The sequence below is a fragment of the Ailuropoda melanoleuca genome, chromosome 8 (genome assembly GCF_002007445.2).
Source record: "Ailuropoda melanoleuca isolate Jingjing chromosome 8, ASM200744v2, whole genome shotgun sequence".
NCBI lineage: Eukaryota > Metazoa > Chordata > Mammalia > Carnivora > Ursidae > Ailuropoda > Ailuropoda melanoleuca.
The window spans coordinates 62,125,263-62,197,351 of record NC_048225.1 but is presented as its reverse complement, the minus strand read 5'-3'; the positions used below and the strand labels follow the sequence as shown (position 1 = coordinate 62,197,351).

Here is a 72,089-nt window from a genome sequence, read left to right as displayed (position 1 = left end):
CATACATTATTCTAAACCTTTTAAATTTATTTTGACTTGTTTTATGGCTTGACATATGATCCATTATAGAGAATGTTCCATGTGCACTTGAGAAGAATGTATATTCTGATGTTGTTTAGTGGATTTTTTTGCATTATATCAGGTTTAGTTTGTTTATATTGTTGTTTGAGTCTCTATATCCTTCTTTTTTTTAAGTAGTTTTATTTATTATTTGTTTATTTATTGATTAAGATCTTATTTATTTATTTGTCAGAGAGAAAGCGAACATGCACAAGCAGAGGGAGCAGCAGGCTCCCTGCTGAGCGAGGAGCAGATGTGGGACTCGATCCCAGGGCCCTGGGACCATGACCTGAGCCAAAGACAGACACTTAACTAACTGAGCCACTCACGTGTCCCTCTATATCCTTCTTGATCTTCTAAGTCACCCTAGATATTCTACCCATTATTGAAAGTGGGGTATTGAAGTCTTCAACTCTTATTGTACAATTATCTATTTCTCTCTTCGTTCTGTTAGTTTTTGCTTTGTGTATTTGGGGCTCTGTTGTTAGATGCACATGTGTTTATAATTTTTATATCTTCTTGATGGATTGATTCTTTTGCAATTAAAACAAAGACTAAGTCTATTCTTCTTTGTCTCTAGTAACAATTTTTGTCTTAAAGGGTTTTTTGGGGTTTTTTTTTTCTGATATTAGTGTAGCCATTCCAGTTTTCTTTTGGCTATTATTTGCATGGAATATATTTTTCTATCCTTTTACTTTCAACCTATTTCTGTCTTTGAATCTAATATGTGTTTCTTGTACGCAATATATAGTGGATCATGGGTGTTTGTTTGCTTGCTTGCTTTTTATCTATTCTGTCAATCTCTGGCCAATTTTATTCTGAGCTTGTATATTTTTCTTGTAATACTTTGTCAGGTGCAACCAATAATAGCCAAAATACACAACTAATGTTCTGTTTTTCCATTTCTTCTCCTAGAGATGTCATATAAGTAAACATCCATTCTGCCTCCCAAGTTAGATCAGTTGATAGTGTTTCAACACCACAGAGCATGCATTGAAAAATTTCCAGTCTCCAACATTAATTTTCCTCTCAGACCAATAAGCTGTTGTAACAGTGCCCTACTTCGAGATGCCAGTTTGTGTATTTGTACAGATCTTCCTCAACTTGCAATGGGGCTATGTCCCAATAAACCCATTGTCGGTTGAAATATCATCAGTCGAAATGCATGTCCTATATCTAACCTACCAAACATCACAGCTTAGCCTAGCCTACCTTAAATGTGCTCAGAACACTTACATGAGCCTACAATTGGGCAAAATCATCTAATGCAAAGCCTATTTTATAATAAAGTGTTGTGTATCTCATATAATTTATTGAATACTGTACTGAAAGTGAAAAACAAAATGGTTGTGTTATCAGTTGTTTACCCCTCTGATTGCATGGTTGACTGAGAGCTGCAGTTCATTGTCACTGCCTAGCATCACGAGAGAGTATTGTACTGCATATTGCTAGCCTGGGAAAAGGTCAAAATTCAAAGTATGATATCATTTTTACACCATCATAAAGTCAAAAAATTGCAAGTTGAACCATCATAAGACAGGAGCCCTCTGTACAATATTTATACTAGTCAGAGTATGATAATATACAGTATGATAATAAATAAACCCCAAAATCCACTTAAGTGGTCTAACTTAACAAAAATTTATTTCTCACTCATGTCACCATCCAATGCAGGCCAGGTAACTGGATGGTTTTCTCCAAGAAGCAACAAGCAACTTACATGTGGCAATTTTGCCATCTCTGAGTTCTTCACTTTCTGAACCATAGACAGGAGAGACAGGGAGTGGCTGATAGTGCAGGGGGGTCTTGCCAGGCTTGAAAATAACATATATCACTTCAGCTCACACCTAATGAGCCAGACATAGTCACATGGCCCCAACTCAACTGCAACGGAGATGGAAACTTTACAGAAATACATCGATATTTGATGATGACTAATAGTCTCCCCCATACCCCGTTCCCTAAACATATCAGAATTTCACGTTTGAGAGGGGAGAAGCATGGTCAGAACCCACTGTTTTATAAATAAGGCCATCCAAAACTGAAGAAGATATCATGGTTAAGTGGTGTGGGCTCTGGAGTCAAGCTATCTGGGTTCAAATCTTGAATCTACTACGTGATATTATGTCACGAAGACACCAAATTAGCCTCTATAAGCTTCGATGTGCTCATCTGTAAAGTGGAGATTAAGTAGTACCTACCTTTTAGATCTATTGTCAAGGTGAAATGAGACAATCTATGTAAAAACAGCACAGTACCTTGCACATGGTAAGTATATAACAGATGTTACCGATTATTAGTTAAAAAGCTGGAAAATAATGAGACAGGAAATAAAACCATACAGTTAATGTTATTGCTGTTAATATTTTCCTCCGCTTGCCTGATTGGAAATGTGTTTGTCTGTGGGCTCCAAGCAGCGGCAGGAAAGTACATGGCCAGACAGATGAGGCGCTAATGGGCTTATTTATATGAGATGAACAGGCGTCTGATAATGGTATTAGCTCTTACAAGTGCGTGGTCCAAGCCTGAGAATGCTCCCTGAGGGTTTAAAATGGAAAGGCTTAATTGGAATGCAATTTAAATCTCATCACAGACCTAGCGGAAGAACAGAGCTGCCAGCACAGTGACAAGAAGCTTGGACTCCACTTTGACTGCCTCTGCTATTCCAAACCACATGACTCTGCCAAGTTCGGGATGAGGGACCAGAGGGAGCCCAGTGAGTGTGAATCTATCAGATTCCCTCTAAGGGGGCTGGATTATGGGCTCTTGTTGCTACTGCAGCTAAGAGGTGAATGCACAAGGAGCCCAGAGAAATAAAGGACTCACCTGAGCTGAGTGTGGTCAATTCAGTATTTGAATTCAGGGTCTTCTGCTGAGAGGTGATAGAGCCCAGTGGTTAAAAGCACAGGTTCTGGAGTCAAACTGACCAATTTCAAACCCCAACTCTGACCCTGAATTAGCTGTGTGAACCTAAACTAGTCACTAACCCACACAAACCTACAAGTTTTTATCCATAAGCTGGGATTTATATTATTTTGCTGGTTGTCTTCTATTTGCCCCTCCATATCCACTCTCCCTCCTTCCCTGCACACCTTGACTTATGTCCTAGGAGGTTGGCCTAGAAGAACTGAATCAAGGGACTCCATTGCTCTCTGGCTTCTGGTTGTGTCCAAGAAATTGGCAGGTGGGAGGAGAATGAAATCTTGGTATTTATTTCCCTAGGTTGCACACTGCTGGGCTGCTGTGGGTTGGCTGTGACCCTCTTCCAAAGACCACAGCTACTTATCAGGAAACCTTTTCCTTATAGCTTTTTCCACAGGTTCCAGAAACTACCACCTCCTCTTTCCTCTTCAGGCCTGGCATGGCAACAGTTTCCCACTATCACTAGCCACAAGATACTCTAACATCCCTGTTGTTTTCCCTAAACTCTTCCTATATGATCACCTTATTTTTTTTTTAAGATTTTATTTATTTGACAGAGAGAGTCCTAGCGAGAGAGGGAACACAAGCAGGGGGAGTGGGAGAGGGAGAAGCAGGCTTCCTGCTGAGCAGGGAGCCTGATGCAGAGCTTGATCCCAGGACTCTGGAATCATGACCTGAGCCGAAGGCAGACGCTTAACAACTGAGCCACCCAGGCGCCCTATTTAATCCCCTTATTAAGTGTTCTTCAATTACCCACTTTTGAGTGCCAGGACTTTGACAACAACATGCTTACCGTAGATAAACCTTTGGGTGGCTAACTGGTTCACAGTGACTCCCTTTCTCTGAGAACAACTCTTACTCAAAGGTAGCCATCCTTGTACTGCATGTCCCCTTCAACCTGATTGGTTCAAGGCTAGAGACCTGAGTCAAAGGGGGCCAATTAGATTCTCCCACCAAGAAAAATGTGGGTTTTGAAACAGAGATAGCAGCGACTAGAAACCGGTAGGACTGTACCAGGTTTGTCCCCAAATCCACCTTCTAAAGAGCCTACAAAAGCAGGCAAGAGTGGAATCCTGTCCTTCCAAGTTTTGATTGTTCAGCTCTTCCTCCTATCCAATGAGATACCCCTTTATCCATCCTTTCAATCATTTCTTCTTCTTTAACTAGCCAGAGTTGGTTTCTGCTGCTTACGTTCCGAAGGACCTCAATAAATGCAGCACCTCATAGAATTTTTATGAGGTAATATATGTAAGGTGGTTAGCACAGTGCTTGGTGCATGGTAAGCTCCCAGTAATTTGTAGCATTTATTATCTATAAAAGTGGAACTAATAAGAGAATGGGAAGACAAGTCACACACTGGGAGAAAATATTTACAAAAGACGCATCTGATAAAGAACTGTTATCCAAACAACAATAAGAAATTGAACCCAATTTAAAAATGTGTGAAAGACATTAACAAATACCTCACCTAATACAGATGGCAAATAAGCTTATAAAAAGGTGTTCAATGTCACGTTTCACTAGGGAATTGCAAATTAAAACAAGAGGGGCGCCTCGGTGGCTCAGTTGGTTAAGTGTCTGACTCTTGATTCTGGTTCAGGTCATGATCTCAGGGCCCTGAGATCGAGTCCCATATCAGGCTCCCTGCTCAGCTAGGAGTCTGCTTCTCACTCTCCCACTGTGCTCTCCCCTCCGCCCACATCTCTCTCTCAAATAAATAAAATCTTTAAAAGACAGCAACAACAAAACTGAGATGCCACTACACATCTATCAGGATGGCCAAAATCCAAACACTGACGACACTAAACGCTGACAATGTCGTGGAGCAGCAGGAACTCTCATCCACTACCAGTGAGAATGCCAAATGGTACAGCTGCTTCGGAAGACAGTTTGCAGTTTTTTACAAAATTAGACATACTCGCATTATACAACCCAGTAGTTGTGGGTATTTTCCCACATGAGTTGAAAACTTATGTTTTCATAAGTTTTCAAAGTTTTCATAGTTTTCAAAAACCTGCACGCAAACATTTATAGCAGCCTTGTTCATAATTGCCAAAACTAGAAAGAAACCAAGGTGTCCTTCAGCAGGCGGACGTATAAGTAAACTGTGATAACTCCAAACAGTGCAGTATCATTCAGCTCTAAAAAGAAATGAGCTATTAAACCATAAAAAGACATGGAGGAAAATGCATATTTTTTTCAAATGTATATTAAACGAAGAAGCCAATCTGAAAAAGCTATATATATTATATGATTCTAACTACATGACATTCTGGAAAAGGCAAAACTATGGCGACAATAAAAAGATTAGTGATTGCCAGGGCTTGGGCAGAGGGACATACGAATAGTCAGAACATAGAGGAATTTTAGGGCAGTGAAATTACTCTGCATGATATTATAATGGTGGATACATGTCCTTATACATTTGCCAAAACCCATTGAATGAACAACACCAAGAGTGAACCCTAAACTATGGACTTCAGGTGATTATGATGGGTCAATGTAAGTTCATCAGTTGTAAAAAATGAACCACTCTGATGGGGGGGTGTTGATAGTGGGAGAGATGGGTGGGGTAGGGGGTAAATGGGAATTCTCTGTACTTTCCATTCATTTTGCTATGAACCTAAAACCTCTCTAAAAAATGAAAGTTACTAATTTTTTTAAAGTGGAAAAACAGTCAAAAGAATAATTGCCCCACAGATTTTGTGAAAATTAAATGAATCCATGTGGTCTCTATGAAACTCTGATGGGCTCCCATAGGACTCAGGTCTGGAAAGTTAATCTGGGCAAATCTCAACCGGTTCTACTGTCCTGCAAGAGAGATAATATTAACAATGCCACAGACTGGGGTGCCTGGGTGGCTCAGTTGGTTAATCGTCAACTCTTGATCTCAGTTTGGGTCTTGATCTTGGGGGCATGAGTTCAAACTCTGTGTTGGGCTCCATGCTGGGCATGGAGGCTACTTAAAAGTTAATTAATTAATTAAAAATTAAAAACAACAGTAACAACAATGACATAGACTAATAGAGTCCAGGAGTGGACATGATATTTTGTCTGTTTGAGCTTCCTGCTTGGGAAACTGCTCTCTCCCTCTCCCAAAGAAGTCTTGTGAGACTGTCAATCAAGTCACGGAGAGGCAACTGATTCAGTGGACCAAAGAGAGCACTCCATCCCCTAGTCACAGGGAAACTCGAGACAACCTAAGCAATGACCAATTTGAGTTTTTCTGCTGAATTAGTTGAGTTACTAGGAGTCATCTTTCCTCTTTTAAGGTCACAAACTTAAGGGTAATTAAAGCCTGAAGTCTCTGAGATTCTCTCAACATGTGGGGAAACTGTGCTAGAAAAGAAACCCCACACAGAAGAAAGCCAGCCCAAGAGATAGAGGAAAATAGAGAAATGGATTCCTGATGAATTTGAGGGTTTCTTGATCAGCTACGCCTGAAGCTGAAACCTGGAGTTTCCATTTATGAAAGCTAGTATGCTCTCTTCTTGCCTATGATGATTTGAATTGGATACCTATTATTTGCAGCTGAGATAGTCCTATCATTAATAAGCCTTTCTTCCAAAAATTTTAGATAATTTCAGAGTTATTTCCTTTGTCTTAATAAAAGCCCTAAGAAGTGATTAGCTACAGAAATTTTGTTTTTCATTTTTCTGTTAGAAAAAAGCAAATATGTTGGGTGGCTCAGCCGTTAAGCGCCTGCCTTCGGCTCAGGTCATGGTCCCAGGGTCCTGGGATCGAGCCCTGCATTGGGCTCCCTGCTCGGCAGAAAGCCTGCTTCTCCCTCTCCCGCTCCCCCTGCTTGTGTTCCTTCTCTCGCTATGTGTCTCTCTCTCTGTCAAATAAATAAATAAAATCTTTAAAAAGAAAGAAAGAAAAAGAAAAAAGCTAATATGTTAAGAAACTTTTTCAAATTTTCATTACAAGTCAATGTTGGTGCCAAGCATAGAGCACCAGTCCCATCAGGGCCACATTATGACTTTCATGAGTTCCAGACCCTTTTTCCTTCATGAGCAACTTCTTCCATAAGATGACATTTAAAATTGCATTTTATGAATGCACTGGTATAAAGATAAACATAATCCAGACTGCTTTCCTTGTTATATATTATTTTTATATTCTTTTTTTGTTCTGGTTTTTTTTAAGATTTTATTTTTAAGTAATCTCTATACCCAGTGTGGGGCTCAAACTTATAACCCCGAGATAGAGTGGCATGCTCCACTGACTGAGCCAGCCAGGCACCCCCTCTTTTTTTTTTTTCTGTTTTCAAAGAAACCAAAACAGGGCATCTGGGATTGAGTCCCACATCAGGCCCCCGGCTCAGTAAGGAGCCTGCTTCTCCCTCTCCCTCTGAGGCTCTTTCACTCTCTCTATCTCTCAAATAAATAAATAAAATCTTTCCAAAGAAAAGAAAAAAAGAAAGAAAGAAACCAAAACATTTGGCCCTACTAACAGACACATGAAAAAATGTTCAAAATCATTAGCCATCAGGGAAATTCAAATCAAAACCACACTGAGATACCACCTTACGCCAGTTAGAATGGCAAAGATAGACAAGGCAAGAAACAACAATTGTTGGAGAGGATGTGGAGAAAGGGGATCCCTCCTACATTGTTGGTGGGAATGCAAGTTGGTACAGCCACTCTGGAAAACAGTGTGGAGGTCCCTTAAAAAGTTAAAAATTGAACTACCCTATGACCCAGCCATTGCACTACTGGGTGTTTACCCCAAAGATACAGACGTAGTAAAGAGAAGGGCCATATGCACCCCAATGTTCATAGCTGCATTGTCCACAATAGCCAAATCATGGAAGGAGCCGAGATGCCCTTCAACAGATGACTGGATTAAGAAGCTGTGGTCCATATATACAATGGAATATTACTCAGCTATCAGAAAGAACGAATTCTCAACATTTGCTGCAACATGGACGGCACTGGAGGAGATAATGCTAAGTGAAATAAGTCAAGCAGAGAAAGACAATTATCATATGATTTCTCTCATCTATGGAACATAAGAACTAGGATGATCGGTAGGGGAAGAAAGGGATAAAGAAAAGGGGGGTAATCAGAAGGGGGAATGAAACATGAGAGACTATGGACTATGAGAAACAAACTGAAGACTTCAGAGGGGAGGGGGTGGGGGAATGGGATAGACTGGTGATGGGTAGTAAGGAGGGCACGTATTGCATGGTGCACTGGGTGTTATACGCAACTAATGAAGCATCAAACTTTACATCGGAATCCGGGGATGTACTGTATGGTGATTAACATAATATAATAAAAATAAAAAATAAAAAAAAACATTTGGCCCTAATGAGCCAAATGGGTAAGATGACCCAGAGTCATGTTTGCAAAAGAAGATAAGTATGGAAATGAGATAATATATGTGAATATACTAGATACTCTGTTGACCAAATTAAGGACTGTTAATTACAAAAGGGTGCTACATATGTGTGGCTCACACGTATGGTCATGAAATGGTTAAACAGCAAAACCCCAAGTGGCTACAAATAGGAGAAGCTTAATGGCAGAAGACCAGAGGATGGGGAATTGCTGACTTTTGACAGTAAGGAGCCTTTTGCAAGTCAGCATACACCCCTGTCCCTGGGCCCTGTGCTCATGGCATGGCCCAGCACGAGGAACTGCCAAGGAGAAGCAACCTTGGGCACGCAGATAGCTGACATACACTCTGATGTGTCTAGGTCCTGCTCTTCAACTGGACAAGCCCGGCAGAAGCCGCCAAGAGGGATGTGGGCCAGCGAGAAGCTTTGGGAGCAAGGCTGGAAAGAGAGTTTTTACCTAAGTGGCCATAGCCAGGGCGGAGCCAAAAGCATGGACCAAATGTCAGGTGCAAAAAGGTAAAATGAGGTCAAAAATGAAAAATGCCATGTGAGGAATGAGAGGGATCAGGAGCAAGTCAGAACAGTGCCTGGAGCTTTCAGAAGAGGGTCCTGTCCAAAGCCATGAACTAGAAGACATGTTTTAGGGGCCTGATGTAATGTGGTGCTGACTTCATGGCCCAAAGGCAGTCGCTAGTATCCTAAGGAGTTCATGCAGAGTCAGACATACTGGATGAAGCTAAGCCCTCTCGAAAATATACTCACTGCAGATTTACTCCTTTACTGTGAACTTTGAGCAACTGTTGTTGGAGAGACTGGGAACTCTGCACTCGTGATATTAGACCCCACTCTAGGGAAGTAAATGGTTTCAACGTGGGAATGTGCTATGCAGACAGCTTGAGCTGCAGAAGAGGACAGAGAAATAGAACCAGGCGAAGGTTAAGACAACAAATGAGGAGGAGGCCAGCAGAGTCAGGACACAGATGACGTCCTCTGCCACACCTGGCTGTAGTTGTCACCGTCCGCTAGCAAAGCGAGATTAGTGTCAAGAACCAAACACACTTCATCTCCTCTGGGGTCACATGTGAGTGTGCATTTGTTTCAGTCCGCTCATGTAGGTTTCCTCCCCTCATGTCAGCTCAACTAGCCCTGTGTTCTTCTTGCCCTTGGAGAGCTCTGAGGGCAGGCCCTTCCCTGGCGATGGTAATGAGAGACACTGGTTTTTACAGAAAGACACCTGGGACAGCTAGGTTCCAACAGGCAGTGGCTGCTTCGATCCTGGTGCCCAGATGGAGAAGGTAACCCCTCTCCCCTCACCTCCTTAGAAACTGTAGAACAAGACAGAGCATTCGAGAACAAGGCCTGAACAGGCCTCATTACTGTGTGGGTGTGCCACATATTACATAAGCACATGGATTAATTAAGAAGCAAGGTCAGGACTTAGAACTGGGTCAGACATGAAGGGGCCCAAGAAACAACAAGTACTCAGATAACTGGAACATGACATGAGAACCTGCCAGGCAGCTGCGCTGTTAAGTCAATAAGAATGCGTTGCTGGGAGATGCCCTGTCCCTGCAAGATGACTGAGCCTTTTTCTCGCGCTGCCTCTTCCTGTGCTGAAGAAGGGAGGACCCTCGTGGCCCCAGAACAGCAGGCACGGCGGGAGGGAGCAGGGTCCTCTGCGGAAGCCCACACAGGGTGGGGGCTGGAAGACTGTCCTGGGCTGGCTGTGCTCTCCAAGGCCCCTGTAGCTCCCTCAGTTCGCCTTTGGGGAGAGCCTACCCCAGGTTGAGAGCAGTGGGGGCGGACGCCAAGGCTTCAAAAGCTTGGCCCACCCCTTCTCTGCTTCCGTAAAAATCTGTAGGAGTGCTCTCACCCCTCTCGAGCCTCAATCCTCATAAAGGCAGCACACTTGGGTGGCTGGCTTCTCTCTTTGTCTTCTTCAAACAGTTAAAGTTTTATCTCTCCCTCTCTTTTTTTTTATAAATATGTTTGTTGCTATTTTTATTTTTGTTTTTCCTCAAACCAAAAACTTCAAGGACCACTAGAAACACAAAGGAAAGGAAATCGTGATGAATAGTCACTTCCCAGACTACAGCGCAAACTCCTGGGAAGAGTTTGTGTCTTAACATCTGGCCCTGAGCTGCAGACCACAGATCTCAGCTTTGGTTTATTTTTAAGATCTTATTTATTTATCAGAGAGAGAGAGCATAAGCAGGGGGAGCAGTAGAGGGAGAGGGAGAAGAAGTTTCCCTGCCAAGCAAGGAGCCCGATGTGGGGCTCGATCCCAGGACCCTGAGATCATGACCTGAGCCAAAGGCAGACGCTTAACCGACTGAGCCACCCAGGTACTCCCACAGATCTCAGTTTTGGTTTTTGTTTTTTGTTTTTTTTTTATTTGACAGAGAGAGACATCCAGCGAGAGAGGGAACACAAGCAGGGGGAGTGGGAGAGGAAGAAGCAGGCTCCCAGCGGAGGAGCCTGATGTGGGGCTTGATCCCAGAACGCCAGGATCACGCCCTGAGCCGAAGGCAGACGCTTAACCGCTGTGCCACCCAGGCGCCCCCACAGATCTCAGTTTTAAGTTGTAGGCAGAATGGGCTTCTTTTAACCATTCTGTTGAAAAAGAGCCACAAAGGGACATGCTGGGTGTCACCGTCCTGGACTCTTCTACACAGAGGTGAGTGGGAATGGGTACTAGGCACCAAGAACACAGGTGCCAACCACACTAGGCACTCTGACAGTCTCAGGGCCTCCCAGCCATTCTCAGTCCTCATCACTGTTGCCCTTGGTGGAGCTGAATGACCACGTGGAAAATTACCCAAAAAAATCTGTGCAAGAAAGTTGCACGGAAAGTTACAGAATGTCACAATGGAAAACTGCTCCTTAGCAGGGCAGAAGAACAGAGCACAATCTTTGCAGGGCCAAGCCACCGAGCTGGCCCCCTACTCCTCATCTTCACTTTACCCTTTCACCTCTGCTTACTGACCCTTTGTAATACCCGGGCCTAGGCTAGGGAAGGGAAGTACAAGTTCAAGAGACACACTTAGAGGTGCCCGCCTCTGGGAGCCCTCCCTGCTCCTAGTCCCTTCAGTTTAGCTGGTCATTCATTCATTCACTGTGCGGATATTTATTGAGAACTTACCATGTTCCAAGAGTGCAGTAAGTGGAGATACAAAAAAGGAACAAAACAGACAAGGGCCCTTCCTGAAAGAGTTAATTTTTTAGTGGAGAAAGTTAGATGATATGCAAGTGAAGAAAGAAAGAAAATAATTCTGGGTAACAATGCTTGCTATGAATTTTTTAAAATATAAACAAAACAAAGTGATGTCCTAGAGAGTGATTTGGGAGAAGGGCTGCCTACTCTAGATAAAATAGACTAGGAGAACCTCTCTGAGGAGTTAAATACGAGCTTACGTGTGAATAAGGAAGAGTTGTGGCCACAATGAACATTGTGGGCAGAAGGAAGAACAGGTGGATAGGTCCCAGGCTAGAAACAGGAGAGCAACAGAAAGGCCAGTGTGGCTGAAGCCTGCAGGACAAGGGAGGGTGGGAAAGGGAGTTTGCAGAAGAACAGAGGCCTTAGTAAGAAGCCGGAGTTTTATTTTAAAGGCAACAGGAAATCACTGGAGAATCTTAAACAAGGGAATGGCATACCCGGATAGGCATTTTTCTAATACAAGCTGTCATATTTTATTTGCTATTGTACACAATATTTCTAAGTTAAGATGCTCATAAGATGGGGCCCCTGGGTGGCTCATTCGGTTAAGCGTCCAACTCTTCATTTTGGCTCAGGTCATGATCTTGGGGTCCTGGGATAGGGCCCTGCATCAGGCTCCACACTTCGTGGGAAGCCTGCCTGAGGATTCTCTCCCTCTCCCTCTGCCCCCCCCATTCATGCGGTCTCTAAATAAATAAATAAATAAGTCTTAAAAAAAAAAAAGGTGCTCACAAGAAAGATTAGGGTTATTCACTCTAATCCATTCGTAAGACCGGGTTTGACTGAACTTTTCAGTTACCTTTGATAAGTAGTGCACGTTGGCTCTTAGATTTCAAATGAGATAAAAGAATCTGTTTTCTTTTTTAAATTTAGAATTGTGGTAGATTTAGCCCCAGTCTAGAGTTTCTCCCAATGAGACAAACACTTTGGAGAATTTCTTAATTCTCACAAGGAAAATACAGGCTGACCATATACTCCTGTCACCACACTTTAAATAATCTAAGTATAGAACAATATTTGTGAGTAGGTCAGGGGTCAATAAACTTTTTCTGTGAGGATCCAGGTAGTAAATAGTTTAGGTTTTGAGGCCATATGTTCTCTGTCACAACCTGTTAAACCTGCCGTTGCATGCAAAACAGCCGTAGGCAACACACAAACAGCGGCTTGTAGCGTGTTCCAATACCCCTTTATTTATAAACATGGACATTTGAATTTAATGATTTTCTCATGACAAGAAATAGTCTTCTCCTTTTGTTTTTTTCTCAAGATGTAAACACCATTCTTGGCTTACAGTTAATATAACAACAGGTAGCAGGCCAGATTTAGCCTGGAGGCTGCAGTTTCCTGACTCCTGTTTTAGATGCATTGGTAGATTGGTAAAATGCCCGATAGACATTTTTAATGGGATCATTTTGGCTACCATGTGGAAGGTGGGTCATGGGATGTGGGGAGCATTGGTGGAAGCAGGGAAATCAATCAGGAGGTAATTGGCCCAGTCTAAGCAAGACATGATGGTAGCCTTGACTGGGGTGGTCAACAGTGGAGTTGGAAGGAAGTGGACATGATAGTACACTGTGGAGACTCTGACAGGGCTTTGCTGATACAGTAAATGGGAGCAGAGAAGGAAAGAGCAGAGGGAAGCTTGACCTTGGGTGTGTCTTGAACAACTGGTTGTAACTGGTTATATGAGCATGTCATTTACTTTGATAAAGAGAACTAGGAAGGAAGAGGTTCCGGGGAAAATCAAGAGTTCTGGTTTACCAGTGTTAAGTTCGAGATGCCTGTTAGGTATCCAAGCGGAGATATCCAGTAAGTTGGAATAGCAGGGCTGGATATATGGGGGTCATAGGCATCTAGGAGGTAGTTAAAGCCCCAGGACGAGTTCAGATCAACTGGGATGTATAGAGAGAGAAAAGAAGAGGCCCAAGAAAGGAATCCACAGGGGCGCCTGGGTGGCACAGCGGTTGGGCGTCTGCCTTCGGCTCAGGGCGTGGTCCCGGCGTTATGGGATCGAGCCCCGCATCCGGGCTCCTCTGCTGTGAGCCTGCTTCTTCCTCTCCCACAACCCCCTGCTTGTGTTCCCTCTCTAGCCCGTCTCTGTCTCTGTCAAATAAATAAATAAAATCTTAAAAAAAAAAAAAAAAGAAAAAAAAGAAAGGAATCCACAGAAATTCCCAGAACTGGCAAAACAGAATGAAGATAGCTGACAGATGAAATGGACAAATCGGAAGAACAGGTTACCATAAAGGTGAAAGGAGCAAGTTATTGGCGAAGGCTGTGGCCAAGGATGAGGAATCCTGCTGAGAGAGAATATTGTGAGGACAGTGAAGTGATCACTAGATTTGGTGACATGAAAACAATGTGCCCTTGACAAGAAGAGTCTCAAAGAACTGATGGAGATGACAGGATGAGTTGAATGGTGACCAGGACTTCCGGTTAATCATGGAAGTTTAAACACAGGTGTATCTGGTGTGCCTGGCTGGCTCAGTCAACACAGCATGCAACTCTTGATCTTGGGTTTGTGAGTTCGAGCCCCACATTGGAGGTAGAGATTGCTTTTTAAGAAATAATAATAAAATTGTTTAAAAAATTAATTAATTAAAAATTGAAAAATAAACACAGGCGTATCTCCATCCCCACCCAACACTCACTAAAGTCAACATGATGAAATACAAAAGAATGAGCCCACAAGAATAATGCGAGTGACATGAAGGTGACAGAGGTCAAGAGAAGTTCATAAATCCCTGAAAGAGGTAAGAAACTGGATAATGGTAACTAACTTAGCAAGGCAGAGAAAACCAGAACCAAAGAGCCCGCAAAAGGAGAGGGGTGCCAACAAGAGGCAGGCTGGTTCCAATCACTGAAGCCCAGAAAGGCTCACGGCTTTGGGGGAAGGTGAGAAATGAGGCTGAAAACAGGAGTATAGGGAGAAATTCTTTATAAGGAAGCAGGGACTCCTCCAGAGCTCCTCCCTGATCCCTGCATTGCCAGGAAACTAACCTGGTGGGGACTAAATGGCTTAGTCTCTGCAGAAATTAATCCAGAGAGACTTAAAAATAAGAGATAGAGGAACACAGGGGAGATAAAGTTGGGCACTGTCCTGAAAGCAGGGGAGGTAAGTAAAATTTACGTACTAAGTGGTGAGACTCCTCTCACCCTCCGGGGCTCAGCAGCAGCCGAGCTCATAGCTCGCTCTCTCACGCTCTCTCGCTCTCTCTCTCTGTGGCCAACTGAGCAGCGGTGGACTTACACCCACGCCAGGCGGGCAGCCAGGTTGGCTGTGTGCAAGCAGAGGAGGCGGTTGAGAAGAGAGAGAGGAAAGCAGCAGTGATGAGAGATGCTGTGGCCCCCAGGAATGGGGACGGTTTGGGGTTTCAGCCTCAGGCCAGGAGCAGGCAGTTCTCCCCGTCCCGGGCTATGAGACTGCCCAGCATACCCTCCCCACAAACACCAGTACGGGAACAGCTGGAGCGGCTCTGACCTTCACCTCTAGCCAGATGCTCGTCAGACAAGTGGAGGGGCAACCTATAAAAGGCTGCTTTTCCAGACCCTGTCCAAGCCCCATTTGTCAGCTTCCTTGGTCATTGTCATACAGAGGTGGCCAGCTGAGCTCCCGCCCCTTCCTCAGGGACTCATGGCCAGGGACAGCCCAGGACAGCTCTAGAGGTTCTGGGAAGGCAAGAAAGTGACCCTGCTTCATAAAAGCCAACTTGTGGGGCGCCTGGGTGGCACAGCGGTTGAGCGTCTGCCTTCGGCTCAGGGCGTGATCCTGGCGTTACGGGATCGAGCCCCACATCAGGCTCCTCCGCTGTGAGCCTGCTTCTTCCTCTCCCACTCCCCCTGCTTGTGTTCCCTCTCTCGCTGGCTGTCTCTATCTCTGTCAAATAAATAAATAAAATCTTTAAAAAAATAAAATAAAATAAAAGCCAACTTGTTAGACAATATTTGTGTAACCACCACATTTATGGGCAGCGAAGGTAAAGCACAGGGGAGTTAAACAATTTGCCTTAAGTACCAGAGCTTAATTATTGAAGGAAATGCTTGGGGATAAAATCTAGTCTCCCGACTTTCGGTCCCTGACTCTTCCTTCTGCCCCACTTGCCCTCCCAGGGTGCTCAAAGACTACTTTGACAGTGGGATTTGGTTATTTCCCTGGCCCGACTGAAACCGAACCACTAAAACATGAAACTTCAGGTTCCCCATTGTGTAGAGGACAACACACGGCATGCAGAGTCCAGCGACGCGGGTTCTAGTCGCACCCCCTCCTCTTACTCTGTGGTATCACTTAGGCAGCTCACTGACCAGCTCTCTGGACCTATTTCTTCACGTGTAAAATGTAGAGAGAGTAGCAGTATGAGGGGCAGGGGAAAGAATGCAGATATAAAGGGTCTAGGAAGAAAGCCTGACTATGCCTCTGACACTCGAGATTTCTGTCAGGTCTCCCTATTCATTTAAACATTGACGTGAATTTGGGATTCTAGTCTTATATCTATCTATCTATCTATCTATCTATCTATCTATCTATCTATATCTATATCTATATATATACATATATGTTTAAACAGAAACATGGGTGGTGGTGGTATTCCCCATAAATAATTTACATCAAACTGATGCTTCAGGAAGATGGTCCATATTTATGCTAGCATTGCTTATCCTTGGCATAGCATTACATATCTCAATTTGAGAAGCACAGGACAAGAATGCTAGGAGAATTGTCAGCTCTTAAACTTCTTTAAAATGTTGCAAACTTCAACAAGTGCAATCTCCATTCTGCCAATATGGAAGCCAACACATCCAAACCACCCATTCCTAGAACAGAAGTCAAGTCTTGGTCTATTAAGCTCTTCCAACACCAGAGCTGTGGTCAGGATGCACAGGGGGGATCCCGGTGGATATGCTGCCATTTTAGACGCATTTTAGAAGACCTAGGAGTTAGGTGGCAGCCGACCCCACATTCCTTCAGACTGATCTGTACCCAAGAGACAGCCGCAGTCTAATACCGGTGACAGCCGTTAGCATGATGGCACATCTGAGAGACTTGTTTGGAGCTTCTCTCATACTCCAAGGCTTTCTCTAGGGTCTGCACTTGGGGTGCAGGAGTCATAGGAGAGGGGGAATGCAGAGTCCCCTAGACTGGAAGAGTGGAATGCACATCTAGGGCATGACAGCCAGCGGTCTCCTCTCCTGAAGGCTCTAGTGGAAAGCTGCAGTATGTAACACTTTCAGGCCCCCCAACAATGCTGACCATACCTCACTGGCGGGTGCCTTGGGAGTTCTTAAGCCGAAGGGTGTGTGTGTGTGTGTGTGTGTGTGTGTGTGTGTGTGTGTGTCTTGGGAGGGAGTTCAGGCTGGGTTACTCTCCCAAGCACTGGTGTCAAAGCTTCCTGCCCAAAGGGAAGGACCAGAGCTCTCTCTCACCTCCATACCTTTGTAAACGCTGTTTCCATTACTTGAAATTGCCATCTTCCTGCCTGTCCACTGTGGATTTACAAAAGCGCCATTTGCTCTAGGAAAGTGTCCTCAAGGGCCCCACCTCCAGGCAGAATTGGAAACACCCCCTCCCCCCGCTCCAGTTCCCCTATTGAAGGGCATGTCATCTGACAAGTCAGCTGCTTTCTCACTCACCCCCCTCCACTTTCTAGGCTTTGAGCTTTCTATCTGTGCCTGACACACATCTGATGCTAGAAGATCTCTTTTTCATTTCCCTTGGGAAGGAAGGAACAAACATCTTAAAGAGGAAAGCAGCAGCAACAACTCGGGCCAGTGGCACGGAGGGCCATGCCATGTGATTCCACCACAGATTTTCCCAGGCCTCACAGGTGCCTCAATTCAAAAAATACTGGGCCTTAGAGAAGTCCCCTTCCTGCCACCCCCAATTGCCCTTTCCCACCACAGTTATCCTCTGGAGCCCCCAGAAGAAGAAACCTGGGGTTTGAACTCTGTCTCTGCTCAGGCCCCAGAGGAGGTGAAAGCCTGGGTCTCTGGGCCTCCGTAACTAGGCCCCAGGGATGCTGAAGGAGCTCCCACACTCCCGCTGATAAGCATGTTCTCCCAGGAGAGGCAGCTAGCTTCTCTCCCCCGCAGGGCAGGTCCCCAGCAGGAAACCCAGGGCCCAGGCTGGGGCACAGATCACACTCCCCCTTCACTCTGCTTCCTGCTCTCTCTGTCCCTATCCCATGTCAGCGTTCCTGCCAAAGCCCCTTTCTGTAACTCTAAACTTGTTCCTGTTCCTGTCTCCATTCCTCTCCACCCTGTGCTGTTATGGGGCTCTCTCCTTGGTCCCCAAGCCTCCCCACCCCTGAATGTCCTGTTGGTAAACACCACAGAGTGTTCTGGAGTACAGTGACATGCGGGCATCCTCAGTGGCCAAGGGCCCTTGAGGACATGGCAGCGGGGGCTGGCTAGAGCTCCCAGTTTCCAGCCAGACAGCACGTCCCACTAGGGAGCGACTGCTTCGATTCCAGCCAACAGACATTATCAAGGCCCACTCTGGGCCCAGCCCTGTTCTAGGTCCTGGAGGGACACACACAGCCCAGCCCAGCCCCTGACAGGAGGCAGGCCTAAGGACCCACTGTTACAGTCTGTTGACTGCACGAAGAAAACACCTAAGAGTGGGAAAAGCAGAGGAAGTGAGGGAAGGGAGCAGACAAGAAATCAGGGTAGCCTCCCCACCCCAGGAGCAGGACGCCGAAGGCTGCCTTCCGACAGGGGAGCAAGTGAAGGGAACCAGGGAGACCATCCAGCTTCACTCTTCCCGGAGCTAAACTACCATTTTCCCCAATTCAATTCACAAACAGTGGGCCCAGGAGAGTCCTCCAAGTGTCCAAGATGGGAGGCCCGAAAGCTCTGCAATGACCACATCCTGGGTACCAATTCCTGATTTCAGCAAAAACCCCCAGGAATAAAACCAACAGGACTGCGCACTGTGACAAGGAGGAAGAAGAGGGAATCAAGAGAGGATCCAGGGGTGCAGAGGAGGGGGAGATGTGGGCGCAGAAGGGAGGAGACAGGAAGCAAAAGGCAGAGATGGCTGTGGATACCTGAGAACGCAGGGCGAGCGGCAGCTTTGTGGGGGCTGAGCATCACGTGTGCCCTGAAAGACGTTACCTCGGCCCGTCCCGTGGGGGATGCTGCTTACCCGGCCTGCCTACCCAGGTACCGTGGGAGTGGCTGCCATGGACTCTCCACCCAGGGTCAAGTGAGCAGCCCACAACGGGATCTGAAGGGGCTCCCACCCTGGACTTTATTCAGGTAGTCACTTAAAACACACCTTTTTATGGATCTCAAAACACAGAATTTGATTACTCATAACCTTTGGTTCTTACCACATTTTTATATCAATGCATGCCCTTCATTATTTTATCTGATGTCATGCTGAATGATTTCTGAAACCTTCTTTAAAAGTCAAATTCCAACGACTGAAAGTCAAATAATACATTTGTATATTACAGCTGGGGGTTGTACTGAGAAAGTTAAAATATACGAGCCCCTTTAGGGATTGGGAGAACTTCTGGGTTCCGTGCAAAAAACAAATAGAAACTACAAACATCTCAGTAAAGCTAAAGGGCACAGCTTTTTTAATTACGTTGAAACTCAGAAATCCAAGGGTCATCCCTTTCCAAAAGTCCTGCCCCCCAGGATCTCTAGAACCGCAGGCAAGCTATGCCCAGCCAGCCAGACCCAGCCCACCACCTGTTTTGTAAGGCCTGGGAGCTAAGAACGTTTTTTACATTTTTAAGTGGTAGGAAAAAAAGCCAAAAGAATAATTCTATTTTGTGACACGTGAAGATTACGTGAATTCAAATTCCGGCATCCGTAAATAAAGTTTTATTGGAATACAAGCAGCTTCATTCCCCTGTCTCGTCCACCGCTGCTTCCACACTATAGTGTAGAGTTAAGTAGCAGCAACAGAGAGGGACGACCCAAAAGCCTAAAACAGTTCCTCTCTGGCCTTTTACAGAAAGGTGTGCCAACACCTGCTATAGACCAAAGTCCAGAACAGAAATTTACAAGCCCTGGATCCGACTGCTCTCTCTTCTTTCCTCTTCCCCTTCCTCCCCACCTCATTTCCCCTCTTCCTCTCCTTATTCCTCCTCCAGTTGGCTGGGACCAAGGAGTGGGTGTTTATTCATTTCCCTTACGTAAGATCTTGCCCCTTTCTGACTCCAGCCTCATGAGTAAGCCAGAGGGACAGGCATAAGAATCCTCCCAAGGCCAGAACTTTCTCACGGGCGTGCCTCTGATGGGTCACGGGTTTGCAGCAAGGCAGCATGGTGATGCTCTCTGGTAAGTGAGCCACTGGAGCACGTGGGCTGGTGACTCCTGGGGGAGAACCTCACCTACAGCTCCTTGGAGGGTGGCCCCTGTGGCAGTAAGAGCAAGGACCTTCCCCCAAGTGGTGCGGGAGGCCTCCACCACCCGGACATGTCCTTCAGCAGCCGGCTGCAGAGTGTGCTCCCTCCCTCCCATTGTGGACAAGGAGGCGTGTGTGTGTGTGTGTGTGTGTGTGTGTGTGTGTGTGTGTGTGACTGTGTGTGTGCGTGCATGTGTCTTATGGGCCCAGGGAGTCCAGAGCATGGGCCAAGAGGGGGAAATCAGGGCAAGGAGAGGAGCTCCTGGGGGCGGGGAGGTCACAGCATCAGATGGCAGCCCTGAAGCTCTCTCTTCACACATATGTACAGAACTGTATCATTACTCGTCCAAATCGGTACAGTTTTTTCTCTTCCAATCAACTTGAATGAGGTATCAATGACATAGAGTAAAATGTACCCATTTTATAAGCTGTACTATGAGTGAGTTATCTACCAGTGTAACCACTGCTCCAACCAAGATGGAAAGCCTGCCATGACTCCCAAAATTTCCTATGCACCCCTCTGTAGTCATCTCCCAGGCCCCCACCACTGCCCCAGACAACTACTCATCTGCTTTCCATCACTACAAATTAGCTGTGTCTGTTCTAGAATTTCAAATAAATGAATCAATCATACAGCATGTACTTTCTGTGTCTGGCTTCTCTCACCCAGGACAGTGTTTTGGAGATTCATCCGTGCTATGTGTCAACACCAAACTGAGGCACTTTTTTTTTTTTTTTTTGAGTGGAAGGTGCTACGAATAGTCACGTCAGGTCATAAGGCCTCAGTGAGAACCTTCAGGACAAATCAGAACAATGGTCACTCTATGTATGTGGGCAGTTTCTATCTTTTGTAGCAACTGGGCTTTTTTAGCCAAAACTAAGCTGGCTGTGGGGCGCTTGGGTGGCTCAGTCAGTTAAGCATCCAACTCTTGATTTGGGCTCAGGTCTGATCTCAAGGTCATGAGATCGAGCCCCATGTCTGGTTCCGCACTGGGCGTGGAGCTTGCTTGGGATTCTCTCTCTCCCTCTCCCTCTGCCCCTTCCCTCTCACCCCCTTCTCTCTCTCTCTTAAAAAAAAAAATCTGGGGCGCCTGGGTGGCTCAGTCATTGAGCCTCTGCCTTGGGCTCAGGGCGTGATCCCAGCGTTCTGGGATCGAGCCCCACATCAGGCTCCTCTGCTGGGAGCCTGCTTCTTCCTCTCCCACTCCCCCTGCTGTGTTCCCTCTCTCACTGGCTGTCTCTCTCTGTGTGTCAAATAAATAAATAAAATCTTTTTAAAAAAAAATCTGAGCTGGCTGCAGGGTAACTGTTCTAAAAACACATGTGATGCTCCATCATTATTTCAGTATACTCAAATCAGAAAGGTCTGATGGAGGGGCGCCTGGGTGGCTCAGTCGGTTAAGCATCGGACTCTTGATTTTGGCTCAGGTCATGAACCCAGGGTCCTGGGATCGAGCCCCACATCAGGCTCTCTGCTCAACAGGGAGCCTGTTTCTCCCTCTGCCTGCTTGTGTTCACTCTCTCTCTCTCTCTCTGGCAAATAAATAAAATACTAAAAATATATATATAGCTATATTAATGCAAGGAAGTTCATGTTTAACAATAAAATATTTGAAATTATTTTATTTAGGATTTTATACAAATTCAATGTTCATATTTTCCTTTACTTTGTATCTTACTATAATCATATAACATGAAGAAAGGTTATGCATTCAGTGAGCCCCATATACGGGTTCCCGAGTCCCCTTCAGTTTACCCCAGGCTGCCGGACACATACTGTCATCTTCTGTTTGTGCTGTGACAGGGAAAGAAAGAGCAGGCAGCACAGCCTCAGACGAAGGCCTGGGTTGGAAGACCCGTTTTGCTGAAGAAGTCTCTCCTGCCCTCTAGTGATGATCTGTGTGGCTGGGTCTCCACAGAAAAACAGTAACATAAGGGTTTATTAAATATATGGTTTTATATTTGCAAAAATATCATCCCTATTATGTAGACATTTTGCCTGCTTTGGGTCCTGGCAGGTGAAAGCCTTCATGGCATTCCCCTGGTGCCCCATGGGGCCTGAAGACTGGTCTACTCTGTGATTCTGCCACTCCTCTCTGCCTGCCATAAGGAAAATCTCTACCATCCCTGGCCAGAAGACCTCTCTTAGCACGCCCTAGAACCACCAGCCTCGGAACCCCTTCCCCACCCCCCAGATGCAAAGACCACAGGAAGAGAGAGGGAAGATGAAAGCAGCCACTCTGTCCCACAGTCTGATCTCAACAAGCAAGCCCCAGGCCTCAGGTATCCAGAGGATTTGCCTGTCCCCCTGGCACGCTGAGGCTAACAGGGCCAGCTCCACCATGAACTCCTCCTGTACGTCCACCCCATCACCGAGGTGGGGACCTGGACTTTTATCCCCCAGCAGCAACAGCAGGTAGCAAGCGCACCAAGAGAAAGAACAGATCCTCAGCCATCAATTGATACATAAAGCACCAGTTTTAAGATATCGAGGTACAGTTACATCAAAGTTCTATGAAAACTGGAACATATAAAAGTTGGGGATAATTTATGCGAGCAGCAAAACCTTTGTTGAGGACAACAGAGTTCATCTGAAATGAGAACCACCGCTGACCCTGCGGTAATTGCAGTTATGCCGTGAGCACAAATCCAGCAAACTACAAATTCCGTGTAACACGTGCTGCTATTCAGTTCTAACCCATCTCCATCCTTGGAGCCATCTCTAGCCTGCCATCCATTTGGAGACCTCTGAAGGCCGGACAGCCTGGCTCCTTGTCTAGCCCCCACCTTTCCAGGAGGAGACCCAGAAGTCCATTTTGGGAAAGGTTGTCGAAAGAGGGAGTGTTAATTTCATGACTGTTGGGATGAAGGGCATCAGAAGGCCACAGGCTTTCTCTCCCAGGCTTTGCTTCTTAGTGAGACTTTCAGAAGAACACACCCCCTACCCAGGTATTCTTGCCAGGAGATTAAGTCCCAGTCTTGGTGTCTAATAATTCCCTTCGCCCTAGACTTTGTGAGCAGACTTGCCTTGGGCAGCAGAAGTAGACGGTAATCAGCCCCACCTCTTTCTGGTCGCAGATACATTTGCCACAACCAGGCAGGTGCAATGGTGTCCGGGTGGGCTGGCTCTGGCATGCCTCACTTGAAGCCCTAAAGGAGCTCCTGAGCCCCACCCCACCCCCCGCCACCGGCTGCCAGTCGCTGGATTAGTGGGGGTCCCACTAGACCCTGCACAAGACAGCAGTCCTCAGCAGATGGGTGCCACTGAGTCACCGTGGAATGGAGATCTCAAGATGTCTTGAGGAATCTTCCCTAATCACACTGTTCTTTCTGAAGACAAATTTTATCACAGGTTCTATATTGGATAACAAATTGGTTGCAAATAATTAAACACACACACAGACTTCCAACTGATTAGAGCATAAAAAGGGCCCATGAAACTGAAAAGTCCCAGAGGTGGCTAACTTTAGGCAAAACATCTTACAGGGCTCAAATGATGGCATTATCCAGTCTCCTCTGCCTCTGCTCTGCTCTCCTCCTTGCTGACTTCAATCTCAGATCTCACAGCTAAGGCAGGATGACTACTAGCAACTTCAGGCCCTCATCTTCCCAGATCACAGGCCAGTGGGAAAAGAACAAGTCTCTTCGCAAAGCTCCTGCTGCAGTCCTGGAATCTCGAGCTGCTAGACAGCTGTTGAGCCGCGCTGAACCGCAGGCTGCCGTCAAGTGATAAAACCGAACACATGCTCAGCAGGCCCAGGCTGAAGTCAGGCTCCTAAGGCAGCAGCAAACTCCAGTCCCCATTTCTGGGTCAAGACAACCTGCCCATGACCACTTCCATGGGTCAAGTCCCCATTTCTACAGAATTCTTTCCTATCTTTCCTTCTCTTCGCTGGGCTGTCCACCCAGAGGCCTACCCCACGGAGCCTGTCCAGGTCAGCTGGCCCTCCCTGGTTTTCATAATCTACTTCTCTGTACCTGCTTCACCACCTTCAAGCTTAGGCCTGAACTCAGGGACTGGGAGAGCTTCCTCCAAACCACTCGGGGCTTTTAGCAACAGGCAGCAAGAATTCCCAGGAAATTCTGGGAAAGACAGAGCATCTCCATCCTCAGGTGCCCTGAGTGTGCCCCTGCCAGCCTGCCTGGCACAGGGGAACAGCTGCAGCTCCAGGTGTGATATGTGAAGGACTGGGAAGTCAGGGCAAATTAAGAGCAGTGCAGGAAGCATCCAGCTTCCTTCTAGATGGCTCAGACTGTGAAGGGGCTTAAATGCCATGCTGAGGGGTCGAGACTTTATCCAACCATCCCAGCAGATAGACAATAGTCAAACGGCTTGTTGAATGGATAAATGGATAGATGAGCAAACAAGTAACCTGAGCCCAGAGATGGCAAGTGACTTGCCCTACATCACACAGCAAACAAATAGGAGGAGTAGAACCAAACTCCAGGCCTCCTCGTGCCTGTCCTGGAGCCCAGGCTGCCTCTACCCCAGCAGGGCCTTTTGGGGAGCCTGAAGATTATCAACCATCAGCTTCATTTCTCAGGGGCTCTAGTCCTGTGCTCCTGAGCTTGGAGCAAAAGCAGGAGCCTAGGGATTAGAAACTTGGACATGCTCAGCGGGAACCGGCAACTAGGAAACTTCAGGAAGGCATAAGCTGGCATCTAATGCTGAGGCGAGGGAATTTGAGTGAGTGAATTCTCTGGGTGTGAAGTCGAGGACGGGCGGGGAACCAGCCCGAAGCTCAGCTGCATTTAGTTCTGAGTGAGTTCAGCCAGACTCTGAGGATAGCCCAGGTCTGACAAAACCCAGACCACACCACCCTTACAGGGGTGCAATTTCTGAGAAAGCTTCAGGAGGGATGGGGGGCAGGCATTTCTCCTGCTGAGCCTGGCCTTTTACACCAGGCACAGAGCTCCTCCCAGGCTGCCATTAAAGAGGCCAGGGACTGGGATTGAGGGTGGAGGGGAAGAGCCTTTTGGCCTCTGGTTTACAGGAGCCCAAAACTAATCTGAGGCAGCATGAATCAAAACTTCAAAGGTGAAAAGAGATCCAGAATTTCCATAAGAGCAAGAACTTGGCATCTGTCTCACCACCATATTCCCCAGTGCCTGGAACAAAGCCTGACACATAATAGATGCTCAATAAATATTTGTTGAATAAATAATAGACTCAGTAAGGTTTGGGGGAAGCCATTTTTCACTCTTTTTGCTGCCTGCAATCCCCTCCACTGCACCCCGACCATATAATGCAAAGTTCTGGCAGGAGTCAACAGCATTTACAGCGGTTAATTGAGAGCTTACTGTCCTCTGGGCAGTGGCCCACCCCAAGTAGCACATGTCACCTTAGCTCCGCCAAACAAGTTGGAGGGATGCAAAAGGCACTAGGTGGAAATCAGGAAATGGAAATTCTAGGGACCGCTCAGGCTCTATCAGGGACAGATATGAAAAACCACTTTCAGAACATTTTCACATTTAATCCTCCTGTTGTTATCCCCATTTTATGAATGTGACAAGTAAGATCGTGGGTGGCACTGGGTCACGCGGCCGCGGAGTGGCGGGGCAGGGGCTCGTCTCATCCTGCGAGCTGGCTGCGTGACCGTGGGCAGTACGCCGCTTCTTTGCCCTCTGGCTCCGCTTCCCACCTGTGATACTGAGGTCTCTGAACGCAGTCCCAGACCTCCTGGGGTGCAGGCAGGGGGGCGCCCCAGCCTGGAGGCCGCTCGCGTCGCCTGGGGGAGTCTCCGGCCGGGCTTGAACGTGCTACGGTGCTGGGCGTCAGGGACTGACTGGGCACGTCTGAGGCCACTATCTGATCTAGATCTTTCTATCACCTTTTCCTAGAAGAGAGAGTGGAAGAGCCGACCAGGAAGGCAGGAAAGCAAGAACAGGGAAAGCAGAAGGCTACGGAGAGGCGACATCAAGCCCCCGGAGGGCCCTTCCCCTCCCCCTCAGTCGGTCGGGTCTGGGAGCCCCAGACCTCGACAGGGTCCCTTCCTAAACCCCGGGTCAGGAGAGCCCCACTTCGGGACACGGTTATTTAACTCCCACAGGGGGCTGCGAAAGACCAGCTGCACAGGCTCAGGGGCCCCACAGATGAGCAAGACTCAAGCCTGTCCCCCCAAGAAGTCACAAATCTCACAGCTGGGAGGAGCGAGGAACGCGGGGAGTAGACAGACAGGGTCACCTTCCATTCAGCCTGAAAAGCGCCATGAGGAGACAAGTCCAGGCGATGGGGAGCAGAGAAGGAGGTGATTGTCTCCTCTTGAGAGTTCAGGGAAGAAGGGGAGCATGGAGTTGCCACTGTTAGGATTTGTTGGAAGCAGTGGAGTTTTAGCTCAGGAAAGAGCACATACGGGGGCAGGAGACACGGTCACCATGAGGAAACCTGCCATCTCCACCAGCTCTGAGTCCCCCTTCCAGAGCACAGCCACTAGCCCTACCTCTTATTTCTACACAGCCTGCCCCGAAGCCTCTGCATGACCTCCAGGCTCTGGACCTCTCCCTGTCTCCCAGTGCAAGTCAGCCACGCACCTCTGGCTTCCCTGACTTTCAGTCCCCTCTTCCCTGATCTCAGACCCTTTGCCAGTGAGGAGGGTCACTTACAGGAGAAGTTCGGCCCCACGGCAGAGTCCTGATCTCTGTTTGCCAGGGAGTCTTCCTGAAGACCCTCCTTCAGCCCCAAGGTCTCCCCACTTTTCTAGCCAACATGCTGCCCTCCTCTTCTTCCCTCAAGCCCCCAAAGCATCCTTTGCCAACCTCAGTACTTTCAGCATATCCTCTCCATCTACTCTACTGAGGCAGTGCTCAATCCATGGACACTCCCAATTTCTCTTTCTTCAAATCTGGACCTGCCTCATCTCTCATTCTTTCCTCCTGACTCCCCCTCTCCAGTCTTACCCAGGCCCTGTGCATGCTTCACCCAACTTTCTGATACAGATAGTTAGATGATGGATAGATAGATATAGATAGATAGATGATGATAGATAGATAGATAGATAGATAGATAGATAGATAATGATAGACAGACTTATATGGATGTGTGTGGATGTGTGTGTATCCTCTAGATTCTATTTTCTCTAGAAAACCCTGACTAATACAACCCTTCTCTCAAGTTCATCCAGAGAGGGACATGGCCCAGGCTTCCTTCCTGGGGAAATTCAAATAAGTGTGAGATCATTGTGAGGTCCTGGCAGTGCGGTGGCCTTCCTCTCAGGCACCAAGGATCCAACTTGAGCATCACCCTGCTGGCCTGTCCTACTCCTCGCAACCCTTCCAGGAATAGATTGGCTCGTGACCCAACACTGAGGAGGTCCCTTGTACTGATGAGACAAGATTATGAGAAAATGAATCTAATTTAAAGAAAATGTTGATAAGTGTAACAAACATTCACTCTGCAGATTACATATCAATGCTGAAGAGTCATCAAAACCTCTGTTCTCATCAGATTTAGTCATTCATGCACTCATTCCACAAATATTTATTGAATTTCTACACATTCCAGACACTATTTTAGGCTTTGGGAATGCAGCAGTGTACAAAAAAAAAATTACATTCAAGGATAGAAAAACAGACAAGAAACAGATAGGTATAATATTTTACAGGATGATAAAGAACTAGGGAGAAAAATTAAGCAGGGTAAGAGGATGCATAGTGGAGAAGAACATGAGGGAGGTGTCTAATTTATGTAGAATGCCTGCAGAAAGTCTTTTTGTGAAGGTAGCATTTGAACAGAGGCCTGAAGGAAGTGAGGGAGTGAGCCAGGCAGGTCTTTGAAAGAAGAGCTTTCCAAGCAGAAGGAACAGCAAATGCAAAGACCTTGGGGCATGGCATGCTGACATGCGTGAGCAGCAGGAAGGCCAGTATGGCTCAGTAAAGTGAACAAGAGAGAGTAGTGGAAGTAGTGGGACACCAAGTCAGCTAGGATCGTGAGTCTGTGATAAGAACTTTGGATTTTACACTGAGAAAGATGAGGAAGCCAATGGAGTGTGTGTCCAGGGTTGTTGTATAACTCTACAAAACTCAGAAGAGGTGGACAGTAAAGGAAAGGGAGGGGTGATGTTACTGTCAGAGCTCTGTGCCAGCATATCTAGGCACCTCTGTGACTGAATTCTCGACAGCCATTGCTTTGCCTCCAGTTACATTGTCTTACCCTCAGAGATGGGACAGGGTTCCACCCTAGCTAGGGAGAACCACTTGGCAATTGGAGAAGGGTAGTGGGGGGGAAGGACCACCAGGGGGCCACACTTTGACTATCATCTCTACAAGTTTATGCTTGTGCTGTCAACATTGCTTCCACTAACCTTTCTTCATTATCATCTTGTCATGTCAACATACCACCATGAAAACTGTCTTCTAGGGGCTCCTGGGTGGCTCAGTCGGTTAACCGTCTGCCTTCCACTCAGGTCATGATCCTGGGGTCCTGGGATCAAGCCCCACATCAGGCTCCCTGCTCAGCAAGGAGTTTGCTCCCTCTCCCCGCCCATGCTCATGCTCTCTCTCTCTCTCTCAAATAAATAAATAAAATCTTTAAAAACAAAAAGCTGTCTTCTAGCAAATGTGCCCGTGGAGACAGCTACTCCCCTTCTCCCTGTCACCAGAGTGTTCATCTCTGCCCTGTGCCTCCTCCTTGATTACTGAGTACCACCGCCTTGAGGCTCGAAGAGGTTCCTTCTGGGGTCAGGGCTCACAGAAGCCTCTCTATTCCTTCCTCACTTTCTGTTCCCACTGTCAGTATTCTACGGCCAGGGCCATTCTATCACCCCTACACACAACTTCACTCCATTGTGAGGTGAAGAGTCAGGAAACAAAGATATGAGAAGGGATAAGAAACAGAGAGAAAGGGAGAAATAAATCAAAGAAATGAAGAGCAAGAGCAGGAGGGAGGAGTTAAAGGCTTTACTGCTGAAGAGGTCTCTCAGGAACCTCTGCGTGTGGGGAGCAGGGAAAGAACTAGGCTTTCCCAGATGTGACCTCTAAAGTTAAGAATGATGGCAGCAGGGCGGCCCAGTCGGTTAAGCATCTGCCTTCGGCTCCGGTCATGATCCCAGGGTCCTGGGAGGGAGCCCCTCATCAGACTCCCTGCTCAGCGGGGAGCTGCTTCTCTCTCTCCTGCTCACCCTGCTTGGGCTCCATCTCTGTCTCTGTCTCTCTGTGAAATAAATAAATAAATCAAATCTTTAAAAAATAAAAATAAAGAATGATGGCAGCAGGAATCTCTACTAGAGGGGCCCTGAGGTCCAGGCATAGTGTTCCCTCCCAGAGGGCCCAGCCGTAGGGAGAGGCCAGAGCCCCAGGCAGGAAACATTCCTCCTGGACTCTACAGAAGCACAGCATGTCCTTCTGTCCCGCAGAAATGACAATTTCTCCTCCCTTTCCAATTCTTTCCTCCCTGCCTTGAATATCAGACACATCCGAGTGCTCCCCCCACGCTGCCGTCCCTCCACATGGCGTGAAGCTATGCACGGTCTCTCAGGGGTGAAGATTTGTGGTGACTCAGCCTGGCCACCTGCATCCACTTCCCAGCTCTTGTGCCTGTGGTGCATCCTCGGGATGTCCTCCACACCGCAGAGCAAGATGTGCCATCTCCGCCTCAGCTGAATCCAAATTCAAGAGAATTTTTCCGTGATTTGTCACTTTCTGAGAGGGCTTACATAAAAAGTAGTTGTTTCCAGGGCAAAGCAAAAAAATAATCAATGGAATTTTGAACAACCCTAGGAAAGGCTGGTCCCAGTGGAGAAGAGAAAATTCTCCTGCCCCAATTGAATCATTATTCTTTCATAGTCCTGGCCCTGCAGGGACCCAAGAGCTCTCACTTCTATTAGAAGGGTCTCCTGGGACCCTTCACCCCTGACCTCTTTCCTCTTTCCTCAAGACAGCATGGAAGATATTTGCTCTGGTGCAAAACTCCAAGGAAAGCAGATCAAAAGTTGTCCCTCCTGTCTTATCAATTCTCCATGTGCTGACAAATCCAATTTATTTAACTCCAGCCCAAACCTCTTGGGTGAGTGACAGTTTCAGTCATCTAACTGCCTACTTGACCCACTTGGATGTCTAATGGAGATCTTAACTTAACATGCCCAAGTCTGGGGCACCTTGGTGGCTCAGTCAGTTAAGCATCCGACTCTCGATTTGGGCTCGGGTCATGATCTCAGGATAGTGACCTCAAGCCCCATGCCGTGGAGCTCTGCATCGGACTCTGCACTCAGCAGGGAGTCTGCTTGAGATTCTCCCTCTCTCTCTCCCTCTCCTTCAGCCCTTCCCCCCTTCAAATAATAAATAAATAAATCTTAACATGGTCAAGTAGATCTCTGGATTTCCTCCCCCAATCTCCAAAGCTTCTTTCCTTGCTGTCTCCATATCTCCCAGTTAAAGGCATCACTGTTCACCCAGTTTCTGAAGCCAGAAACATGGGCGTCTCCCTCAGCTACCACATCTGATCTTATATCCAAGATGTGTCTTCAACGCCATGACATCAGATCAAGCCGCCATCACCTCTCAGCTGAAAGACTACAGTTGTTCCTACTTAGTCCCTTGCTTCCATGTGGCCCCTCTCCAATCTGTTTTCCACATAGCAGTTAAAGTAATTTGTGTCAATTTATATTCATATTTTGTCATTATATTTTAAAACTATAAACCAGATCACATCAATCCTTGTTTAAGTCGTGTCCCTTTCCAGCTTCCTCACCGTAACCAAAAAGGTGGGCATCAATATGTGTCTTGCCTGCCTCCCTGGTCTCATTTCATGCCACTTTCTCATTTGTTGTGCGTACTTAGGCCACACTGCCTTTCCATTCCTGGAACATGTTTTCTTTCCCACCTCAGGGCCCTGGCATTTTTTTATATCCTGCTGTCTGTACATTTTTATCCCTCTACAATATCCTTCAGATCTCAGCTTAAAGGTCACTTCCTCAGAAAGCCTACTCTCCACATCCTTTCTAAATAGGTCCTCCCTCTAGTTCCTTGTTATTCTCTTTGGCTGTCCCATTTATTTCCTATACAATGTTTCTCCAATTAGCAGTTAATTCTATGTTTACATGTTTATCATCCGTCTCCCCCACTTTTGTCTGTCATCCCCACAAGAATGAGGCCAGGCCTAGAGGTAGACACATCCGTGAGTCCCGCTGAGAGGTGCTGGGGAGACAGAGGCAGGGCACCAAGCTCCTTGAGGGAAGAAACCATGGCTTGTTTATTGCTGTGTTCTCATGGCCTAGCACAGAATCTGGCAGAAGCACTCACTGAATGACTGGATGGATGGGTTGGTGGGTAGGTGGGTGAGTAGGTGAATGAGGGAATTTCAGCCTTGGGCAAAAGCTATAGAAACCATGTCTAAGGAAGGGGAGGTGATTACACAGAACGGACTCTGCACCTGCAGGAAACTTAAATAGACCCAAGTTCAAGGATGTAAACAAGGTCATTTCAGTACCTGCATTGAGAAAGAGGCTAGGAAAGGTCAACCATGAGTGTCCTCAGGTGATACCTTCCTGCATCATGGGAAGGAGAATTAAAATCAAAAGAATGAAGAATATAGTCTGCTTTTCTCCTTCGTCACCTTCGGCAGAGCTGCTCACGTTTGGGTCAATCCTGTTGGCTGTTGAGCTGCTGTAGGGTGACCCGCAGTACTCTGGGACATATTTACGTGCCAGTCTTGATGGTTGGCACAGTAGGACATCTGCCTCCCGGGGAAGGTCTGCTGCCCACTGACTCTCAACAACCCTTGCAACCAACGGAAGAGACACAAATGGGAGGCAGAGAAGACCAGTGCAGGAGCCAGTGGGACAGGAAGCACAGCCCATGCCAAGTGTCACAAGAATGGACACACACAGAAGTATGCAGGGCCACGGGGAGGAACAAGAGAAAAGGGAGAGAGCCTCCTCATTAATGCTGATCTAGGGGTTCCAGCCCAGCTACAAAATGGACGGTGCACAGTTCAGAGAGCATTGCTGGTGGCCTTAGTCTTAAAGCCAGCCTGTCCAGAAGGCAGGGATGACAGAGATGAGAGGAACGTGAAACCAGGCAGAGTTGCAGTGTGGTGCGCAGGGTTCCATCATCAGTAGTCGGAGGAACGGACAGCAGGTTCAAGTTCGTAAGCGGTATACAGCCCCAGGCAATTTGGGCTCAGGAAGGCAACCAAGTGAATTAGGAAGAAGGGACCAAGGTAGCACCCCAGTCTATAAGGATACCAACACAGTCAGGCTGGAAGAGCACAACCAGGGGCCCAGCCTGGTGCTACCCACACCAAGTCTACTGATAGGAAAACGATTTCAAGCCCCGTGGAGTGAAGACTGAGGGTCTCATGGCCTGGAAATGGTAACCGTCAATGACCGCAATGACGAAGTTCTGGAGAGATCGAAGCAGGGGCAGCGAGGCGTATGCGAAAGTGCCCGCATCCTCGAGGACCTTAGCATTACTTCCTACACCAAGAGGTGAAATGAAAGAAAAATGTCATTGCCAGGAGGTCTGAAGAATGACCAGGACCCTTGTGGTCCTTCAGGAGCTAGCTCTCTGGCCTGGCTTGAGCACTCTCCTCTGTAGCCTCGGGACAAGGCTTCTCCACCAAAGGCCTTCTTATGACCCCCTGACTCCCCAGTCTGAGCCAGGACTCAGGAGAAAGAGGCGCCTCCCCCTTGTCCTGCCCTGGCCTTTCCCACTTTCTCTCTTAAGAAGCCACCTCCAAGTAAAGAAGATAAGAGTAAGGGGCTGTTCTATGCCCAGGATCCTCACACCCCTGTGTGAGGTCACCTTATCAGGAACCTATGACACACACCTTCTGGGTCACAACTAGCCTCACCACTGATATTTGGCTCCCAGCTCACTCCAAGGCCCGCCAACAAAATTCTCTCTAATCAGCACTGCTCATTCTGTAGTTGTTCCCGAGGGGAAACTGCATAGGCAAAGTCTATTTCACAATTGCTGGCTTCACATCAGGACCAAAGGAACAGTGTGTAGTGGAAAGAGCACTGGGCTGGGAGTTAGGAGCTCTGGGTCCAGCCCTGTTTCTGACACTAACAGGCGAGCTTCCATTTCCCTGCCCTGTCTCCTTTACAAAGGGAGAGTTGGGGTCAGAGGAGAAGCTATTTGTGATTTGTGTCTTACTGCAAGGACTTTGACATGAAAAAGAGCCCTGGGCATGGGATCTCAGGTTGGGCTCCCCTTAGCGGCATTTACAGATGTGACTCTGATCTGTAGCCATAGCTGATGTCTTACCAAGAGTGAGCCTCTCACCAGCAGGGCCAATTAAAACCCTTTCCCAAGGAATTTGAAATTGGGGAAGGAAGAGAGAGCAAGAGAGAAAGAGGCTCATGGGAACTCAGAAGCTATGGGGAAATCGTGCTTTCTTGCCACGCAGTCTGGAAAGCAGAGAAACCCAGTCTGCAGCAAGACGGGACAGTGAAGGAAATATGCAAGCCTGCAGACGTGAGGGGCAGGGATAGCCCGTGGACGTTCGATGTGTGTGTGTGGGGGGGGGGTTTCCAGGTCTCTCTGAAGCCTGACCGTATCTTTTTCTAAGCTGGCTTTTAAAAACGGGTCCCTCTTTGATCCCAAGCCTCCTGATAGCTTCAAAGTGGTGAGCGCTGACGGGGGCTGTCATCAGATCCTGCTCCTTGGTCAGCTCTCGTGCTCAGGCCTCTCCCCCACTGTTCTGGGCTCCAGCAGGCTAGAGTCAGGCTTGAGTTCATGTTGGCATCTCATCCCCACCACACCACCCAGCCCAGTCCTTTGGCCACAGTAGGTGCTTGGTCAACTTTTGTCAGGTTGAGACAGATAGAATCCACAAACATCCATTCCTGCACGAGGCGTGTTCCTCGGGGCCAGTCCAGGCAGCTCTCCCTCCCTGTGCAAGGTTGTCTTTGGTGCCGGCCTCATGGCCAGCCCACAATGAATCCGTGACCTGCCCGAGCCCTTCCGGCCCTGCAACCCGTGACCCTGCGTGAGCCCAGGACTCGGCCCCTGATGCAGCCAGCCCACAACTTCCCAAGTTTTATTTTCGTTAACCCAACTGGAAAGTTGGACTTCATTCAGGATTGTGCTGAAAACCAGATGCTGGAGCTGGGCTCTGGTTTCCTAGATAAACACATTGCAATAATATGCATCTACCCGTGAAATGCTCTCTGTGGCTGCACGTGGCAGCTCTCCAGAAGAAAGGAAAACAGTGTCAAAGCTACATTTGAGGCTTCTCACTCCCCTTCCTGGCCTAGCCAAGTTTTTTGTTGGCCCCATTGCAGGCCAGCTCCCTCTCTCTGCTGGCTCCCCTCGCCCTCCCCGTTTCTGGCCAGGATCTTAGCTTCTAGAAAGAACTTCCAGCCTTCCCCAAAACCCCCCTCCCCCGTCTGGATGGAGGCCCTTCCTCTGAGCTCCCACCATGTCCTGTGTCAACCCCGGTCCTGGTAATAATAAGATAGTGCTGTGATCGTTTGGTTTGGAGCCCGGTCCCCCAGAGCAGCTCGGAAGCTCCTTGAGATGAAGGAAGGAGCCTTGTTCTCTCTGACCCGGAGCCGGTGATGATAGTTGTTAATGTCGTCGAGTGGATGAAGAAAAAGGAGCCACCCCAGCCACACGCGGAGGAGGCGTGGGTTTCCAGAATGCTGTTGGGGTCTGCTTCTCTCCAGCCTGAGTGTTTTCAGTCATCCAGTGTCCGTTGAACTTTTTACTTGCAGCAGACTCTGTGCTCAGTGTAGGGTAGGAGGGATTGTGGCACATCCCTGCCCTCAAGGAGCCCACCATCCGGTGAGGAGACCACCCAGGGGACACAGCAGCGGGATGAGGTTTTCCTTCCCCCTCCCCCACTTCTTACCTACACATAACCCCACCATCTCTTGTGGGGAAGGCTTGTGATAGTCACAGTAGAGGGACAGAAACTCTGTTAGCATAAAAACCCTAGGGTATGGAAGACAATCGATACAAGAAAGAGGATGACTTGTTTTATGGATGCTTCTATCTGATGATTTGGATGACATTAAAACAGGGATCTCAGGGTAGGATGCCAACAGCTCCAGAATGGAGTTCAGACCCTGGGGGAGGCCAAGAAGTGGCAAAAAGAATTAAAACCATAAGGGAAGTGAAGAGAGCAAAGGGAACTCCCGTTTTCTTATCTAAGGCTACTCTGTCTGGACCCATGAATTATTTGATGAGAAAATTAACAAATCTTCCGCTCCGTGCTCTGGGCTCTACTAGTGTGCATGACCCCGACAGTAAGAGGTACGTCGGCTGGTGGACCGGACCACCTTCACACCCACGCGTGTGTCACAGAAATAATCCAAGAGTTACAGAGATACTTCCAATCTGAAATTACCGGGAATGTACAAGGGCCTTTAGGCACATAGAGGAAGGGAGGGCTTTTTAGGGGAGCCATGCCCTCATTCAGGAATATGTGTAGCCTGACATCCGGATTCAAGCTCTGCTGTTGTCCTCCTTGCTGAGATCCTTGGCCTTTCTGGACCTCAACTGCTTAAGGTGGGCAGTAAACATCCTATCCCATTGTGAATGGGGGGAGGCGACGTGGGAGGGTGAGTACATGGATTCGAAAAGCTGCCAGAAGAATCACGATTACAACCCCAGCTGCTCCAGTCCGCATGGGGCTTCTGTGTTCTGAGAACAGTCCCAACCCAGAGAAACCTCTGGCCACTGCGCAGCCACCTGGCCCTTGGGTACCAATGTGTATGGACAGCAGGGCAGCCCGGACAGGGGGCAGATCTCCTTCCAAGAGAACAGGGAAGGCTAGGCAAATTTCCCAATCATCTCACAGGCTGGCACAAAAGCAATCAGATACTAATTTTTATATGGGAAGAGAATTAAGTGTTTAAATTAAAAAGACTGAAGTTACATTTAGGAAATCGACAATTGTGGTGGCAGCCGTGAAGACCACTTTTATTTATAAATGACAGACAATAACATCGTGTTTAGTTTATGTCAGACTTCTGTGTGACTGCTGTCCTAGGAACCACAGAATGTCTTTTTGTTCCAAATAAATGACAACTCCTGTAGGGGAACTCAGCTGAGAGCCAGGAGGCACGGAGAGCCCCAGAGTCTAGGAGATGGGTGCTGTGCTCTGAAGGAGGGATCAGTAGTGCACCAGGGCACCCCCCAAGCCACTTACATTTTAAGGTCTTCAAATTGCCGATGGAGATCCTTTATTATATATCCTAATTTTCTAACAACGACTTAGCCTTTCTTATAGATTTATCATTGCCGTATATACTTTGCAAATCTTAATATTTTTTATGTATTTCCTGCAAATCTTTCCCTCATCCAACTTTTTTTTTTTTCTTATTGCTTCCTCAGTCTATGCTTTACTGTTTGTCTGTCTGGGACCTGTTGGTTTTCTCGAGGAAATGGACTGAAAGACAAACTCAGAGACGAGAAGCGGGGAGAAGGGGGGAAACCCAAGGAGGAAGAATGAGAGACTCAGCGAGGGAGAGCCAGGGATTCGGGAAGGTGGCCAGGGACTGGGGAGAGTGGAAAGACAAGAACTCAAGAGAGGGGGACCGAATTCCAGAGAGTTTCTTTTGTGTTTGTAACTCACTGATGCCGTTTTGGCTTGCACAAAAATATTAGGTAGTCAAATCTCCAAGCATCTTCCAGACTTCTAAATTTTTGTGTCTTATTTAAAATGAACTTCCCAGGGCGCCTGGGTGGCATAGCGGTTAAAGCGTCTGCCTTCGGCTCAGGGCGTGATCCCCGCGTTACGGGATCGAGGCCCCACATCGGGCTCCTCCACTGTGAGCCTGCTTCTTCCTCTCCCACTCCCCCTGCTTGTGTTCCCTCTCTCGCTGGATGTCTCTGTCTCTGTCGAATAAAGAAATAAAATCTTTAAAAAAATAAAATAAAATAAAATAAATAAAAATAAAATGAACTTCCCCCCACAAGATTAAAAAAATACTTTCATATATTTTGTTCTAAAATGTTTTAGTTTGTTCTTCAGTATTACATCCATTTGAATTTTATTTTCATATAGGTGTGGGATAAGAGTCTAACTTAATTCTTTTCTGAAGAATTATCTTTGGAGTATCTAATAACACCGTTTTATAATTCACACTTCTTCCCTTCCTTTATCCTCTCATTTGAAAAACCATATTCATCATATATTAAACTCCCACACAGAGATGACTCTGTTTTTGGACTGTATTCTGTTCCACAGAATTTTCCATTCCTGTGCCCAAACCACAGTGTTTTAATCACTGTAGCTTTATAGTATATTTTGATATCTGATAGAGCACATTTTTCACCATTGTTTTTTCAAAATGTCCTTGGCTAGGCTTGTGTTCTTTCTCTTCCAGATGAACTCAAGAATCAGCGGTCAAGTTCCATAAAAAGTTCAGAACACATCAAATAATCTGTTTCTAAATGTTCTTCTTTTTCTGATTACTGATGTGTTTCTCCTCAACCCCACCCCCACCTCCTGGAAGCAGTACATATGGTCATCAGCAAGGCACTCCCAAAATTCTAACTCAACTATTAAAACTCCTACATTCTAAATATAAATAGAAACACGTAAAAAGCAATAATCCTAGACTATTCCTGGGGTAAGATGTAGGGAAAGCAAATCTAATTTATTAGATTTAACAAACTTATTTTAAAAATAAAAAGAATGAAGCAATCATAAAGGGTATTGGTCAGTGGTACAAGTACAGTCAAAAAGGATGAACATGAAAGGAAGCGTAGATAGTACCCACAATATGAGGGTGGACAGAGGGAATAGCCTAAGCTCCCTAGGCCCCCAATTCTATCCCCTTGGCCCCATTCATTTTGGTGCCCACCAGACTGTCTTCTAACTGGCACACCTATGTCTCTTGACCCAAGGACTTTTTCTCACCACTAGAGCTCATTCTGTCTACAAATGCAGTGGGATGGATATGTTGGCAAATTAACTGCTCAAACTAACCCTGTGGTCAAGGTCGTCACTCGACCGATGACTAATGAGGGTTGGTGGACAAAGAGCCCAGATCTCTTACCCTGGGGCAGGTTAACACTGAGATGGGTATTGCACACTGCAAGGTTAAGTTCTAGTTGCCCATGATGGTAACTTGTTTGGTAAGACACCTGTATTGGCTTCCTTCCCTCCTCTGTCTCACCTCCCTACTCTGCTACCATTGCTTCCTGGAACCACCTCCCAAATAAACTACTTGCACTCAAATCCTCATTTCAGGATTTGCTTTTGGGGGCCCCGAAAGAGAGTCAGCTCCTTGACCCAAGGCCTAAGTCTCTCCAGCTCCAGCGGCAGGTCCTCCTCCCTCTTGGACGTGAGAGGAATGGTTGATCAGACCTGTTGCCATCAAACCCCACCCTCATAAATCAACCTCCCCATATTCTGATTCCAAGCTCACCAATCAACCTTCTGATTATAACCTGGTTTCCCTGATGGTTTTTCTAGAGAAAAAGATGGGATACTGACTAGAAGCAAATGTCCAGTCCCCAAAGAGTTCTGTTTTCTCATTGCCAATGAACTGGCAAATAGTTTGCAAAACAAGCTGTTGCAAGCTCGGATATTGAAACCTCATTGTGAGTGAAGTAAAGCCACTCTCAGTATTGACAAAATTGCATTTCTAAGCCTGCCAGGCTGGGAACAAGGCTCTGGGCCAAGGTGACTTCTCCAGGTAAAGACTGCTTTATAAGGAGCCTAATGGAAGCCAACCAGCCTCTCCTGCCAGCACCTGACCTGGCCACAACACAAACCTTCCTACAGGCTTCAGTGGTCATGTTCTACCTCTGTTAAGTAAAGCAATAGATGGAATCACTTTTTCAAAGTTTTCTGTTCACTGTTCATAGAGAAATCTCTCTACATCATCGTTTTTTCTTACCGCTAGGGTGTTTGTAATTCCAAGACCTCCGTTTCCAGTTAGACTTCTCTCTCTTCTACCTGAGTCATTCTAGACTGCTGGTTATGGGCATGATAATCATAATTCTGGGTTTTCTGAGACAGCCCAAATTTCAAATATTATAAGCGCTAACCTTACAATATGTAAAAATCCTTGAAATTCTAAGATTTCAGTGTCTAACTGACCTCTCCCATATGGCATTAACACTGGGAAGTAGCCCAAAACAATTTTTGTAAGATGATGTGTCCTTGATGTTGGTTTGGATCTGAAAGTCTGATTACAAAAGATTCCTGGGCTATGACACACAGGCACATGCCTGGGCTGTTTCTAGTTCAATCACTCAGACTGTTATATTTAGCCAAAGGAATCCTTTATTCAGAACAACTTGATATTCCTTTTTATACATTGTCTTGTGTATTTTAAAGAATAAAATCACTTGAATTGAAGTCCCCTTACAACAAAGCAAGTTTTCTTAAGAAAGAAAGGAGAAACAACAAGAGAAAGACAAGCCGTCCTTGAGAGAACACCAGTGGCCCAGTGGCCCCATTGAGAGGAGACTCTGGTGGCTGCTGTGGAGCTGTCCACCAAGGAGGTGCTGACAATATCCTAGGGTTGGACAGGGGCTGCCCTCCTCAAGCGCTGTGAAAGAGCCCCCTCCACACCCCTACCACCACTCCATCCCCAAAGAAATATAAAGTACTATGAGAACGTCGGTAAACGTAGGCCACGGTCTCCTGGTTGGCGTAGGGAAGACAATAACCAGTTGCCAGACTCTTCTGCATCTTCTCCACTCAAATTCGAATATATCTGCCCAAGACACCTTTCCTCTGATTCTAAACATGCAGTGCATAGCTGCTATAGATGCCTCCAGGGGGTCTTGCAGTCCCTACAGATGCTAATTATGGCAGACTTAATAGGAAAACAGGACTAGCTGCTAGAGGGGAGCTACCCACACCCTCCCTCTAAAACACCCTGAAATTCCCCTTCTTTCTCTATTTTCTACTCCAAGAGTAAGGACCTGAGGCCCTACCATCTCTCCTTTCTTGTAGGCCTTGGAGAAAAGAATCGATTGCCATTGAAGGGGCAACTGATTGCCTTGGATGCCTGTGACAGGCTGGCTGGCTCTGAACAAGTCACTCTTCTCTAAGCTTGGTCTCATCACATATAAAACGAAGAAACGTCAGGAAATCAGAGCCCTTTTTCCTGCCTCACTGTCCTGGGTCATCTTCCCTCAGTTATATGCTTCCCTACCAGGCTGTTCACCAACTTTTTGCGAAAGGTTTCTGCCACTCAAGTTCTCCGACACTAAGGACCCCTGATGTAAACTGTGGGAAGGGGAGCCTGGGGTGTGACCACTGTGGGTATTGTATGAGCCTGAAGCCCTTTGTTCTGGAGTATAATGTGGGGGAGGGGGCTTGTGGCAAGGGCAAGGAAATGCCAAATGTTGGGGAAATCTTAAAGCATCGTTTCCCTCTCTTTTTTAAAGATTAGACCTTGTTTTTATAAAAATGATATATGTCTTTCAAGATGTATCACTAGCTGAAAACAAAAACTTTAATTACATATACCGTAATCCCATCTTTGTAACAAAAAACAATGTGTATACACAAAACCTGTACCAAAGTGTATGAAAAAAGATAGGAAAGAGTGGTAGGATTGTGGGTAATTTTTATTTTTCTTACTTAGTTATATTCTCTAACTTTTCTACATTGACAATATATTATTCTTATAATATGAAGGACTTTTTATTAATAAACTTTATTTTTTAGGGAAAAATGATACATGCTTATTATAAAGAATTCACACAATGTTGAAGTGCACAAAAAAGATATTTAAAAATCTTCAAGATCCCACTACTTCAAAATAGTCATGGCCAGCACCAGTCAATATCATTGCAGATAGTTCTGTCTTTCTATACACAGAGAGAAGGATAGATAGATAGTCAGGTAACCAATAAGGGAGACTGGATGGATAGGATGGATGGATGGATGGATGGATATAAAGAAATAGTTGATTAAAAAGGGATCATAATTTATATACTATTTAACAGAAGGAGAGGCACCTCACTGGTGGGGCACCTGGGTGGCTCTGTCAGTTAAGCATCTGCCTTTGCCTCAGGTCAGGATCTCAGGGTCCTGGAATCCAGCCCCATGGCGGGCTCCCTGTTCAGCAGGGAGTCTGCCTCTCCTCTTCCTCTGCCGCTCCCCTGGCCTGTTCTCTCTCTCAACTAAATAAATAAAAGCTTAAAAAAAAAAAGAGAGGAACCTGACTGACTCAGCCAGTAGAGTATATGACTTTTGATCACAGAGTCATGAGTTCAAACTCCACGTTGGGTGTAGCAATCACTTAAAAAATTAAAATTAAAAACAGGTTCAAAATTTAATTTTCCTTGAACGTAACAAAAGACAATGACACTAAAGAAAAGCTAATAGAATTGCTTGACTTCCTTTATTCTCCACAAGAGATATTATTTTTCAAAGATACCTCTAAGGTTAAGAAAATATACTGTAAAAAATATTAAGAGGCTGGAATCACTATGTTTTTTTAAACATGCTTCAATTTTAGACAGTAACTATCAATTGACTGGCTGCTATGAAAGATAAGGAAATTAACACCCTTACGCTTCCTCCCATTTCCCCTCCCCCACTTCCCGAATATTATGAGTAATACTGTTTTTTTCTATTTTTGTCTCTTAATGTGAGTCATTGTCAGTACATATCATCAGGATTAAATGGTGCATGTAATGGAGAAATGTGTTGACATGGATATCTATTATAGATTCCAAAGAATAACAAAAAAAAGAGAAAAATTTCAAATTTTTCGGCTACATAAACATAATAATTTCAACCATTTATGTGAAACTCTGACCTTCTCTGCCTAATCACTACACATCACAAGAGTAATTTTATATTATTACCTTCAAATGTTAGGCTTTATAAATAATAATAAAATTAAATGAGTGAACAAACTGGATTATCTCTAAGGTTTTTTTGTAGCACCATGACTTTTGCCCATCTGAACTCACAGGACACTTGTCCCATCTCACAGTGGAGCCAGACTTCACAATAACAACAATTTCTAACATTAGTCAGCACTTACTGACTGCCAGGCAGGGGGTAAGTACTTTACATATATTGGCTCATTTAATCCCCCAACATTCCAATGAGACACATGCTATGTCCTTTATTTTAAAAGTGAGGAAACAGGGATCACTGAGTGACTCAGTACGTTAATCGTCTGCCTTCCACTCAGGTCTTGATCCCAGGGTCCTGGGATCAAGCCATGCGTCAGAGCCTGCTTCTCCCTCTCCTCCTGGCTTGCTATCTCTATCTCTCCCTCAAATAAATAGTCTTAAAGAAAAAAAAGAAAAAGCAAATAAGTAAGTAAAAGTGAGGAAACTGAGGCAGGGTGGTTAAATAATCCTCAAGATCCCACGACTAGTGAGCAGGGAGCCTAGATTCAAATGATCTTCCTAATAAACAGCAGAGCTAGAATTTGGGCATTGCACATTTGCCCAATCGGTAATTCACTGCCTGTGTGGCCTTGGGTTAATCATTCATCCTCTCTGGGCCATAATGTCTTCTACAAACCAGGGACTAATAAGGATTTCCCTGCCTGTTACCCAGGGATTCACTGGGGACCAAGTGAGCAGTGCCTGGCAAAGAGCTTTATTCAGCAGCAATACCACCTTCTTCTCCTGGACTCGGTAGGGCCGGCAGCCGGCGGCCTTGGGTGGGACTCGGGCAGGAATCAACCTCTGCTGATGAGAAAAATATTACCACAAGGCCACAAAAACAAAACAGCCCTCCTGCCAGAAGACAGTTAGATGGGCTAGGCGGGGAGTTCCGACCTCCGTGAACGCTTTGCTGAGTTCATATTCAGGGTGACTTCGAGCAAGACACTATGTGTTCGTTGGCTTCATTGTCAAACTGCTATTTTTTTTAAAGATTTTATTTATTTATTCGACAGAGAGAGAGACAGCCAGCGAGAGAGGGAACACAAGCAGGGGGAGTGGGAGAGGAAGAAGCAGGCTCATAGCAGAGGAGCCTGATGTGGGGCTCGATCCCAGAACGCCGGGATCACGCCCTGAGCCGAAGGCAGACGCTCAACCGCTGTGCCACCCAGGCGCCCCCAGACTGCTATTTGACAGAAGTCATTGCATGGAGAGAATGTCAAGGGGGTCACTGGCTATTGCCTCCACTCCCTCAGTCCAACTCTTTTCTTTCAGGCCCTGGAGCAGACACCCTTGGCCTGGCCAAGCTATCAAACTGCCTCTCAAGATGAGATGCCTAAAAGGTGAGCATCAGAGAAAAGCCCTTTCAGAACAGCAGGTGGCATGAAGAAGGAGACCACTGGGCCGGCATTCTGAGCCCTGGAGCTCCTAGGAGACGGGAGAGCTGACTTCCGGCCCAGACTCAAAACCACGACCTTGGGCAGGTCCCTTTTCCCCTCAGGGTTCCCCCTCCTCCCGTCTTTAATACAGGGCTTCCTGGATGTTCTCCCAAGGCCCTTCTAACTCTGCCCTCGTGCTGGATATTCTGGGGAGACGTGCAGCACAGATATGACTGACTGTGATTTATCTGGGAGATTGCCAGAGAGGAATCAAGCAAGAATGTAGAGACCATGGGCTAAAATAAAGTGCAGTTTAAGAACTCTGGCTGACAGTGTAAATTGATAAAGCCACAGCACTTGGTTTGTAGGGCAAAGAGGAAAGGACAGCACAGCCAAGAGGAGCATCTGGGGACAGGGGTTTTTAAGCAGTGGTCACTGGGATCCTCTATATTATATGCAAGGCACAGGAGAGACAGAGGGAAAGAGAAGTTCCAGGAGCTCCCAAGATGAATAAGACGTGGTGTCTGCCGTCATAGGAATTACAATCTAGGGTAAGAGACAGTCGTGGACTGAGTTGAGGAAGGAAGGGGTTGTGGAGCCATTCTCAAATCCTCTTGTAGGTGTGGGTGGTCAAGGGTGGAGACCCTCCCTGGTCTGGGGGTAGGAAAGCTAGCTAGGTAGGAGGGATACTCTAGAATGCCATCCCAGAGCCTTGGCAAAAAGGAGAGCACTCAGAAGCTCTAAGAAATCAGATGTCACTCCAGTTTCACACCTCAGTCAAGCCCTGTTTCTCTAAAGGATGCCCCTTTATCGGGGAGCCAAAAAGGAGCCCCAGCGCCCCTCCCGACTGCCCAACTCCAGCACCAAGGCCTCATAACCTTTCAGAAGCCAGGATTCACAAACCTGTTCCCAGACTCATCACTTACCTATTACCCACAGGGCTTCTCTCTGAGAGCCAGGTCAGCGTCCCACGTCCTAGAGAACCTGAAGGAGTAGGAAAGAGGCTAGGTTTTCCCACTACATTATCAGGAACAAGGCTGTTCCTGTCTTGCTGGCTTTCTGTGTTCTTCTGTGGGTTGAATGTGTAGGCCAAACAGATAGGAACGGGGGCAGCTCTTCTGGGACTTGCCCCCTCTCAGCCCTGGAACGTTGACTACGCGCTGTCAGGCCCACCTATGCAGGCCTCCCTCTGGAGCAAATCTGAAAGGCCTCTGTGACCCAGGACTTTGTAAAGGGACAAAAGGATCATTTGAAAGACCTGCACCCATCCTATGTCCTCAACCACATATCACTGTTTATTAGCTATGTATATATACACATACATGTCTACATATTACACACATATGTTCTACAACTTATGTTATAATGTAATACACGTTAAATAAAATCTTAAAAAAAAAAAAAAGATGGAAGGTGTCTGCCCATGTGGTCCCTGCTTTGACTTTTGGGAAAAGTGCTTGGAGGAAACAAGTTGTGTAATGTGAATTTCTTAATCTGTAAAATGAGAATTGCATCCACCTTACAGATTACTTCAGAGCTTGAAAATTATGATGTGCATAAACTATTTAAGTCAGTCATAGCAAGTGTTTAATAAGAGGAAGAACAGTATCTGTTGTTACTGTTATTGAACCCCAAATTCCCCCAAGTCCTGCAGGGCTACAAGCCTGGGGGAAGATGCTTCAACAGCAGTACTTCTGATTTCACCAGCTTATTGCTCCCCTTGATAACTTCGGCCCTCAAGCCTACGGAATGTGTCCCACAGGGGTGTCTCTGCTCACGCATCTCCACCACCCTTTACTCCATCGGGCTCTGGCTTCTGCCGCTGCTCCTTGCACCCAGCACCACCACAGGTGTGCTGGGCTTCTCACGGTGCCACAGCAGCTCGCTCGCGCTCTCCCTCTCTCTCCATGGTGAACAAAGCTGTCCCAAAGCAATGTGGCTGGTACACCAATGTTTTACATTCTTTGTAAAATGGCTTCAGTGTTTGCTTAGAACTCCCTGTTTGCTACAAGACAGGCTGGAGCGAGTCTCTTGGGACTGGGGTTAAGAGACTTTCTAGGTGATAGACACCAGGCTGTGTTCCTGTTTCCTGTCCCCTCCTCCCCTGGGTTGAGTGCTGTCCTGAGAGGTTCCTCAGCAACCATGCACAGAGGCATGGGACAGGTCTGTCCCAGAGCAGGGGACACAGCCAGGCCAAGCAGAGATCTAGCATCGTTATCATACTGCACTGTGATACTCAAAAACACGACCTCCTTAGCACCTGGCCTGGATTAGTTCTTTATTGTGGCATAATGAGTTACTCCAGACTTACTAGCCTAAAACAATAAACATTTATTAAGGAATCAGGAATTCGGGAGAGGCTTAGCAAGGTGGTTCTAGATTAGGGTCTTTTGTAAGGATGCAGTCAAGGCATCAGCAAGGGCTTAGTCACTGAGGCTCGATTGGGTCTGGAGTCTCAAGCTTGCTCACAGGACAGGAGTTCCTTGTCACATGGATCTCACTGTAGTATCTCATGACAGGTCTTCCCCAGAGTGAATTATCAAAATAGAGAGAGAGAGTAACCAAGACAGAAACCGCAATTGCTTATAAGCTCGTCTTGGAAGTGACATACCACCACTTCTGCCACATTCTACTGCTCACAAGACCTCCACGGGTACCAGGTGGAAGAAAGTGACACAAGGGTGTGAATGCCAGGAGACAGCATCACCAAAGCCATCTTGGAATCTGGCTACCACACACCCTCTGCCCGCTCCTGCTCCAGCTCTACAACCTTGCCTGCAGAGAACCCACCTCTCTTCATGGGCAAAGAGGGCACTTTAGGGACCCTGAGGTTGGAGCTAAGCAGTGACAAGGTAGTACTGGGATCCAGGAATACGTTTGCAAAGAACAGGAACCAGGAAAAGAGAGAGCAGGACAGTGGAGGACAGCAAGTATATCAAGAGGTGCGGAATCTTGAAAAAAAAAAGAGCAAGTAGGTCTTGCAATATCGTGAAACAGTAAAACCTGGGAATACACGAGACAACTGGCTCTTCAGTGAGGTAAGACTGATAGAAAGAAGTGGTTTAAAACCACAAAGGTGGATTTCCTCCTATGCTCTCTGTCCATGGTTAGTGGCTCTGCTCCACATCTCCTCACTTGAGAACTTAAGCCAATAGATCAGCCATTTTCTTGAACATTGCCTAACCCATTGCCAGAAAGAGAGCTCTGAAGGGTCTTGTATTGGCAATGAGATGCTCTGGACCAGCAGTGATGTATATGCCTTTCGTTCACAGCCCATTGGCCATAAATGGTCACTTGGCTCCAGCCAGCCACGAGGGTGCCCGGAAGTCCAATCTTACCACATGCTTGGAATAGAGAACTGGAAATATTTGGCAAATGGCACTCCTGATTCCTCAAAGTCTAAGAGAGGAACACACTTTCCAGAGAGAAAGTCAGAGAAGAGCTGAGGGCTAGATCCTGGGACCTAGCCTGGAGTATGGCAAAATGAGGCTTGTCCGGGGCTGTGTTCTGAAAGACTCTCTGCCGTTACTCCATCACCCTGGGCTCAACTCGTCCTTTGCTGCCTCACATAGCAATCCAAAGGAGCAAGCATCTCTCTCGAGTCCTCTGTGTCAGGCTTGGGTCATTGCCCAGCTTTCCCCTTACACTGCACCCCTCCCTCACACTGCCCTTCGATCCCGGGGGAGGATGCCTAGACACCAGGTCACACACCCACCCAATTTCATGCTTCAAAGCATGGCCACACCCCTGAGATCCCTGGGGACTGCCCTCAACACACTTCCTAGAGAGGAGTACACCTCTAGCCCTAGCCTAACCACCTAACCATGGTTCCCAGCAGACAGATCTAGAACAAGCTCCTCCCATCAGACCTCAGAGGTCCCTGGAGAAGTGAGGTCCTTTCCTTCCTCGGCCCCACTTCTCTGCCTTTTGATTAGAGGCTCAAGCTCTCACCGGCACTAGCCAGCCCAGCCCACCCAACCCAGGCAAAGGTCCCAGGTCTCCTGCAGGCCTTTCACAAAGGCCTGGAGGTGGCTGTGGGACAAGACATTGTAAAACTCTGGCTTGTTTCCCCCAAAGACTCCACATGACCTCCTCATGTGTTGTCCATTTGTCTTTACATGCTCACTTTCAAAAACATCCTCGGTTAGAGCCGGTTTAGTTACTGGCCAGGCTTACGGACTCCATCCCTCACTCACAGATTAAGAAACCTCCATGGCACTCAACCCCAACTTCTCATCCCCTCCCTAAGCCATCCCTGATAAGCACACAACACAAGTGACATCAGTGTCCTTGTTTCTAGCTTCCCCTTCTACCAGACTGCCTCCTAGTCCCTCCAGTGGAGAAATTCTGGAGCCAACAGTGCCTGTAAGGCCAAGGCATTCAGAGATCAACTCTCCAGGAGGAGAGGAACACGTCCACAGAAGCTCAGGACATTTGTCACATGAACATTGTCACTAGATATAATGCTCAGGCGCCAATCTCATCTCCTGGTTCTTGACTGAAAACAGTTATGTTTGTAATGATGCAGGAGGAAGCAGAGAGAACCTCTGAATGGGGCAGCCAGGAACTCCTCTTGGGTTAGGTGGTATTTAACTTGGGCCTTGATAGTTGGTAAGATTCTCAGCACACGATGACAAGAAGGGAGGAGGCTAGTTTAAGGGAACAGTGAGAACTAAAGCAAGGAGGTGAAACTTCAGCTGATAGATTAAGTGCAATGGACAGCGGAAGTAAGGCTGGAAAGACAGCCTGAAAATTGATCCTAGAGACTCTTGCTAAGAAGTTACCTTGATTCATAGGAGACATACGGTAATAATCAGAAAAGGGGCACCTTGGGGCGCCTGGGTGGCACAGCGGTTAAGCGCCTGCCTTCGGCTCAGGGCGTGATCCCGGCGTTATGGGATCGAGCCCCACATCAGGCTCCTCTGCTATGAGCCTGCTTCTTCCTCTCCCACTCCCCCTGCTTGTGTTCCCTCTCTCGCTGGCTGTCTCTATCTCTGTTGAATAAGTAAATAAAATCTTTAAAAAAAAAAAAGTTTTAAAAAAAAAGAAGAGCATGTGACTCTTGATCTCAGGATCATGAGTTCAAGCCCCATGTTGGATATAGAGATTATAAATAAATAATTTTTTTTGTTTTTAAAGAATAAAGAACTAGCTTAAGTAACATACATAGAATATTTATTAGGTTAGGCATTAGGCCAAGTGCTTTATATGCATTATCATCTCACAGCAACCGAATGAGTATATCTGTTATTTTCCTGTTTTAAAGATAAGGAACAATGGCTCAGGGAAGTCACATGACTTGTCCAAGATCACACAGCTAGTAAGTGACATACCCAGGATTCAACCCAAATCTGCCTGACTCTAGATGCCATACTCTCAACCACTAGATGAGATTAAATAGTGACAAACAACATACTTATATAAGTGCCTCCTCATGACCTTGGCCTTAGATGGTATCAGGGGCGATTGGCAAGAAAAGTGTCAGCCTGAGCCAGACAATTCACTGCATAGCTCAGGCCTCACCACCTGGTGTCATTCCCAGCTGACAGCTGAACACAAAGGCTGGACATACAAATTGTCTCAGGTGGCAGGAAAGGACAGGGAAGCAGTTGTGGGGAGGGGTGTTGATGCGTGTAGAGGTGTAAGGCATAGACACCTCTTGGGCCACATCTGTCTCTGGGGAACACCATATTCATGTTGGACAAAGGTCTAGACTAAATGTGACCCCTCCCTTCCTCACTCTGGGATTCATGTCCTGCCACACCACACCAGATCTCCTCAGAGGTGCCTTTTGGTATAAATGTGATTTGTGTCTCCCCCATAAGGGCAGAGCCATTTGGGTCTATTCTAGCATTTTCTTCAGAGGCAGCCAGAACAACTCATTGCCTCACTGCAACACCCCCTTCAAACCAGTCGCTCTGGAGAATTCCTAAGGACTTCAAGGCATCTGTGAACACTGAGCCTGTGAGAGTGAGTCCCATTCTCCACGCCTCTGGCTGCAGGAAGCCAGGACAGGGACAGACATGGTGGCCAGAGAGCAGGTGAGGGCAGCAGAGAGCTGGCAGCAGGAGCTCAGAAGAGAACTAGGAGGGCCGCTGGGAGAGAACTCCAGAAGGAAGTGGGAGGAGCCCATGGAGAACCACCATCTGCCAAGGAAATCCCCTCCGCTGGGTTCACACAGAGGGCAGCTCAGGTCGAAGCTCAGAGGCTACAGGAGCTCACTGGGAAGTCGGCCTGAAGGAGAAGGGGAAGCAGCAGGATGCCAGAGACAACAGCACTGAGAGTTGAGAAGAGGGCCCAGAACATGCTGGAGGTCGCCAGAGTCCTGGAGTAGCTCTGAACACAGGCCAGCCCGGTTCTCGCCAGCCAGGAGAACAGAGAGGAATTTGTGCAAAAAAGCAAAGAAGAAAGGCTGCCTGGTTCATTTTGTGAGGTCATCATAACCCTGATAACAAAACCTGTCAAGAACAGCCTATACACAAAAAGAAACAATAGTGCCTCACTTTTAAATGTGGACAGAAAATTTTTGAGAAAACCTGAACAAACTGGATGAAAGGACATTAAAAAATCATCCTTGGTAGCCAAACAGGGTTTATTTTAGCAATGTAGAGATCGTTTGGCATTAGGAAACGTATTAAAATTATACAGTTCATCAATAAGAAAAGTAAATCACCCAAATCTAGATTCTGAAAAGCATTGGCTAGAATTCCACATCTGTTTCTGGGTTTGGGGGCTTTTTTTTCAAGCTTTAAAATTGTAGGAAGTGTAAGATATCTCTTAACATAATGAAGAGCAGCAATAAAATTGAAATACTAGAGACTGCTCCATTAAAATCAGTAACCAAAACAGGAGGCTCAGTCTCACCATTATTATTTAATATTATTCTAGAAATTAAGGCCAATGCAATAAAGGAAGGCATAAAACAAAAACGAAAGGTCTAAGACAAAACTGTCATTATTTATCAATGCTATACCTTAGTTATCAATGCTATATACTAAAATTCCAAGATAACTTCCAGAAATGAAACAGTAGTTAGGAAGAGCTTTTTTTTTTTTTTAAGATCTTATTTATTTGAGAGAGAGACAGCGCAAACAAGGTGGGAGTGGGGGAGGGGCAGAAAGAGAGGCAGACTCCCCGATCGATCGATCGATCAGGAAGCCCAATGTGGAACTTGATCCCGGGACCCAGGGATCATGACCTGAGCCGAAGGCAGAGGCTCAACGGACTGAGCCACCCAGACGTAACTAAGTAGAGCTTTTTAAAAAGCACTCATAATAAAAGAAATATGAGTTAAAACAATACACTATGTAAACTTTTTTAACCTCTAGAATGTTAACATCCAAAACATTTGAAAACGTCATTGACAGGGGTGTGGGTAAACAGGTACTATCATACATTGCCGATGGTGTTGTATATTGCGACAGCCTCTACGGAGCGCAATGTGACAATACTTAAAAATTATAAGAGCACATGCCTTTTAATCCAGAAATTCCTTTTCTAGGAATTTATCCTGCAGATATCCTTGTATCTATGTAAAAAAAAAAAAATGTGTTGGAATGTTACTTTTATTTACCGTTACCACATAAGAAAATGGAAACAAATCTATCAATAGGAAATTGTTCAATAAATTGTGGTATCCCCTCAATGGTATATTATGCAGCTGTAAAAAATGATGAGGAAACTTTTATGTCCTGAAATGGACTGAATTTCAAGACACAATGTGGGTTTGTTTGTTTGCTTGTTTTAAAGATTTTTTATTCATTTATTCGACAGAGATAGAGACAGCCAGTGAGAGAGGGAACACAAGCAGGGGGAGTGGGAGAGGAAGAAGCAGGCTCATAGCAGAGGAGCCTGATGTGGGGCTCGAACCCATAACGCCGGGATCACGCCCTGAACTGAAGGCAGACGCTTAACCGCTGTGCCACCCAGGCGCCCCTGTTTGTGTTTAAAGATTTCATTTATTTATTTGAGAGACAGCATGAACAGGGGGAGGGTTAGAGGGAGAGGGAGACTCCCTGATAAACAGGGAGCCAATGCAGAGCTCCATCCTGGGACTCCTGGATCATGACCTGAGCCAAAGGCAGATGCTTAACCCACTGAGTCACCCAGGCGCCCCCCAAGATGCAATGTTAAGTGAAAATGCAAAGTACGTAAGACTATGCATAGTTTGCAACCGTGTGCATATATATTTTTTTAAGCAGGAAAAATTATATTTACATATTTACTAATCTATGTGTAAAATATCTATAAATAAATGCACCCCCCCCCCAAAAAAAAAAAAAACCAGCAACCAGCAATGGCGTGCCTGAATGGCACAGTCAGTTGAGTGATGGCCTCTTGTTTTCTGCTGAGGTCATGATCTGAGGGTCATGAGATCCAGCCAGGGGCAGGGCTCCAAGCTCAGCAAAGAGTCCACTTGGGTTTCTCTCTCCCTCTCCCTCTGCCCCTCTTCTCTCTCTCTCTCATAAATAAATAAACCTTAAAAGCAAAAACAAAACTAGGTGCACCTGGGTGGCTCAGTTGTTGGGCATCTGCCTTGGGCTCAAGTCATGATCCTGGGATCAGGGATTGGGCTCCCCGCTGGGCATATCTATTCATAGATATTTTACACATAGATTAGTAAATGTGTAAATATAATTTTTCCTGCTTAAAAAATATATATGCACACAATTGGTTGCAAACTATGCATAGTCTTATGTACTTTGCATTTTCACTTAACATTGCATCTTGGGGGGTGCCTGGGTGACTCAGTGGGTTAAGTATCTGCCTTTGGCTCAGGTCATGATCCAGGAGTCCCAGGATGGAGCTCTGCATTGGGCTCCCTGTTTATCAGGGAGTCTCCCTCTCCCTCTAACCTTCCCCCCGTTCATGCTGTCTCTCAAATAAATAAATGAAATCTTTAAAACAAAGGGAGCCTGCTTCTCCCTGTCCATCTGCCTGCTTCTTCCCCTGCTTGTGCTCTCTGTCAAGTGAATAAATAAAATCTTAAAAAAAAAAAAAACCTAGCAATATTTATTGTATCTGTATACCCTTTTCTATAATTTGAGTTTTAAGCCAAGTAAATATATTACCCGTTCATAAATACATTTGATCTAAAGAAAGAAGAGCTGGGGAAAATGTTTACAATAAGAGTATTGAAGATTCTTTGTTTTGCCAGATAGACAATATAGTTAAACTACTATTATTAAACATTACAAAACTTCCTAATGGCGAAAGTACTGACAAACATGCAAATTACCAATTTTTGATATGATAAGGCAACATCAAAAATTAATGGGGTGCTTTTCCGCCGCTCTGGCTGCACCCCACTGGCTCAGAGCTCCAGGTCCTGCTAAGCTTGCACCGCCCTCCTCTCTGCAGTCACTGTCGCGTTCATCTACCCAGATCTCATCAGCCAGGATGACATGCTCTCAGGCAACTACAAGATCTGGGAGCTTGCCTTCCGCCATGACTGGGGGTGGAGGGGAAAGTTGGTCAGTAGGACAGAGGGTAACACTGATGACTCCTTCATTGGTGGAAATGCCTCTGCTGAAGTCCCCGAGGTTGAAAGTACCGAAAGCACAGTCATCACCGGTGCTGATATTGTCACGAACCACCACTTGCCGAAACCAGCTCCACAGAAGAAGCCTACAAGAACGACATCAAAGATGCAATCAATCAAAGACAAATTCGAAGAACAGAGGCTGGAGAGAGTAAAACGTTCCATGACAGGAACTGCAGAACGCATCAAGCACAACGTTGCTAATTTGAAAACTACCAGTTCTTTATTGGAGAGAACGTGAATCCAGATGGCATGGTTGCTCTGCTGGACTACTTTGAGGATGGTGTGACCCCATAAATGATTTTCTTTTCTTTTTTTTTTTTTTTAAGATTTATTTATTTGAGAGAGGGGCAGAGGGAAGGGGAGAGTGAGAATATCAACATAGAGCCTGAAGTGGGGCTCGATGCCACAACCCTGAGACCATGACCTGAGCTGAAATCAAGAGTCCCACCTCACTTAAAGGACTCAGCCACCCACACACCCCACATATGATTTTCTTTAAGGATGGTTTAGCAATGGAAAAGTAATAAAGAATTTGGCTATGATCAAAAAGAACAATTTTTCAACATTTGCTGCAACATGGACGGGACTGGAGGAGATAATGCTAAGCAAAATAAGTCAAGCAGAGAAAGACAATTCTCATATGGTTTCACTCATTTATGGAACATAAGAAGTAGGAAGATCAGTAGGAGAAGAAAGGGATAAAGAAAGGGAGGGTAATCAGAAGGGGGAATGAAGCATGAGAGACTATGGACTCTGGGAAACAAACTGAGGTCTTCAGAGGGGAGGGGGGTGGGGGAATGGGATAGGCTGGTGATGGGTAGTAAGGAGGGCACGTATTGCATGGTGCCCTGGGTGTTATACGCAAGTAATGAATCATCGAACTTTACATCAACAACGAGGGATGTACTGTTTGGTGACTAACATAATATAATAAAAAAATATTATTAAAAAATATTAAAAAATAAAAATGGTCAAAAGTAGCAGGTATTATGTTAAAAATAATGTATTTACTTAGGCCTATGAGTGAAGCTTACTTCAGTTATAAGAAAAATACAGTTATAACACATGAAAAAAAAAAGAATTTGGCTATGACTTTGGATATATCACCTGTTGTCGTAACCAGCTGCTACTCTTCATCCGCACGACACGAGGACTTAGACAAATGGGCCTGATGTCATCTTCAGCTCTTCATTTACTTTGACCTTATTTGGAGCGGAGGCATTGTTTTTAAGAAAAAGACATGTCATGTAGGTTTTCTAAAAATAAAATGCATTTAAACTCATTTGAAAGAACGCCTCTTAGTTTCATACATTTTTCAATCCATCCCATATAATGTCCTGGAGAAGTTAGAGCCTGGTTGGAGATGACTGCTAGAAAGCATAAGGCCTGCAGATAACTCCTTGCGGTGAAAACTACTTTTGGGACTGGAATATAAAAAACAAGAACCAAAAGTCTTAATTCTGAGTTCAAGTAAAGGGAAGGGCCATGCTCAGAGCTGTGCCAACATTTGAAGTGGACCCCTCACACAGTTCATCACCTACAAACGGGAAGTAGTTAATTCTGGAAGAGATTACCAAGAGAATAAAAAGAGACTAATACAGTTGGAAGCAAAAAGAAAGAAAAGAGAGAAGAGGAGAGGAGAGGAGAGGAGAGGAGAGGAGAGGANGGAAGGAAAATTAATGGAAAATGTCATTATTCAACAAATAGTAAAAATAACTGGCAAAAACGTCAAATTCTCACTTGCCACCATACACCCAAATAAATTCCAGATTATTTAAATTTTTAAGATGAAAAATAAAACTATACAAAAACTAGGTGAAATATGTAAATGTTTAACTGATCTTCAGATGCTGATGGATTTTGTTTCAAATGTTAAGTCAACCTCCCATTTCCTGGGATAAACCCATTTGGTCATGACATGCTATCATTTTTATATACTGTTGGTTTCGGTTTGCTGAAACACTAAGAATATTTTTTATCTCTGTTCAAGAGAGACATTGTTCTTAAGTTTTTTCATTTTATCTCTGTCTGGTTTTGGTAGCAAGATAACACTGACTTCCTAAAATGAGTTGGGTAGTTTCTTTTGTTTGTTTTGGTTTGGGTTTTTAAAAATATTTATTTATTTATTTATTTATTTATTTATTTATTTATTTGACACAGAGAGAGCACAAGCAGGGGGAGCGGCAGGCAGAGAGAGAAGCAAACTCCCCACTGAGCAGGGAGCCTGATGTGGGGCTCCATCCCAGGACTCCTGGGATCATGACCTGAGCTGAAGGGAGACGCTTAACTAACTGAGCCACCCAGGCGCCCCAAGTTGGGTAGTTTTCCTCCTCCATTTTTTTAAATGAACTTATGTACAATTAGTATTACTTCACCCAAATTATCTGATAGAATTCACTCATTAGCATAAAGTTATTTATAAGATTCTCTTATTTTTTGTTTAAATCTATAGGATCTGGGCACCTGGGTGGCTCAATCAGTTGAGTGTCTGACACTTGATCTCAGCTCAGGTCTTGATCTCGGGATTGTGAGTTTAAGCCCAACATTGGGCCCCACACTGGGTGTGGAGCTACTAAAATAAAATAAATAAAATAAAATAAAATAAAATAAAATAAAATAAAATAAAATAAAATGCCTGTTTTTCGGTTATTAAAAAATAAATAAATAATATTTTTAAATAAATAAATAAATCTGTAGGATCCATAATGATATCTCCTCTTTCATTCCTAATGCCGGTAATTCGTATCTCTCTCATTAGTCTTGTGGGAGGTTTATCAATTCTACTGATCTTTTCAAAAAACAAGCTTTTCATTTTATTTACTCTCTATTATTTTTCTGTGTTCTATTTCATTGGTTTCTACCAATTGTCTCAATTATTTCCTTCTACTTATTTTGTGATCAATTTGCTCTTCATTTTCTAGTTGTTTTTTTTTTATGGTAGAAGCTTAGGTCATTGATTTCTAGACCTTTCTTCTCTCATATCAACATTTAAAGCTGAAATAAATTTAAAAGCACTACCTCAGCTACATACCACCAATTTTGATTTGATGTGTTTTCATTATCATTCAATTCAAAATATCTGATAATTCCCTACGACCTGTGCATTATTTGGAAGACTGTCATTTAATTTCCAAATATTTGTGGATTTTCTAGTTATCTTTTCGTTATTGGCTTCTAATTTAATTCATTTTTAGACGACTCTCTGTGATTTCATTTCATCTTAATTTGGTGAGACTTCTTTTATGACTCATAATGAGTTCTATGTTGGTTAATGTTCCACCTGCACTTGCAAAGAATATGTGTCTGTTGTTGTAGGGTGTTAATGTTTTATAAATGTCAGAGAAGTCCAATAGGCGGATGATATTCAAATTTTCTTTATTCTTACTGGTTATCTGTCACATGAACAACTGAGAATGGCATTTCTCCTTTCATTTTTGTCAGTTTCTGCTTCATATATTTTGGAGCTCTCTTATTGGGTACATACATATTTATAACTATGTCTTCATGATGAGCTGACCATTTCATCATCAGAAAATGTCCCTTATTATCCATTGTAACAGCTCTTGTCATGAAGTCTACCTTCTCTGATATAAATACAGCTACTCCAGTTTTCTTATACGTGTTTGCAAGGTATATCTTTTCCTATTTTTGACTGGAATGTCTGAACCATTTATGAGTACTTCTAAATGCATGGGCTTTAGTTGATCGTCTTGTTGTTTTCTGCTTGTCCCATTTGTTCTTTGTTGTCCCTTTTTTTAATTTTCCTCACATCTTTTTGAATGCTTGCTACCCTTTTCAGTATTCCATTTTATCTCCACTTACTTGGAGTTTTTTTTTTTTTTAAAGATTTTATTNGATTTTATTTATTTATTTGACAGAGATAGAGACAGCCAGCGAGAGAGGGAACACAAGCAGGGGGAGTGGGAGAGGAAGAAGCAGGCTCATAGCAGAGGAGCCTGATGTGGGGCTCGATCCCATAACGCCGGGATCACGCCCTGAGCCGAAGGCAGACGCTTAACTGCTGTGCCACCCAGGCGCCCCTACTTGGAGTTTTTAAGCTACATTTATTTGGAGATTTGTTTGGTATTTGCCTTTCATTTTCGTTTTATTTTGGGGTTTTTTTTGGTTTTTGCCTTTTGATTTGTCTGGTTTTAGGCGGTTGCTTAACATTTTATATACACATATTTATCCTATCACAGTTTACCTTCAAATAATATACTATTTCATGTATAACATCGATCTTACAACAGTTTGCTTCTATTTCCCCATCCCATCCCTCGTGTTATTGTGGTCAGACATGCTATTTCTACATATGTTATACACCATGATTATTATTTTTAAACAGTGAATTATCTTTTAATAAAATGTTAAAATGAGGGAAAATCATTTTCTAAATATTGATATATTTATCATTTTCTCCACTTTGCTTTCTTTTGAGTAGATCCGAATTTCCATATATGTCTCTAATATGTAATTATAATATATATTCTTTAATATATAATTATAATATACTTATTAAAAACATTTATTTAACATTTTTGTAGTAAAAGTAATAGCCACAGATGCTCTCAGCTTTTATTTGTCTGAAAAAATCTTTACCTTCATTTTTAAAGGACATTTTTCATGGATAGAGAATTTTAGATTGACAGATGTTCCTTTTAGTACTTTAAAGATGTTGTTAAAAACAATGGCTTAGGGGCACCTGGGTGGCTCAGTTGGTATTTATTTTTTAAAAAATACCTTTCTTTCTGAGATTTCCTGATTCTTTTCACCCCTCCCACTTTTTTTTTTTTTTTAAAGATTTTATTTATTCGACAGAGATAGAGACAGCCAGCGAGAGAGGGAACACAAGCAGGGGGAGTGGGAGAGGAAGGAGGAGGCTCATAGCGGAGGAGCCTGATGTGGGGCTCGATCCCAGAACGCTGGGATCACACCCTGAGCTGAAGGCAGCCGCTTAACCGCTGTGCCACCCAGGCGCCCCTCACCCCTCCCACTTTTAGCTGAATGTTCTTGTTTTAGGGTTTTTTTTTTCCCTATTTTACCAATTTTTATTCCTCTGATAGAAATTTTCCAAAGTATGGGGTCTTGTCTTTAAGTGACACACAGGCTACTCAGTTTCGAGAGCTCCTGTTCAAAGAGGCTAGAATACCCTGTACCTTTAGGCCTTTTACCTGAAAGCCCTTTGTTCTCATCCTTGATTGGAGTGAGCAAAGTTCTTCCAGTTTGAGCAGCTGCCCTCAGATTGACCTTATGTACCTTGCACCCTGTCGGATACTCTCTCATGATTGTTCAGGTCCATCAGATGCCCTGTGGCTTCCATCTGCTCTCTCTTGCACAGACGCCCATGACGCATCATGGTTGTCAGTGCTTGTATTTTGTCACTCAGTTTCGTTGTAAATGTTGTCGCTAGGTTTTTAACTTGGTTAGCCAGTTGCTCTGTTTTCATATGATGATTCAAGAAGATTCCCCACTCCTGCCATCTTCCCAGGATTCTAACATGTATCATTTTTTAAATCAGAGGAAAGGTGGGGAAGCTTAGATATTCTGAAGTACCTTTTACATTCCTTTTGGAATTTAACCACAGCAATAGGAAATTGAACAAATAAATTGGTTGACATGAGAAACAGTACCCAACACAATTGTACTAATAATGTATGTTGCATTTCATGTGCTTCTTTTTAATAGAGTTGTTTATTATGTGTTTGGTACATAATCTTCACAGTGATCTTTTTAATGGTTTCAGAATATTACATTGAGTAGAAGCACCAAAATTTACTCAGCCTGTCCCTTATTGTTGGCCGTGTGAGCTGTTTCCATTTTTCCGCTGTCTCAGATAATGTTGTCATAAATACCTTTGTGCACTTAGATTTTTGTTTTTGTTGAATTATTTCCTTATGATGGAATCCCAAGAGTAGGATTACTGGGTCAAGGGTAGGAACATCTCCCTGGGTCTGGCAATCTATAATCTGAAAATGTGTTTTGAGAATTATTTTTCTTGTTATAGGGGAAAGGTTAAGACTCAGTTGTTGATAGTAAGGGTCACATGAGGGCAATAGGACTATTTCCCAGGATCACTGTTATTCTATCCTTTCTCTCAGCCATCAGTTTTTCCTGTTCGTTTTACTCAACTTTCATTTTTCATTCATTTAACCAACATATGTTGATGGACTACCGTGTGTCAGACACTGTGATTTCTTTCCCCCACACTAGTGTGAACCCCACAAGTATGTGTAGTGTTCTGCTCAAGGACTGATCCAACACACATGATACAGAGGGGCCCAATCCAGGTGTGCACTGGCCTAGACTCACTGTGAGCATGAAGGGTGCTATGGGCTGTCCTCATTTGACCCCTCCTGACATATCTGAGGCTGTTCCAAGAATGCTGGAAAATCTGGCCTGGGGAGATCTGGTCTCAGCCATCCATCTTCCTCCCAGGCACGATTAGCCCTACTCTAGGGCAGATTTGAATAAAAGAGGGACAACCTGAGCAATTTCAATGCACTAGCTGGTATAGTTGCCCAGAAAGAATCTCGTTTTTGTTAAAAACAAAAACAAACAAATGAAAACTAAGAAGCTAGAAATAACCCCCACGGCTTCCTAGTCTCAACCTGCCAGCTATGTTGATTCAGGCCATACACCTGCCTTTCAGCCTCAGTCTCCCTGTCTTTCCATTGCCCCCTGAAAACTGAGTGTTGCCCTGAGCCCAAGTCCTCTTTCCTGGGTTCTGGTTGTGGTTACAAGTCCCGTCTGCCCCCCGGCCAGCACAGTGGGGCCAAACCCTGCTCTACAGCCCCCAGCCACCGGCTGCGTTTGTGTGTGCCATGTCTTGACAACCAAGACTCCCTGCCCGTCTGTACTTCATGCCCCGCAGCTGCCCTCTTAACACTGGAGGGAGCCCTGCACTCACAAGCCTTGCCCCAACCTGCCTACAATCCACCACATCTTTAGAGCCCCTGCCAGGACTGGTTAACTCCTGGGGCCCATCCCATCAAGTCCACGTTGCCGAGGAGCCTGCATAACTCGTGTTCAAGCCTGCTGAGTTAATAATCATCTTCCCAACCACAATGTTTTACAGGTGAGGAATCAAGTGCCAGAGAGTAAAAGTGACTTTGCAAAAGTGAAATAGCAAGTTGGTGTCAGATCTAGGCCTAGAGCTCAAGGTTTCTCATTCCTAAGAGGAAACGACTGGATGGAATACCAGAGAAGAAATTTAGGAATAAATTTCAAAGCAGACATCCAATTATAAGTCCTGAGGCCCTTGGGGTGTGGAAGGAGAGATGGCCCCAGGATTTGAGAATAAAATAGGTTCTAGTTTTCAGGACAGGGACATAAAGTCAGGAAGCATGAGCAGCAAAGTTGACTTTATGTGGTGCCCTAGACCATCAGGTTGGATCTATTAAATGCCTCCTGCATCTCCAGAATGTCCCAGGGCCCTGGAAAGGGCTGGGTCTGTATGTGCAGGTCTGGGGGTTACATATATAGGCCAAGGGAAAGGAAAGGGCGGAAAACTAAGGAAGGACCTAGGAGCCAGAAAGCAGGTTGGGCCTGACACACGTAGGAGCTCAGGTAGCTCCCGTGCTGGCTGGGACCTCTCTGCAACATGAGGGTTAGGCAACGTCTGCTCCAAATACCAGACGTAATGGCCTATGGAAACCCCGAGCTTTCCCTAGGGTTTTTGAAAATGCACATGACATATATTCTCACATCCTGATTTCTCAGGGGTAATGTTCTTCGTTCAGTTCCAAATCAATCCAGGCACAAAATTTATCCCTTTCATGGAAAAAAAACCACATTTTTTTAAAAGATTTTATTTATTTGAGAGAGAGAGAGCAAGCGGGGGAGGAGCAGAGGGAGAGGGACAAGCAGACTCCCCACTGAGCTCAGAGCCTGACATGGGGCTCAATCCCACGACACTGAGATCATGACCTGAGCCAAAATCAAGAGTTGGACGCTCAACCAATGGAGCCACCCATGTGTCCCTCGCAGAAAAAAAGGTTAAACACACCATGTATGAGATTGCTAGACTTTGCTGAAAATGTTGGGGGTGTCACAGGGAGGGAGTCCCCATCACTCACTATACAACAGACAACCTAGAAATCCTCATTGTACATCCCTGCTATCCTCAGTCCTTGTTAGCTACCCCCTTATGATGGTTTCCTCTATTGGTCCCAACACTACATCTCACTGTACCCACCTTCACATAATCTTCTGCTTCCTCTCTTTTCCTTCTCCCTTCTCTTTCTTCTGTTCTTGCCACTCCCCTACCATCTCTCAAAGTCAGAAAAAAATTCCTTTCCCTATCTCAATGCAGAGAGGCTGGGGCAGGAGGTGAGATCGGGGCACATCCTTACATCCCTACTGCTTCTTTACCAAACTCCTTTTTCAAACAAGTCACTTCCCTCCTATAGAGGAATTCCAGTGCCAGATAGTAAAGTAATTCAAAATTTTTTCCGCATGAACACACGTGTAAACAAAAGTATGCAGAATTATTCTGATGCATAGTTCACACCAGACCAAGCACTATAATTGTCCTATTCAAAATTGACTGAAAATAAAGCTTAGAACATCCTGTCTGATTCAGAAGTGTGCCCTTGGCCATGAAAGCTCAGCTGAATTCCAGAAATCCTACGAAAATTCAGTTTGTCTTATGCCCCATGAGAGTATTTTATAAATGGCTGCTATAGGAAAGACACCCAAAGTGGGTGCCAATTTTTTTAGATGAGCCAAAAGTAAGTAGTGCTTACAGCCACTAGAAAGGGACAAGGTCTTTGAAACCTGTGTGGACTCTCAGAGTATTTTCAGGTTACAGACTTTGGGCTGAAATGTGATGCCAATTTAGTTGCAAAAATTGTGCAGTGGGTGTTTCATGTGGTCAAACCAGGTGACCAGGTGATCAATGAAGCTTCAAGATACGTGACTTGTTCTAGTCCCTACCTAGTGGTATAAGACAACAACCAGTTTATTATTCTCAAGGATTATATGGATCAGGAATTCAGAAACAGCATAGCAAGGACAGTTTACATCTGTTCCACATGTCTGAAGCCTCGGCTGGGAAGTCTGGAGGGCAGGAGGTTACTCAATGGCTGAGTGCTAGAATTATCTGCAGGCTCTTTCACTCATGCATTTAATGCTGGTACGTCTACATGTCGCCTTCCCACCTGGGCTTTCTCATAGTATGGTGGTTAGGTTCTGTGGTAAGAAGCCGCTAGGATGTCCCCCAATGATCCATACCTCTTGGTATTCCCAGCCTTGTGTAATCCCAGCCCCTTGAGTAACTTGCTTTTAACCAATAAAATATGGTAACATTGAGCGCATATTTCTTCCATGATTAGGTTATGAAAATTGTGACTTCTACCTTAAGATCAGACTCTCTCTCTTTTGCTCACTTTGATGAAGCAAGCTGCCATGCTGGAGAGACCCCCACAGCAAGGAATTGAGGGTTACCCTGGTCAACAGCCAGGGAGGAAAAGACCCCAGCTCTAGCCAAAACCCTGACTAGCTTTATGAGCGATCTGACAGCAGAGGAGCAAACCAAGCCACAGCTGCATTCCTAACTCAGAGAAACTGTGATAGCATGAGTGTGCTGTTGTATATTGCTAAGCTTTGGGGTGATTTGTTACCCAGCGATAGGTATCTAAAGTAGGTTCCAAGAGTGTGCATTCTGCAAGAATCAGGCAGAAATTGTATCATTTTTTATGACCTAGGCTCAGTCACATAGCATTACTTCCCCCAAAGTCACAAGCCCGCCCAGATGCAGGGAGATGGAACGTAGATCCCATCTCTCAAAAGGAGGAATGTCAAAGTATCATCATAGAAAACATGTGAGGAGAGAGGGTGGTGTGGCTATCTTTGGAAAATACAACCTGCCACATGGCTCCTTGGCCTTGTCCCACGGCATGGCCTGATCTGCTCATGTGTAAATTTTAAGAAAAATTTATGTTGTTTTGCTATTTCGAGACTGAGATTTGGTTTATGCTCCTCCTGAGATGTCTCTTCTGCTTTTAGGAAATGCTCAAACCACTTCTCAGCATGTCACAAGATAACTGGGAATTGGCCCTCCTGCAACCAGGGAAACTTCAGAACCATCATTTCCAAGAATGTGACTGATGATCTGAAGCACAAGATTCTCTACACTTAAGAATGACTCCTCGTGAATTACAACATTGTCCTAGCTGCATGTTCTGGAACAGTCCAGCATCACCCCACACGCCGTGCAGGTTGAACAGAAGCAGGACAGTGAGTGAGGAGGATGTGGTTGGGAGAAGCAGTGGACACTCGAGCCAGGCCGGACTCCACTGATGCTTCCAGCAAGCCTGAGACGTCCCGAATCACTGAGCAAGAAGATGTCTCAGAGATCAACCAATTCCACTTTTATGAGTAACAACAGTAGCTACACTAATAAAACCTGGCCACGACCCAAGCCCTTTACAGCTGAATGAGGTCGACAACCCTATCCTGACGTGCCTCAAATATGTGCCACCACCAGGTTGTAAACTCAGGTTTCTACTTGATGCCCCAATCATAGAGCTTGAGATCTCCAAAAACCCAGCCTTTTACCAACTCCCCCTGGGGCACGTCTGCATGGCCCACCCATCTCTCCTGTGCTTTCCACCGCAGCCAGCTGCTTGGCTCCACAGGCAGGACCCCTGGGGCTGAACATCTGCTTCCCATAGGGTACTACTTTCCTAAGCCCACTGCTCAGCCCCAGCAGGAGCTGTACAGACCCTTTCCCCATTTCCCATTGTGATAACCCAGACTTGGAGAGAAGAGAAAAGAATTACGACAGAGAGAAACTTAAAACCCAGTATGACTGCTCCAATTTCCCAGGCCCCGGGTTTGACTTTTATCCTCTTCTCTGCTGCTGCCATGGGGCAAGGGCCAGCCTGCCTCCCACAGTGGGAATACTTTGGATTCCCCAAATAGGTCCAGATAAAGGAGGTTGTTATTTCCCCACACTTCAATCTAGGGCCCATCTCCTTTGTCCTTATTTCCTGCTTTCGGACTGATCTCGTTCCAAGAGGCCAGACAATTGAAGTGTCCATTTCAGGGAAGACTCCAACTTTGCAACACTATCAGAACAGGCTTTGTGACCATAGGACAGTGTGTGCATAAGACTGCAGCCCGCCCCATCCTGAGCCCCATCAAGCCTGGGCAAGTTCTTTTTCACATTCTCTCTTCTCACATGAGTTTAGGACCAGCTCATAGTCTCCCAGGTGTCTTTAATGTCTCAGCTCTGTGACTGACGAGTTGAAAAATGGCTCATCCATTTTCTAAAAGCAATAAGAGACAAGATGGCAGTCTAAATGCATACTTAGGAAATAAACACTGCTCCTAAAGAAACCATTTGGAGAGATTAAGTCCGCTTAATATAAGGACTACTTTTTACACAATTTTGCCAACATTTTCACTTCTTGGAGCCAGAGAATATCAAACCCACCCCATTTCAGAGTAAGATCCTTGACCCACAATTTGCATAAGACCCATAGGAAGCATTTTCCTAGATACTTCCTCTTTTAGGAGGTATGACCCTTCTGTGAATTTTAAATGATAGTTCTTTTGCACTCTCTGCTTATAAAGAAATCAAAAAATCTTTGGGTTCAATCTCAGAGAAGCTCACCTTCTTGTACCCACTTTATGGACAAAGGAAACTGAGGTTCCGTGAAATCCACTAATTTGTCAGAATTACACAATTAGAAAGTGGGAAAGCTGAAATTCAGAACACTAGCAGCCCTGCGTGCTCTGGTTCTTGCCACGATAACCGGCCACACTTGGTCTCAAAGGAAATGTTACGTATCACAAAAACATGCCGTGTGAAGACCAGCCAAGCGTGCGACAAATTGGTCCCATTCAGTTTGGGATTACAAGCAGTACAAACAATAGAGCAGCCTTCAAAATGAACTTCCGTTTCCAGGATGAAAAGGAAACATAGGGACACAAGCTCTTAGGAGACACCTGCAGTGAGCGGGGACCCACGCCAAAGAAAGGACATAAAGAAGAGCCTGAAAACAGAGGACTCAAAGGAGGACACTACATCCATGTTTCATCCCACAGATTTTCGTCAAATGCGTCCTTTGTGCCTGCCTTGATGCTAAGCAACAGGCCTGGAACGAGGAACACGTCCGAGCTCCTGCCTTCGCAGGCATCACAGTCTGGCAGGAGAGGCAAACAAGTAGATACTGAGCTTGCATTCCTCTGATTCAAATGAAAGCTTCATCCTGATTATTAAAATATCTATGGCAACCCTGGGAGCATTTGCGCCCCAGGACAACAGGGGCCCAAACTTGTCATTTCCTTTCTCTACCTGGAGTGGAATCCCGGGACCCAGCCCTGGCTGCACCCCCAACACGATCCTTCCAGACCCCTGGAGCAGCTCACCTCCTTCATAATGTTACCCTGGAGTGTTTGGCCTTTGAGTACAATGTGTGACTACGAAGACCATTGTCAACAGGCAGTGACACAAAGCAACTGTCATTTCTGGCAAAGGTCAGCTGAGCAAATGCTTAACTCAGAAGCCTGTTAGAGTTTGTGTGAAAACAAATTACATCAGTGCTTACCCAGGAGTCTCCCAGCCGGGCTAACAAGTGTTTTCCTTTGTGAGTGTGCGTGTGTCAGCTGTGCTCCTGCCTGGCGGGCACGCAGGAACTCCGCACAGAGGGAAATGGCACAAAAGTCTCCGTAGCTCAGTGCGCTTTGTCACGCTGTCCAGCAGAGCCCTCGGAAAACTTGCTTGGCAGGGAGGCAGACATTCTGAGAAGTCTCTGCATCCAAGCCCTGCGCAGGGTGTTCAGGGAGATGCAGGAGCTCAGCAAGGTCATGGGCTCCCAGGGAAAGAAACATCCACTGATTTCCACCCGCCAGGGGCTGGGCCAGAGATTGCATTTACCTTATCTCATTGCATGGTAACCGATGCGTGCTCAGCCCCATGTCAGTTGCCCGCCTCGAGGCCATCAACTGACAGATCCACCACTACAGCAACATCGAGCAATACAGACGCTACCCCGGATCCCGCAGGGACAGAGAGGGGACATTTACATTGCAGACCACTAATAAATCTGAGTCCAACACGCATTGTCTGCTCCCTCCTCTCCTCCCCTCATCTGTCTGACACTCCTGGGGCAGAGTTCCTCCCACCTCTCTCTCCCTTCCTCTTCCTCCCCATAGACACAGCTTCTGAAAAATCCCCTCCACATCTCTCCCTGTCACTTGCCTAAAACCATACACAAAGCCTAATAGCCAAAAGACAAGAAATGTCCTAAGAGTCCTCAGACAGGACACTTGTGGGTCTCGCTTTGTCTCATTAATTCATTTAATGAATAGCTATCAAGTGCCCAGAACTGTTTTGGGCACAAGGTGTGAGCAGTGAACATAACAGACAAAAATATTTGCCCTCATGTAGCTTCCATGATCCTATCATGACCCTTTTTTTTACATATAAGACAAGGTTCAGGGTCAATTGATCCCAGAGAATCAGACACATGGTGTCCAGGGACAAAATCCAGGCCAGAAAAAGTAACTAGTAAGACCTACACAGGGTTTCAAAGGCCCAGCCACATCTCTGGGATTTATGGTGAAACTGAGTGCTTAGAACCTGGAGAACTAGTGTGGGTGTCATGCCACAAGAACAGCCCTTGAAACAAGTAAGTCTGGGTTCAAGTACCAACTCAGACATTTCTTGGGCGAGTTACTTAACTCTGTAAGTCTCCTTTTTCTCATTTGTAAAAAGGGGATAAAAATTAAACTTACCTTATAGACTATGATAAAAATATAGATATAGGGGTGCCTAGGTGGATCAGTCATTAAGCGTCTGCCTTCGGCTCAGGACGTGATCCCAGAGTCCTGGGATCGAGCCCCACATCGAGCTCCCTGATCCATTGGGAAGCCTGCTTCTTCCTCTCCCACTCCCCCTGCTTGTGTTCCCTTTCTCACTGGCTGTCTCTCTCTCGTCAAATAAATAAATAAAATCTTAAAAATACAGATATAGATACATAGGGATATAAAGATATACACACTCATTAAATCCTCACAACAATCCTATGCTTTGCTAGATACCATATATGTATTTGGTATCTAAAACATAGTAAGCTCAATAAATAGCAATTATTATTCATTTCTTCATTTACTTTTGTTACTATTAGTATGATGAGGTTGTGGAATATAGGTGAGGTTCAGTGGGATGGAGTCCCAAGCCGACGACCAAGAAAGAATTCTTGAGGCATCTTTGGTGCAAAATTGGTGGTTTATTAAAGCACGGGGACAGGACCCATGGGCAGAAAGAGCTGCTGCCCCGGGGTTGTGAGAGGTGGCTGTTATATACCATGGGTTGGGGGAGGTAAGGAAAAAGGGAGGTTGAGAAAATACTTTCATATGTTAAAGAAGATTCACAGGATACTAGAGGCCTTGCCATTGTCAAGTTAAGGTTGTTTTTCCCTCTAACAAGGCGTTAACATTAAGATGGCTGGGAACTTCCTGGAGGCTGCAGATTGTAAGGACATTTCATTGTATCTACATTCCCTTCCGGAAGCTAGGTTATTGGTAGGAATGCTTCATTCTTGTAAACTGCTAAGACATTTGTAAACTGAGGGAGACTCAAGTCTTGCAAGATTGTGGTACCTGTAGGTTAACTGTTTCTTTGTCCTTTAGGGCAGCCAGGAGTGCCTGAGGAATGTCACACACATCCCATGGGGGAGGGGGTTGCGGAGTGTCAGTTTCTGCTTTGTCCTCAGTTTGACTTCTGTTCCCTCATCAGTAGGCAGAAAAATTGGACTCCTTAGTAGTAGACACTCATAATTTGTCAGCCCAGCATCCTTCTTTTCTTCTGGGAACAGACTTTTTCACAATCACCTCCCCACGCATTATCAACCTCCGAACCAACCAACTCTATCCCTGAGGTTTTCACAGAAGCCACCATGTTCGTACAATACACACCCCCTGTCCCAAACATTGAACCAAGCTGGACTAATCAGAATTCTTCTCCCAGGAAGTTTGCATCTGGAACAGGAGAGAGAGATCAATCTCCAGGTAGCTAACGCTGCTACTGCTAGCAGCCACGTTTTCAGCCACAGGAGCTCCGGAGCAGGGGAGCTGGGTCTACGGTGAGAAGAACGACACCGATGTGCAGAGAGCAGCAGAAATGGGATGTGGAAAGCTATGCCACCATTTGACAGTCTGGTTCCCCTTCATTCCTCAGGGCCAACTGCAGTCCTGCCCTCGAGTTCCAGGACACTATTCTGTGAGTGAGTTCCTTGTTTCTCCCAAGCTGCTTTGATTCGGGATTCTATTCTTTGCAATTAATAAGAATCCTCACTAAATACAGGTCTAATTCAGCAGACTCGGCCTTGATACATGGGGCACACAGGCCTCTAAGGGCTACTCTCTGAGGAAAAATCCAATTTTCCCTTAATAGTCAGGATTAAACATTCCCAGTCAGTTTAATAACCCCGTTCTTTTCCTGTTGATTTATTGGCGTGAGGAGCTCAAAGTGGCCAACTGGTAGTCTTTACTTCCAGTTTAATAATACCATTGAGGTGTTCCCTAGTGGAAACACTCCTCCCTTGTGAAATAAGACTTCTAGACCAGCAGGGCCTAAAATAGTGGAGATAGGAAGTGAAAATTTTGCTAGTGGACCACTAAAAGTAACAGGAAGTAAGAGAAACCATTCCCATTTCCACCACTTAATTCCTGGACCCATTAAAAACCAGCTATTAGCAAAATAGCAATTGGTCACTGATTTAGAGCACATATTCATACCCTGGAAGACTTTGCCCCAGCTCTGCAAAGTGTTTCCACCCAACTAGTAACATAACTAAGTTGAAAATGTTGTTACTGTTACTAAAAGGTCATACAACCCCTTTATCAGGCCAGTGACTTTAAAGTAATGGGAAACATTATAAGACCAGTGAATTCCATGGGCATGAGTCATTACCACACTTCATTTTCAGTGAATTCCGTGATCAGAAGCAATGCTCTAGGAAATGCCATGTGAATAAAACATTGTGTAAATCCTGGGATGGTGGTTTTGGTAGAGACTTTGGGAATAGGGAAGGTAAATTTGTGTTCAGAGTGTCTATTTCATTGACAACAAAGTTCTGTACCTTCCGTGATAGAGAAGATCTTTTGTAATCAACCTTCTTTCTTTCTTTTTTTTTTTTTTTTAAAGATTTCTTTATTTGACACAGAGAGGGAGAACAAGCAGGGGGAGTGGCAAGCAGAGGGAGAAGGAAAGGCAGGCTCCTGTTGAGCAAGGAGCCCAATGTGGGACTTGATCCCAGGACCCTGGGATCATGACCTGGGCTGAAGGCAGCCACTTAACCACCTGAGCCACCCAGGCAACCCTGTCATCATCCTTCTACGAGATGGCTTTCTGGTGCTCCCAGAGAATGGTGCCATATTGAATGCTCAGTGTTGGTCTCTGCTTTTGGCAGGCTGGACATTCAGCAGTGGTAATTGGAAGTCCATGTTGCTGAGCCCATTAATAAATAACCCCACGGACCATTTCCTTTGGCTTCCATTGGACTAAGACAAGGCTGGCTGAGGAAAGAGATTGATAGATATCCACAAACAGCTCACCTCATTCATCTGCTTCATATCTTCCTCAGATGAGATTTCTGTTTGGTGAGCTTTCACATGGGACACAATATCTTAACACTCTGATCATAGTCAGAGATTTCTACACAAAGACCTTCTTACCACCAATTTTTCAGTCATGATCCTTTTAAGTCTTGACTACCCAACAAAAATATTAGCCACTACTCACGTGTATATAGATCCACACTTCTGCTGACTGGGAGGATTTTCCTTCTCTCTCACCCTCTGAAGCCACCCCTACTGGCAGGCCTGCAGGGCTACAACCATCCACGCTGGGGTAGCACCAGCATGTTGTACAAACCCATCTGAAACCAGCCTGGAATCTCGTTAGCCAGCCTGTCAGGGGCTCCCCAAGAGGCCGCAGATTCCAGTTGAGGGAAGAGACGATGTGGCAGGAGCAGGGACGGTAGTAGCTTGTGCCATTTACTTCTACAACTTATTTGTGCCTTCAGGACTTGCCTGAGCCTGATCTCCTATATACCACTTCTGTCTAACGATTGAATGCTGCTGTGAATGCCCAATTCTTGGGCTTGGAGGGTTAAACAATATCCAGTTCATCATGGGCAACTTACATTACCCAGTACCTTGGTGACTCATGGTCAGTCATTCAGTATCTACGAAGGCCCAGTTACAACCTAGAAACTGTTTCTTCTGAGAATACTTCTCTTCAGAGGATAGTGAATCTATGCCCTCGAATCCTCAGGGTCTGGGCTGCGATTCACCTCTAGGAGCCTGCTGAAGTTGCCCCACAGTGTTCCTATCTGCCACAGGCACTCAAGCATCACTGCGCTTTATACAGACCAGGCGGTAGAGCAGTCTGTGTGGCCTCCTGGACCTGGTGCGGAGCCTTGTCTTGCAGGGCTCTCACTCACAACCGGCAGCTTCTCAGCGTTCTCAGTAAATCAGTGAGAGTTGCATGCCCAGATGAGTTTAATGTTGCCTCGAAAACCTAAAGCAGCCCAGTCAGTATTGTATCTCTTTCTCAGTGGTAGGAGGGCCCAGATGCAACAACTTTTTCTTCACTTTGGAAGAGATACCTCACCATGCCCCAGATCACTGGGCCTCTAGAAATTTCACCAAGATGACAGCCCCTGAATTTTGGTGGAATCTATTTCCCACCCTCTGCATGCATCTATCTTTCTAATGGATCTAGCATAGCTGCTGCTTCCTGCTTACCAGGAAGCATGATAGCAGCAGCATGACATCATCAATTTAATCAACCAGGGTGATTCAGAATGGAAGGGCAATTAAGGTCTCCTGGAACAAGATTATGACATAGGGCTGAAGAGCGGACACACCCCTGAGGTAGGATAGTGAAGGTATATTGTTGGCCTTACAAATTGAAAGCAATCTGCTCCTGACAATCTTTACTAACAAACGTAGGGCGTAGAAAAAGCTTTTAGATCAACAGCTGCATGCCAGGTGTGCTGAACCGTTCCAACGATAAAATTACATCTGTAACCACCACTTGATCAGATTTACAATAATTGATGTCATGCTTCAAAATGAATCTGTCACAAGGTAGGCATTATTTTACACATTTACAGGTGAAAAGGCAAACCACGGGGTGCCTGGGTGGCACAGTTGGTTAAGTGTCTGCCTTCAGCTCAGGGCATGATCCTGGGATCCTGGGATCAAGTCCCACATCAGGCTCTCTGCTCAGCAGGGAATCTGCTTCTCCCTGTAGTAGGTGACGCAGATAAATAACCAGGGAGTTACAACATAGTGGTAACAGTGAAATGATGAGAATCGGTCTTAGAAGGACACATAGGAAGTAACTTAACCCAAGTGCGGGAGTCAAAGAAATTTTTCTTAGAAGAAATGATACTTGAACTGACATGTGAAGAATCAGTAGGAGTCTGGCAGACAAAGTGGTGCAGGGCAAAGATGGGGGTTGGGGGGCAAGGAGTAGAGAAACTAGTGAAGGGAACAGCAAGTGCCAAAACCCTGAAATGGCAGACAGCACAGTGGATTCATTCAGTAAGTCTGGACCTCAAGGTGTGAAGAAGGGAAGGACAAAAGATGAGGCTGGAAGGCTAAGCATGGGCCAGATCATGAATGAACTTGTAAACTTTGTTACGGAGTTTCTATTTTACCACGAAGACAATAGAGAGTCATTGAAGAGATTGAAGCAGGGGACAGACAGCGTGACAGTTTTACACTTTAGAAATATTGCTAAAGCTACAGAGTGGGGGCGCCTGGGTGGCACAGTCGTTAAGCACCTGCCTTCAGCTCAGGGCGCGATCCCAGCATTCTGGGATCGAGCCCCACATCAGGCTTCTCCACTAGGAGCTTGCTTCTTCCTCTCCCACTCCCCCTGCTTGTGTTCCCTCTCTCGCTGGCTCTCTCTATCTCTGTCAAATAAATAAATAAAATCTTAAAAAAAAAAAAAGTTACAGAGTGAAGGCTGGAGTGGGAAGCTACTGCAGTAGTTGAAAGAGAAGACAATGGTCCCAACTGGGGTTGTGACAAAGGGGGTGAGAGAACTGGATCCACCGGAGACACAAGTGACAGGCTGTTTGACAGATGTGAAAGGCCACGGGAGTCTGGAGTGTATGTAAAAAAAACTCAGACTGAGCTTCAGATGTGGGAGCCATGCAGCATACGGTGGTAACTAGAGCTCAGAAAGAATATGTAGAGTGAGAAGAGGAAAACAGGATATTACTGTGAAATCCCAACAAGGAATTCAACAGAAATTGAGGGGGTTGCAGGGAGGAGAAATCCACGTCCCCTGAAGGTCTGGAGGGGAAAAAATCCCACAAAAAAGAATTCACTTTTGAGCATAAGTATTCAGGATTAAGTTTTCAAATTAATACAACTAGTCATAATGGTTAATATTTATGGGACATTTAATATGTACTAGGCACATTTCTAAATGCTTACATGTATTATCCCCTTTAATCCTCACAATAATAGCC

At 45.6% G+C, this 72,089-nt stretch overlaps 1 protein-coding gene across 1 annotated transcript; it reads left to right on the top strand.

The window, feature by feature from the left end:
• Positions 1-32,202: 32,202 nt before the first annotated feature.
• On the top strand, positions 32,203-53,111 carry LOC109489129 (translationally-controlled tumor protein-like). The gene is given in 5 exon segments (XM_019796309.1): positions 32,203-32,321; positions 42,940-43,007; positions 52,404-52,784; positions 52,787-52,879; positions 53,071-53,111. Coding segments are annotated over 5 exon segments (702 nt in total).
• The last annotated feature ends 18,978 nt before the right edge of the window (positions 53,112-72,089 follow it).